General features: G+C 42.5%; 1 protein-coding gene and 2 pseudogenes across 4 annotated transcripts; 2 read left to right on the forward strand and 1 right to left on the reverse strand.

The window, feature by feature from the left end:
* Positions 1-17,049: 17,049 nt before the first annotated feature.
* Positions 17,050-55,928, reverse strand: WASHC3 (WASH complex subunit 3). 2 transcript variants are annotated; one of them, XM_080935061.1, is made up of 7 exons: positions 55,792-55,928; positions 55,299-55,397; positions 42,911-42,976; positions 40,715-40,822; positions 37,655-37,762; positions 21,363-21,427; positions 17,050-17,289 (listed from the first exon to the last, which is right to left on the reverse strand). In XM_080935061.1, exons 1-7 carry the CDS (start codon positions 55,840-55,842, stop codon positions 17,205-17,207), a joined length of 582 nt encoding a protein of 193 aa, XP_080791187.1. In that variant the 5' UTR covers positions 55,843-55,928; the 3' UTR covers positions 17,050-17,204. The 2 variants fall into 2 exon arrangements, with proteins under 2 accessions (XP_080791187.1, XP_080791186.1); XM_080935060.1 differs by having other exon boundaries at positions 37,655-37,765.
* A 2,511-nt stretch (positions 55,929-58,439) lies between these two features.
* On the forward strand, positions 58,440-58,905 carry LOC308435310 (ubiquitin-ribosomal protein eS31 fusion protein-like; annotated as a pseudogene). Its single transcript has one exon. The product of its transcript is annotated as a ubiquitin-ribosomal protein eS31 fusion protein-like (transcript).
* Positions 58,906-59,634: 729 nt separating this feature from the next.
* LOC308435164 (small ribosomal subunit protein uS11-like) lies at positions 59,635-60,067 on the forward strand (annotated as a pseudogene). The gene has a single exon. The product of its transcript is annotated as a small ribosomal subunit protein uS11-like (transcript).
* Positions 60,068-68,361: the final 8,294 nt, after the last annotated feature.

Raw genomic sequence — 68,361 nt, forward strand, 5'->3', positions numbered from 1 at the left:
TGGGCAGACAGTTGTGAGCTGCCCCACATAGGTGCTAGGGAACTGACCGAGGTTTCTCTGTAAGAACAGTAAGTGCTCTTATCTGTTCTTATCAAAGCCATTTCTGCAGCCCCACAACCAGAGATGCTGCTGCTGGTGATTTTGATTCTCTCTATCTCTGTCTGTCTCTCTCTCCCTGACAGGGTCTCTCTATGTCTCTCTATGGCTGTTCTGGTTCTCACTATGTATAGCAGGCTGGCCTTGAACTCAGATATCCATCTGTGATTAAAGATTAAAGTCATGATCTGTCACAACTACAACCAGAGATTCTTTTTCTTTTCTTTTCATGATTTTTAAAAATTCACTTTACATCTCAATCACAGTCCTCCTTCCTCCTCTCCTCCCAGCCCAGCCCTGATAAATCTTACCCTTCATTACCTTCTCAGAGAAGGTGAAGTTACCATTAGCTACTACCCCACCCTGGGACATCTAGTCCCAGGAGAACTAAGCACCTTCTCTCCCATGAAAGCCCAACCAGGAAGTCCAGGTAGGGGAAGGGGATCCAACAGTAGGCAACTGAGTCAGAGATAGTAATGTCCTCTAGGCCCACATGAAGACCAAGCTTCACATCTGCTATAAATGTGTGTTTGGCTTAGGTCTAGTCCCTGCACACTCTGGTTGGAGCTTCAGTCTCTGTGAGCCCCCTTGGGCCTAGGTGAGTTGACTCTTGTGGTGTCCTTTACCCCTCCAGCTCATTTAATTCTACTCCCCCTCCCCCATTCTTTCACAAGACTCTGAGCTCCCCCTGATGTTTGGCTGTAGGTCTCTGAGATGGGGCGAGAAGTGGTATGGGGACGGGGATCAGGCATGGGAAGAGGGGCAGGAGAGGACTGGGAGTGAGAATGGAAATCAGTGTGTGTGTGGCAAGCTGGGGGCCTGAGATGGGGGAGGATACAGTGAATCTATGGGGGTGACCCTACCTGAGATTCCTTCCAGTGGGGAATATAGAGGCTGAAGTGGCCACCTCCTGTAGCCAGGCAGGACTTTGGGGGGGGGGAGGGGGACACCAACCTACTCACAAACCCTTCAACCCAAAATTTGTCCTGCCTACTAGATGTGCAGGAACAAAGATGGAGCAGAGATTGAGGGAATGGCCAACCAATGACTGTCCCAACTTGAGACCTATTCCATGGGAGAGTCAACCCCTGATACTATTAATGATCCTCTGCTATGCTTGCAGACAGGAACCTAGCATTACTGACTCCCGAGAAGCTTTATCCAGCAGAGGATGGTAACAGAGACAAGTAGAGATTCTTAATCTAGCAAATATGGGTAGAGTTGGAGACTTTGGTTTCCAACAAGTTTCCACATGATGCTGATATTTTCTACTCAAGGACCAGCCTATGAGCAGCAGCAGTAAAGAATGGAGTAGCTAAAATCAAAGGCTTGGAAGTGGAATTGTCTTTGGTTCAAAATCTTGCTTTGGCAGTCATAGAATGGTTGTTGTGGGATAGTTTTCCTTAACTAACTATTCCTAAACTTTAGTTCATCTGTTCAAATGTGTTTTTTTAGGATAGCCTTGGTCAAATGCTGGACATTCGAGCTGTGATACACCTTGTGTCCTGTGTCATAGTATAGCTGACAACTATATTTACTACATGTGGGCTTAACCCAAGAGTTATCTGGCAGTGAGTGAGCAACTGTTCAGGATTTAAATTGATTAGGTAAGTATTAAAACATCTGAATATTCAACAGGAATTCCAGTTAAACACCATACTAAGATTTTGTTTGATTATGATTATGTCTCTTGAATAATTTTCATGCAAATGGCTTTATAGTCCCACACCTATGGCACCTTATGAATTAAAAAAAATGCCATCAGTTTGCTTTCAAAATCAAATTTAAGTCTTTGGAGAATAATCTTTACTCTCCACATTTTGCTACTATGAGGTCTGGTGCTCTGCCAAGGTAACATATTAATAAATTTAAGCTTCCAATTTTCCTTGTCATGTGAACATTCAAATCGGTTCCCAATTACACAAAGCAGCCAATTCAGTGGGATATGTGGATTGCACTTACAATGATTTTGTCCATGAACTAATGACTCTAAAATCCTGGATTTTATTGGTTTTTATTTGTTAAAAAGCATGATCTGACAGTTACAAAGATTCTAATGAATTCAAAACAAGTTTACTTTGAGAAATACATAATTTTCCTTTAGTCTAGGGTTAAAATATGAATTTGTTTTGTAGTCAGACTTTTATTAAGTTTTTCACTAAATTCCATCTTTTCGGTAGGCTAGATATTAGAGGCAACAATTACTTAACTTAGAGTCTAGTGACAAGGGTAACACAAACAGCTGTTAGAAGCTCATCTTAACAAGACAGTAAATCCCCAGTCCTTACAGTTAACAAACTGTAGGATGTATTTTTTCTTTATACTCAGTTACCTATGAATCTGTTGGCCAGCCACTGCCTGAAGAGTATCTACAGCATTAGCTTATGCCTCCTAGAAATAGGATTCTCCAGCGCTCTTAATCAAAGGAAATATTTACATCTTCTATGGATTTGTCCACAAGATAAACAGAGGAAGCAAATCAAGCCAGTCTCAGAGCTTGCAACTGGCTGTCACGTAAGCCCTCCAGCAAAATAACTGACTGAAGACGGAAACCATCTGAAACTTGACTTTGGGAGTTTTCAAAACAAAAAAAGTATGATTTACATTCTTATTATGTAATAGAGAAAAGAATGATTTCCCCCCAAATCTATAGGTTGTAGCTTTAACCCAAATGTGGTGATTTGGGTGGGGTGTGTGGTAAGAGTTGGGTGAGGGCCTCAGAGGGATGGCCTCATGATGGGGTTGGCCATCAGCTAGCTTACCATCTCCCCAGCATGTGAGGATGCAGTGAGAAGCCCGGGTATCTGAAAACCAAGAAGACAGAAGCTGTGAGAAGCAAATAACTCAGCACTTTGGCTTTGAACTTGTCAATCCCCAGAATGGACAGAAATAAACATCTTGTGTTGAAACCACTCAGTATGGTGCGTTTTCTTTATGGCAGCCTAAGCAGACTAAGAAATGACCCTAGACGGTCACAGAGGGCTGCACAAAATGATGAAAATGCTCCAAAGACATCCATTTCTTATTATTTCCAAGCAAGGCCCCTGGCTCTGCCAGGCTGGCTCCTTAACATCACTTGAAGAAAACTTGCTCTTCTTGTATCTAGCTTCCCCCCACCCCGTGCTGTTTTCTTTACCCCAGTTGACCTCATCAAATCTTCTACTTCTAGTTGAAAGGCACAGCTCTGAGAACCCTTCGTAATTACCCACGGTCCTTTCCCACATGATGTCTAACTCTCTTACCATCTACCCATTTGCTTCTCCTCCATTAGGATTACTCGAGGTACAGACAAAGTGTACCTGCTCCAGGAGATGTTCATGGAGCACCTCTAGGACAAACCTAAGATCAGTATCTTCTGTGTCTTCTATTGGCTCACTTGAAGTGTTTCGCAAATAACATGGGAATAAAAGTTACTGAATGAAGATCGAACTTGAAGCCAACAAATGTTCCCAGGCAAACAAACCCAGCAATACAAGGATGTACAATAAAATCCTGGCTTCAGAGGCTGTGGGTGGGGGTCGGGTGGGAGGAGACCTGTTCTGGATAAATGAGTTTAATAGATGGCTAAGGACTTATCCTTTTAAACACCACAAGTTTTAGTTTTAATTGTCTTGGATGGAAACGTTAACAATATGTTCTTCTGAAATAATGCACTGTAAACACAATTCAGCTAGAACACTTGGGATTGTCATTAAAAGTAGTAGTGACCTATAACCCTTGAGAAGCCCTCAGGCCCTTCTAAGATATGCAGAACAGCTTGTCCCTGTTCTAAATGGCCACAGATTACTGTTTTATTTTCAATTATTATTATTGGTGTGTGTGTGTGTGTGTATGTGTGTGTGTGTGTGTGATGGGTTAGTATCATCGACCTTTCCTTGCTGTTGATGTCTTGAGGTCGGTCTTACTAATGCCTTTGTAAATGCTTAGCCATTTTTACTCCCTGCTCCTAATTCGCTGATGCTTGGCTGCAGTAGGTTTGGAAATCAGATGCTCAGAGTCCTTGTGGTTGTTGTCATGATTATTATTGTTAGAAGTGTGTGCAAATTGAGAGCAAAGGGCTCTGTGTATGTTAGGGCTTGCCAAGGTCTCTGTGGCTAAGTGGGGTCAGAGTCAAGTGCATCTGTGTTTGAACTCCTACTCAGGCTGACTTGAGATGCCGCTTGCTCTTCTTTTCTGAAAATAAAGCCAGTTGGACATACGGTCTTTAAACAAATGAGGGATTTGACCATGCATCCCACAAATACTCACTGAATAATTGCTGAGTCAGACACACATGCTAGGTACAGCGCAGGGACATGGTACATAAACATTCTCTGTATCTTCCTGTAGTGCATACCATAGATAAGGACTTATTGAGCCAGTGACCTTTATAGTCCTATCATTGAGTTGAGACATAAGACACACAAATAAGCCTACAATGTAAAGGACAAAAAGGCTCAGTATAGACCATGCAAATAAAGTACGTTCAAGGACCAAAGGTTGTTTCCTGCTGGAAAACCCAGTGAGACATCACAGAAGAGGTAGCAGTTTTAATTGGGACTTGATGGATTGGAGTCACATTTTCATCAGTGAGAATTTGGGGAGAACACAACATGAATGCTCCAGATACAAGGCCCAGATGCTGGTAGAGATGGACGAATTTGGGAGTTGATTAGTCCATTTTGTCTGGAGTTTACGGAGGGAGTAGGAGGAGATGCCATTACAGTATTACATTAGGGTCACAGCATGGGTGGGCTGTGGACAGCAGGCAGAAGAGTTTGGGCCATGTTGCTAGGAGATGGGGGAAAGATGAGCTGCTCTGTTCATTGGAAATAGTGTGCCTAGGACTTAGTGTGAGACTACGTCGGTTGATGCTGAAGTTATGTAGAAGAACATGCTATGGGTTGAAGTGACATCTACTGCAGAGCTTACAGAGTTTGAAAAGCAAGCTTTAGGGGAAGGAAGGTGTGCTTGACTTAGGGGAGGCTGAAAGTGGGAGTGCACTGTGGCTAGAAACATGACAGGCATTCAGGTGGGCTCAGCTCTCAAAAAGGGGCTCAAGGATTCACATTGACATTTGGATCCCTTTTGGGCACGGCTATATTTAACAATCATTAATTCTCACTTTTCAAATAGCTTTAAAGGGCAACCTTCACAGGCAAGCTCACACTTGGCTTTTCCTGAGAGCTTAGCATTATACAGGACATAGACGGAAGTCAGAGCTTTTGCCCATGGAAGCCGAACCAGCTCCCCGAGTTAGAGATAAAGTTGATTTTAGATTTCAAGGCAATTAGTTTCCTGTAGAATGACAAGCAGATCTGGGTTCTATATACTAGACCCCACCGAACAGATGAGTAGGGTTTTGGCACAATCCAAGACGAAGCAAGAAGAAAGGGTGTCCTGCAGTGTAAAAGTCATGTGCGAAAGAAACTGTATGTAAACCTGGTTATACACCTGCTTAAAAGGTGAAAAAGTGCTGCTTCCTAGGCTGTATGGGTTACTATAACTTTCAGCCCATCAGACACTCCAGAGTTTAGTCGTAAGTTCAAATTCGCCTCAGTAGTAGGTTGTGAGAACACAGATCTGCAGCGGAGGAAGGTTCTAGAAGTCTAACATTGTAGCCAGCAGCCAAGATTCATCTTTGGCTTAGGGGCAAAATACCTGGGGAGCCTGCTTCCTGGTAACATGAAAAATACATAAGGCACGGTCAATCTGGACAGAAACGTCAGACCCTGGGGACCAGAGAACAGGGTCTGTAACTTCTTAACAAGACCAAAGGGAAAATTGCAAGGGTTCTCCACTAATTTGAGACTGTACTACTTCTAAAAATACAATAAATATTCCTCTAACCCACACAATGGCTCTCTAGGCCACATGTGGTCATTGAACACTTGAAATGTTGTGAGCCCAGTGGCTCTGATGCACCTCTGTTGGTAGAATGCTGGCCTAATGTGCGTGGAACCTGAGTTGTAGCTTCAGTACCTTATATAATTGAGATTAGTGGCATTCAGATGTAATTCCAGGGCTAGGGATCTGGAGGCAAGGGTCTATGGGCATCTTCAGTGGAAGCTGCAGGTCAGTCTGGGATGCAGGAGAACATGGCCATTATCAAAGACAGTATGAGAAAAACAATGTCAGGCACTCATTCACGCGTTCTTACTGGTGGTATGTTGGAATGCTAGGGTAGATTAAATAAAATGTTGAAGTAAAATTTAAATATTCCTTTTTATTTTAGTATTTGGATGCTACTAAAATTTTAAATAAAATACATGTTTTATATTTTCATTTTATTGGCAGAAAATTGAAGGCAATGTTGTTTTCTATTGACATAAAAACAACAGCACCACCTCACTGCTTCCCACTTTTTTTTTTTTAACCTTATAGGGAACTTGCTCACAGAAACACTAGGAAGACACTCAAAGACTAATAAACAGGTTAGAGCATTCTTATCTATTGTCTGGGGTTGTTTATCTGCATTTCAGCATTTCCATGGAGATTAGTGTAATTGCAGGCTCACTTTAGTGGTCACAATGTTCTGTACAGTTTGCATATTATAAAAAAAAATCGGTGAAACACAAGTCTTAAAAGGGCTCATTACTTTTGGTCATTAAAAAGTAGAAGGGCAGAGGGGGAGGGCTTATATTAATAACTTTCACATCGGGCAAGTTGTTGTCTGACGTATTCAGATGGACTCACCCTTTCTAAAGAAGTTATTGCTAAACACGGCTCTCCCGCAGAGAGCTGGGAGCCAGCATCTGTTAGAACACCAAGTGACAATGGCCAGTTCTCAAGAGACAGGGCTTGAAAGATTGGTTTTTCTTTCAGGATGGTGACTGGTAAGAAACTGTCAGAAAGGGAGTCCTGGATTCAACTGCGTGGCACCCAAGCTTTGTTCTCATGAGCTAGATGATGTTTGACCGTCAGATTGACTTTCAGCCTAATTTGCTCTCATTTTATGAACTTTCCAGGTTTCCATCAACAAACTCCCGTGATTCCACTGACTTGGTGCATGCTAGCGTTTCATAGAATGTGACATTGCCTGAAGGATTTGAAACCGAACGGAACTGATTATACAGACAATGAAAATAGACTTAGCAGGAGTCTGAGATACCACGGAAAACATTCTACTTCATTCTGCAAGGCTCTTTGCTTTTGGGAAGTGAGTTTGTTTTTAAATACAAATGGAGTTTTTTTTTTTTTTTTTTTTTTTTCTTTTTTTTAAGACAGGGCTTATGCACTGTCTTTGAAGTGTAAGCAAGCAAAAAAGAATTACAGAAGTTAGATTATGACTTTGAAATCCAAAAAGGGAGAATTACAACCCGAGGCGTGCCTGTCACACAGAGGGTCTGCTGAGCTTCAGAACAGTTGGGAGAAGTTTATGTGTACAGATGGGCTGAGAATCCCCGGTAGACAGTGAACCTTTTGGAAGAACACACAGTTCTTAAATACCTGTCACCAGTGGAAGGACTCTCAAGTTGAGTATTTCACACACTGGTTCAGCAGCGATGACTTCATTGTGCAATTAGTGAACAGGCTGTTCTCTCTCACGTTGTCCCTTCAGGAGAAACTTATTTTGACTCTCTCTCTCTCTCTCTCTCTCTCTCTTTCTCTCTCTCTCTTCTTCCACACTGAATTTTGTAACCTTGTCAACTGCAACCTCTTTGGCCCAATAATTACAGTCAACACCAAAAAGCTCTGCTCTCAAATTATAATTATTAGGACAGATAAAAGGAGGGAAAATAAATTAAACTCTGCCCTTCTGTGCCAGTGTTACAGATGACATCCACCTGTGCTCTGGAAGGTTTTGTTTCTCCCCCAAGAGTTTCTGCATTTGTTTACCTGTAAAGTCAAGATGTCAAGATGAGCTCTTTGGGGGGGATGTGTATGCATATGTGTGTCTGTGTATGTAAGTGTGTGTATGTGTATGTGTGTGTGTGTGTGTGTGTGTGTGTCTGTGTGTGTGTGTGTCTGTGCAGAGGCTAGAGACAGTCTTCAGTGCTATCCGTCTTTGTTGATTTGGTTTTGTTTGCAATAGGGTTTCTCAGTCTCTTATTGACCTGGAACTGGTAAAGTAGCCTAGGTCAGCAGGTCAGGGAGCCCCAGGAATCCCTTCTTAGTACTGGGATTGCAAGCACACACCACCATGCGGGGCTCTGTCTCACATGAGTTCTAGGGACTAAATGAAGGTCCTTATATTTGCACAGAAAGACTGCTTCTGATTTAGACATCTTTCTGGCCCTGAAATGGCCCTTAAATTTCTCTTTACTAAACTAATTCTACAGAATTTTGTATTGTGTCTGTTGTTGTGTTACTGATTTAACTGAGATGCATATTTCAACCTGCTGAAAGAATAATTAGGAATATTAATTAGTAATAATTCTCTTATATGAAGCAAAGAAACTCTATAGAATCTATTTTGTTTCCTATTAAGTTCAACTATCTATGGAGAAAGTCAAAGGGAGACAAACACTTATAGAAATATAAGGTTCTCCTATCTAGGACTTGAATATGCTTCTAGAAGAATATGGTTATATATTAGCAAATATCTCAGAAGAATGAGAAAACAGACTGTGTGTTTTAACTTGGTCTTGATGCTAAACTAAAACCAAGAAAGAGTATTCCCAAGCCTTTATTTAGCCTTACTCCATTTTACTAACAATAAAAACTCCAAGCATCTAGAAACGAAGAACAAAGTTGCTTAAGTGATGCCAACATTTTGTTGGTCTTAAGGATCTGGATTCACTACTGCAAGTTTAAAAGTCAGTGTGGAGCAAAGGCAGCACTATAGGGACCGCCCTCTTTAAAAGCAGCAGTGAACACTAATCTGTTAAGCCTGTTAATACCTGTTAATCCCAGCATTTAGGAACTGAGGTAAGAGGACTGTTATGAGTTCAAGACTAACCTGGGATACAGGGTATCAAATCAGTCAGAGATACATCACAAGACCGTGTATGAGAACATTCTCCAGCTGGGGAAGCAGGGAGGCTAAATGTAGATTCTTGCTACCTTTCTCTCCTCTCCTCCAAATTCAATCCCCCAGTTTCACCCTCAGCACTGTCAAAGAACACCCATTGTGGCCTGTGCTTCCTTTCTTTCCGAATCTCCAGAGGACCACATAGACCCTTCCCTCCAATCTTCCTCAAAGACTGTTTAATTTATCCTGGCCATAACTCCACCAGGCAGTGCCTGGGAAACCGCCAGCCAAGAGTGCCAGAGCAGCAAGCAGAAGAGCATCAGATCTTCATGCTTTCCCATTTCTAAATCTAATTCCCAGCTCTGTAGCAGATTACCTAATGTGGCCTCTCCTAGATCTCTCTGCCTTCCTTCCCAGGGAAGTGGAATACCCTGCTTTCCTCTCTCCTATGGACTCTCTCACAGCTACCCCATCCCATGCCCACTTCAAAGTGTCAGCTGTCAGTATCTAGAAACACATTTTACCCAGAAACACCCAGTGGCCACATGTGGCAGGACCCCAGAAGCATTCCCTATCAGGAAATATTGCCACATGCCATCCCACCCCTAAGAACCAGCGGCAGCAACAGAAACCAAAGACAAAACACCTCCTGTACTGGCTGGTTTTTTGTGTCAACTTGACATAAGCTGGAGTTATCACAGAGAAAGGAGCTTCCTTTGAAGGAATGCCTCCATGAGATCCAGCTGAAAGGCATTTTCTCAACTAGTGATCAAGGGGGGAGGGCCCAGCCCATTGTGGGTGGAGCCATCCATGGGTTGGTAGACCTGGGTTCTATAAGAAAGCAAGCTGAGCAAGCCAGGGGAGCAAGCCAGTAAGTAACATCCCTCCATGGCCTCTGCATCAGCTCCTGCTTCCTGACCTGCTTGAGTTCCAGTCCTGACTTCCTTTGGTGATAAACAGCAATATGGAAGTGTGAGCTGAATAAACCCTTTCCTCCCCAGCTTGCTTCTCGGTCATGGTGTTTTATGCAGGATTAGAAACCCTGACTAAGGTATTACCCAACAAAGACAAGATCAGAAGTCACCAAGAATTACAATCTTCCCAAACCCAGATGACTACATGACAATGTAAAAACACACTGACAGCCAGGACAATAGTAAAGCCCAGGAACCCTATCACAGTATGTCCTGCGAACTGGTGCATAGCCAAACACATGACAAGGACCTTAAAATAGTCATTATGAACATGATAGAGATCCTTAAAGAGGAAATGAACAGATCATTTTAAGATAGCAATGAAAGCACAAAGAGTGGAAGGCGATGAGTAAAATGCCTGAAAATGGAGGGAGAATTAAGACGTTCTTGTCATACAGATCTTTTATGTGCTTGGTTATAGTTGCACCTGGATATTTTATATTGTTTGTGGCTATTGTGAAGGGTGTTGTTTTCTTAATTTCTTTCCCTTGCCATTTAACATTTGTATAAAGGAGGGCTACTGACTTCGTTGAATTAATTTTATATCCAGTCACTTTGCTGAAGTTGTTTATCAGCTGTAGGTGTTCTCTGGTAAAATTTTTGGAGTCACTTAAGTATACTATCATATCATCTGCAAATAGTGATGTTTTGACTTCTTCCTTTCTAACTTGTAGCCCTTTGACTTCCTTTTGTTGTCTAATTGCTCCGGCCATGACTTCCAGTACTATATTGAGTAGGTAGGGGGACAGTGGGCAGCCTTGTCTACTCCCTGATTTTAGTGGGATTGCTTCAAGTTTCTCACCATTTAGTTTGATGTTGGTGAGGGTGTGGAGAAAGAGGAACACTTCTTCATTATTAGTAGGATTGCAAACTGGTATAACCACTCTGGAAATCAGTCTGGTGGTTCCTCAGAAAACTGAACATAGTACTACCTGAAGACCCAGCTATTCTACTCCTGAGCATATAACCAAAAGTCTCTCCAACATTTAACAAGGACACATGGTCCATCATGTTCATAGCAGCCTTATTTATAATAGCCAGGACCAGGTTGTCTCCTGTGACCTCAACAGAAACTCCCATTCTTCCACCTCTGTGAAGCTCATTTTCTGGTATAGCAATGAATACGGCTACAGCAATAGAGTGGTAGACCTCATGGTCTACATGGCCACCAAGGAATAAGAAACCGTGGACCATCTACCCCAGCAAGAACACTGAGAGCAAGAGAGAGGCCCAGTACCAACCCAGCTCCCAACACTGAGCAATTCTCTTATAGTTTTTATCCCAGATCCCCATAACAGGAGGGGCCTAAGGATCCCTCCCTACTTTCCTGAATGCCACCAATAAAGTTTGCTGCACCAAAAAAATTTTTTTACATTTAATAGCACAACAGATTTGCTTTTATTTTTGCTATTTTGAGACAGTGTTTCTCTGTGTAGCTCTGGCTGTCCTGGAACTTGCTTTGTAGACCAGGCTGGCCTTGAACTCAGAATCCACCTACTTCTGCTTCTTGAGTGCTGGGATTAAAGGCTAGCACCACCACCATGTGGCTAGCAACATTCTTTTAAAAAGTGAATTCTTCGTTTTTTCTTTTTTTCCTTGGTGCTAGGATGAGAAGTGTCATTCTGCTCTGGTCATGTTATTCTGGCTTTCAAAGGGACCAAATGTGGTAATTGGGATGAAGAAGGCCATCTGAGGCACCACAAAGAAGCCCTGTGCTGTGTGCCCTGGCACAGGCATCAACTTTACACTGAATTCGGTTATCCTTCACAGGTTCAGAATATGGAAGCCGTTTCTTAAGACAGTTTTCGAAGATGGACCAGAGAACTGAGCCAATGCTCCAATACTAGAACTTTCTTGTCTTTGGGATATAAATTATATAGTTAGATCAGGGCCAGCTAATGACATTTTAGCAGGTGCAACATAGGAAGCATTTCCTCTGAAGACAATTCAGACGTCTTTATTGGGCACGGGCACATTGTTACCGGGAGGGTCTACTCAAGAAAGGGCGAGTGTGCTCATGTGGGTCTCTTGGTGGTTTCCCTGAGTGTTTTAGAAATGATATGGGAGTACAGTGACCATGGCATGATGGGTATTAAAGAATAGTTCATATTTTGGAAGCCAGAAAAAGAATAGATAATATCCATGGTATATGCAAAGTTTGTTGACGTTAATGGGAGGAAATGGACCTCATTCATTCAATAGCGGTCACATATCTTCAAAGTATAAATCCCTATTCTGTTACCTTAACCGAAAAGGCAAGGTTGCAATTAACTTAAATGTCTAATTACCTCTTACGCTCTATTGTTCTCTTGGCCTCTTGGTCTCTTGCCCTGCCCCCCCTTGGCTCCTCCTCTCCCCATTCTCTTGCCCCCTCTCCACAAGCTCATGGCTGACCTCTACTTCTCTACTCCTCTCTTCTCTCTCTCTGCCTCTACTACCCTCTTATCTCCCCTCATGACCTGAATAAACTATTCTGTACTAAAAAAAAAAAAAAAAAAAAAAAGTCTAATTACAATCTAAAGCATTAGGAGCTAGAGGGGTAGCCCAGTGGTTAAGCGGTACTTGCTGCTCCTCCAGAGGATGGGGGTTCATCAGTCATGAGTAACAAGGCAGAAACTTATTACCTCATAGTTAACAACTCCATAACTCCATGCTCATAACTCCAGTCCTATGACCTCAAATGCTTACTGCCCCGCTGGAGTAATGGAAACAAAATTTGTCTTTTCTTTGAGTTTTGAATATTACAAATCAGGTAGCACAGGAGTTTCCCCACAAAACCACCGGACAGTACAGTTTCCAGGACAGCGTGCAAGGAAAAACTTAGGACAGCTTGATAGTCTCCCTGAACTGGGCGGACAGAGTTTAAATCATAAAGACACCAAAGTAGTACAAGTCAGGGCCCAGAAGGCTAGAGAGCTGGAACAAGATACCAACAAATAGTCTCCCTGGGGCTTTAGCTAAATTGCAATCGGCATGTGGTTGTGAGCAAAATATCAAGGCTAGCATGAAGGGAGAAAGTTGGAGCACCCCATCCCCAGGATACACAGGGCCAGATGCTGTATGTTCCCATGGGCCAGAGTAGAAAGCCTTCCTTAAATATGAACTGAGCAGAGTCCTCAGGAGAAGGAACTAGTCTTGTCAAATAATCCCTAGCCTAAAAGACAGCCTGCAACCACAAAATTTAGGAGGAAATCAATTAGGCCCAAGTAAATCACTCGTCATTCCAGTACAAAGAGCAAACAAATTAAAATCCTTGGAACATATATAACATTCTTAAACCTGATGGTGTGTCTGTGGAGAACTTTCTTAATCACTAATTAATGTAAAAAGGGCCCAGACTACTGTGGGGAGATGCTAGCCCAGGGTTGGAGGACCCGGGCTATGTAAGAAAGGTAGCAGAGCAAGCGAGGGGGCAGAAACCAGAAGCTGTGTTCTGTGGTTCTGCACCAGCTCCTGTCTCCGGGAGCCTGCCTGAGTTACTGTTGTGACTCCCCCCACTGACAGCCCATTACTTGGAAGTGTAACTGGAATAAACCCGTCTCCTCCAAGCTGCTTTAGCCAGTGTTGTGTCATAGCAAGAGAGGTGCAAACTAAGCAATTCAGGTGTGCATTCGAGAATGGTATTACTCTTGATTTTCATGATGGCCGCACCGGCTTCATTTGCTCTTATCAACAGCGAGTAGGAGTCATCTTTCATGACGTGCTGCGGACTTTCAGTAACATCTGTCCCCCAGGGGCTCATGTATTTTAACACGTGACACTTAGTGATACTATTTTTTGGGGGGGGTTATCCTGGAAGTCTATCATGGGGGATGGCTTTGAGTATTTCCAAACGTGTCCCACTCCTAGGTCAGTTCCTCTGCACCCGTTGGCAGGTGACATCTCAGCTTCCTGCACCAGCTCCCATGGCTGCTTGTCACCAGAAACTGTGCACCGAGGTCAACGCGTTCATTTATAAGTTACTTTGGGCCATGGAATCTTATCTCAACAGAAAATTAGCCGATATACTTGCTAGCAGGGCTTCTCAGTGCGTCCGAGTGAGAATGTAGTGTTGTGGTATGGGAGGGTAATGAAGTCAAGGCCACACTGATTAGGCACAAATTACTTAATTCAACAGCACAAAGGAGAACAGGTTTAGGAGAAACAGTAGTTGCAACTGAGAATTTTACTTCGGAGAACTTTGAATATCCAGGTGACATTACCCAGCATCAAAGGAGGTGGAAGTTGTACATGTGTGTGTGTCCCGGACTGGAGATGGAGATTTGGACGAATCAGCTTGGTTGGTAAAACCATGGACCTGGATAATGAAAGGTATATATTGATAGTATTTCAGTTTATAGTAGTTATTATTTTTTATTGATCTTCCAGTGTTCCAATATCCAGCCAGGGGAAGCCTATTTACTTTGGTTATTTTGTCTTTCTGAACTTCACCTGGGTTGTTCTAATATGAATAGCTCCCTTGGCTTCCCATGATTCTGTATTCCAGGCAGGTGTTCTTTCTTTCTCTCCCCCTCTACACACTCCTTCCCTCCTGCCTAGGCTTAAGCCTACCTTAAGCCACCCGTTTTCCCTTAGAAGCCTCACAGGGGAGGTGCTGGGAACATTCCCAGTTTGTATTGATCTTTATAACCTACGAACTTGTTAAACTTGTCTGAGTTCCTTGTTGTTTACTTTCATCTCCAGGACTTCAAAGAGGATATCAAGCCATACTCTTAAAAGACTATACAAGCTATATGTCCTGTCTTCACAGCTGAACCCAAGGCCCAAACTGACGGTTGCTGTTTGTTTTCTCTGTTTTAGAAGAGAGTATACGGATTTGAGGGAATTAGGAAAAAATGAAAGTTACCATATATGAACTCATAATGCTGAAGCTATTATACATTTGTCAAAACCCATAGAACTGCCCAGAACATGGGTCTCAATATAATCTGTAGGCTAGTTAAAAATAATGCATTAATATTTATTAATTTAACAAATGTATCACTAAAGCAAGCTCTTAAACATAGGGAAAGTGGGGATGTGAGGTGAGGTGAGGTGAATTTATAGGTTTGTGTATACTATCTACCTAAAATTCTACAGATTTAAAATTGAACTAAAATAAAATCTAGATAGATAGATAGATAGAGATAGACAGACAGACAGATAGATAGGTAGAGATAGATAGATGATAGATAGATAGATAGATAGACAGACAGACAGATAGATAGACAGGCAGACAGACAGATAGGTAGGTATATAGATAGACAGACAGACAGATAGATAGACAGGTAGATAGACAGACAGATAGATGATAGATAGGTAGATAGATAGATAGATAGGTAGGTAGGTAGACATACAGACAGATAGATAGATAGGTAGATAGACAGACAGACAGATAGATATAGATGATAGACAGATAGACAGATAGACAGACAGATAGATAGATGATAGATAGACAGATAGATAGATGATAGATACATAGATAGATATATGATAGGTAGATAGGTAGATAGATAGATAGGTAGGTAGATAGACAGACAGATAGATAGATAAATATTTAAGAGACTGGGAGCTTGTTCTGGGTCAGAGTGCTTGCCTAGCATCCAAGTACTGGGGTAAACAATAAACATAGTGTGACATTTTTTTCTGTCCTATTGCATTTCTCATTTCTTCTTCTGGCACCAGCCACACCAGTAGGACACAGTTCTGAGCTCATATTCACCCACGGCAACAATTACCCAGGCATCAGTTTTGGGATCATCTTCGATATTCGGTAAGCTTGTCTTTGCACGGAAGCACATCCAGGAAGTGTAGAGGCAGCTACAGTTCTTGGAGACCGTGCTTCTCGGGTGGGTTATGGAAGCCCGTCTCAGGTCTACCTGGTGGACAGCTGTGGGAGGCCCTCTGTCAGCATCCCTGCGGCTCTCGAGATATCCAAACCTAAACTGGCAGCCTGGATGATACTTCTTCACGGTGCTTTTCTCCCTCTGCATCTTCCTGTTCTCTGAATTATGCTTCCTGGGATCATCTCACAAGTGAGCCACACAGACCCAAGGTCTTTCCTCAGGCTCCACTTTCAGTGGGCCTACACTAAGAACCCTATTAATCAAGCACTTTTACATATCTTTCCCCCTAGGCACTGCAGACATTTTGTCTAGGCTGTGTTTAAATAATTTGTTTTGAAGATTCACTTGCAAGATGATCTGAGAGCATTTTAATTTTTTTTAAATTTAAAACAATTTTTATTTTAAAAAGTATGGTGAGAAAGTTTTTGGAAAGATTTATTTATTTTATGACTGCACTGTCCTTGACACACCAGAAGAGGGCATCAGATCCAACTACACATGGTTGTGAGTCACCATGTGGTTGCTGGGAATTGAACTCATGACCTTTGGAAGAGCAAGGAGTCGATGACAGTGGTGGCACCACACTGAACCACACTGTAAACACCTCATCATTTCTATTTAGTAAGATATATAATAAGATAATATGACTGGGGCTGGAGAGATGGCTCAGCGGTTAAGAGCACTGACTGCTTTTCCAGAGGTCCTGAGTTCAAATCCCAGCAACCATATGGTGGCTCACAACCATCTGTAATGGGATGCGATGCCCTCTTCTGGTGTGTCTGAAGACAGCGACAGTGTACCCACATATATTAAATAAATGAATAATTCTTAAAAAAATATGACTTTGTTAATATGCAAACTATTTGCTAAGGCATATACATATATATATATATACACACATACACACACAATTAAATACTGTCAATGAATTCCAAAATAGCCATGCGTAAGTTTCCAACACTGTCTGGAAGTCTCACTACAGTATTAATTTCCATCAGAAGGTTTTTCAATAAGCTTACAAAATAAATATATACAATAACTAACTACCTAATTTTCAAACTAACATTCACTAAATTGAAAACTTAATCCCATTCTCTTATTTCTACATTAAGTCTATTTTTGATCAGTAAAACCAAACTAACTCCATTTTAGAATGTTCATTGAACCCACCTTACTATTCGTAACACTCGTTTCTTTTTTGTTTATGTTGTTCTATTTTTAATTTCAGAGTATTTTATTTGGTCAACAAGCCTTATTGAAAGATTATAAATGCTTTATTATTATTATTTTTAAACAGAGAACGGTTGGGGTAGGTATGTAGCATTAGATGATTCTCATCACTGAGGGCTGGGACTTAGGCTCTTTTCTAGAATGTAAATACATTCTTCAACATTCTGAGTGACTCTCACAGTCCAGTTAGTCACTGAAAGAAGATTCACTATCTGAACTTTCTTCTATGGCTTTTTCACTTTCGCCATTAGGCACTGGAGCATCTGGCTTCCTGAAAAAGAAGGGAAAACTTTAAAGGTTTTTCCAACTGCAAAAAGCACTTACAAACTGTAAATTAGGTTCATCCTGGAATACTGTTGCTAATAAATCTGCCACATGTGTGTCCTTTACCCAGAACCTCCAGCACTACACCCCAGCACACTGCTCTCTGGCTTCTGCACTCTGCCTGGGGATTAAGTGCTTTTCCTGCACAGGCCACGGCACTCTTGCCAGCCCTTACACAGTGTGCTCCCTCAGCACTTTCTGCATCTCGTTACCATGGAGACACAACTATAGACAGAGATGAGATCTGTATAGCCTGGCATACCCAGGGCTAAGTTCCTGCGGCCTTGAGCGTGCATGGGGGTACAGAGGAGAAGTCAGGGAGAGAAAGAGACTGACAGCTATGGGGAGTCAGAAGCAGAAAGGAGTTCAATGGCCCAGAAGCACCCGCAATATGGAAATTCTGTGGGGGAGGAGCGCATGGCCAAAGAAGGTTCTTAATGTCTATGGGATGTCTTCACTTAAGGGCTTTTTGTTTTTGTGTTTTTACTCTAGAGAATGAATATAAAAAGCATGAGTTGGTTAAAAAAAATTACTGTCTCAAAGACAGCACAACAGGAAACAGATTGCTTACACCTGAACTTTGTATGAGTGTGCTATACTAAACAAAAGGAAGAGTTAACAGGGCTTTTAAAAGTCACTTTGAAAGGCTGTGAAGATGGCTCAGGTGGGAAAGCACGTGCCTTGGGAGTGTGAGGACCTGAGTTGGCATCGCCCCCCAAACCACACACAAATACTGTGCATGCCTGTGGAAACCTGAAGGTATACATGCAACTTGGGATCATAAACAAGTTATGACCTTGGTAAATCCACTGTTTACAATTCGCCACATATTCCTCATTACAACATTCACAAATTACAGCTAACATTCATTAGCGCTCACTGCTGGTCCAGAACTCTGCTGAGCAACTACATCATTACTGGGGAGCTGAAGCTGGTTACAGAGACAGAAAGTGGCAGGGCAGACTCTAATCCCCACTGCCTCATGCTGACTGTCTCTCTTCTAACTGAGCCTGCATCTCCCCTAATCACCAGGAACTTGCTCCAAAGAGGCACAGGGTCAAAGGTCAATCTGCTATCCTAGAGGCGCAGTGGTCATTGCAAAGCAGCACCAATGTCCTGAACTAACGCTCAGGGACACAAAGTGGTAAAACTTCTGCTTCCTGGGAAGAAAATCTAGGCACTGATTGAAAGAATTTTAAAAGCATGATTTGCTCGTTCTGTATTTCTGGATGCAACATTAAAGCTGACTAATGTCTGAATAAAGATTAATTAAAGTCCCAATTTTCCTTTCAAACTCTTAAAGTATGACAGTGACTTTCCCATATCTTCTTAGTCACTAGCACCAAAACTAATTTTGAGAAGGTCGGGACTTTAAAAAAAAAGTAATTAAAACAACTAGAAGTATAAAACAAATACCTGTTCAATAATTATCAACCATTTTTATCACCTTTACAGACATCTCAAATTTGAGGATACACTTCTTAAACTGTCCAGTAAAACCTCCCATCTTTATCATACAGCTTCTACTCTAAAGCAGTGTGCTCTTAGCTTCCAACTCTAGCTGTACAGCAGCCGGGCTGACAGCAGGCTCACTAGCAGCTGCTTATTTCTTTCAGCTTCTCTGTCGCTTTGCTCAGGACAGACAGACAGACAGAGCCTAGCTCTTCCAACAGTTATGGGAGTCTGTCTCATTACCTGAGACTCATAAAAACACAGAGTGTGTTAAAAGTTATAAGTTTAAAGGAAAGAGAATCGGGACACATTTCACAAATTCTTGGAGGAGGCTTACTTTGTACCTAAGATTCTAAATAAAACCGTGCTCTCCTTGGACGGCACATCCCTTCTTGTTCTTGACGTCAGGCTTTTCTGCTCAGGTAAAGGTTCCTATCTTGTATAAACGTGATTCCGAAGCCCCCAAAGGCCTCTGACCAAGGTGGCTGCTCCACAGATACTAAGCTAACTGGAGATGGGAATGGTTGTAGTGGCGATTGGCGAGTCAGTCCCCTCTAAGCAGGGCCCCTGGAGGCCACCACATGTACCCATGAGGTAATGGGTCAGCAGTCAGTCTCTAGGCTGTGGTTATGGACGCCTTCTGTAAGGCCATGCTCACTGCTCCCGGAATCCTACCCTACAACTCGGCAGCCATCTCATCAGAGCTCAGTTCTCCACATTTATAGACAGTGACATACACTCAAATTTGTTACGGTAATAGGAGAGCATACTGTATCCCTGGATCTCTTAAGTGACAACACCCAATAATCTTGAAGAATGAGGAGTTTCCCAGGCCAACAAGATAGGGGAGAGAAAGGAGTTCTGAGAGGAGTGAAGACAACATATAAACATGCCGAAAGGGAACAGGAAGATGCTGTGTTCAGATAAACACAGGTCATCTGCAATGGCTGAACAAAAGAAATGCACAGAAGGAGCAGGCACTGGAGAGATGACCCAGGACATGATGGGAAAAGCATCTACACGCAACACTTAGACATTGTGCTAAGAATGAAGTGAGTGAATCTGTGTGGACTGATGGCTTGAAAGAGAACACAACCCCCACCTCAGTGCCACTGTCCTACCTCAGTGAGAGGGAAGGGGCAGAGCAAGCAGCAGTGGGCCGTTGGCGTGCGAGCATGGGAAAGTGATGCGGAGGACGAGGCGAGTCACAGTGACTGACGTGGTAGGGAAGAGGAGAGGAGCAAAGGCGACTGCGGCTCAACAGTCAATAGCTTCTGAGTGGAAGGACCACAAGCAGAGACTTCGGTTAGGAAGAAGATGAAATGCAACAAGCAGACCACAGACAGACATGAAGACTGTGCAGACGCTTACAGGACACTGGCTTCCCTGTCCTCTAGAGTGAAATGTCACCATTTTAAGGGTCATTTTTGATCTTTGTTATTATTTATGGCCTATTGTGTATTTCCAGAAGCAAAAAAAAAGTCTTAATTGATGGTAAAAGTACTTATAATTATACAATACCAAAATAGATTAAATCCAAATGTTCAATTTTATTAAACTACACGCCACAAATCATCTACATTTAAAGCAACACAGACATCTTTTTTCAAGTCACCAAGCCACATTATTGCATGCATCCTTTTGCCATTTGGAAACGCACCAAATGAACATACATGCTGGAAAATCCACTGTTGGCAGGTTTAAAGGCATTCTTGAATTTTACATTTTTGAAGATAAAATATGAGAAGATGACTTTTATAGTGTTTCGTTTCCAAAATGCACACCTTTCCCTCAAGTGCTGGAGCCAAGAAGAATTCCAAAGCATACTGCTAGCACAGTCTGAATGCCTGGGGAACAGAGGCAAGTGAAAGCTCCAACTAGAGAGACTCTTTACAAGTATCCGGATGCTTGTAAAGCAGAGGAGCTGTGAAGAACCATTAAGATATATAATTTATTGAGATGACCCACATAGCAAGGTTGGCGTGGATGGAATGAATTATTATCAATGTTCTGAGCCATCATTTCTCAGCATTTCTAAAAGACATTTTATAATACACATATTAACTGGCCTCTGTTTCACAATAACTATGAATGTTCACCAGGACTACTGTTTATCCTACTTACTTCTCGGGCTAGCTTAATCTAGGACAGGTTAGAATACATTTCTTATGTATTGTAGCCTTGAGTAGAAACCAAGGTAGGTAATATCTTGTCACATCACTAACGAAGAAAAAGTCAGTTTGGGGAAAAACAACAGCAACAGCAACAACAGCAAGAGCAGCGACAACAGAAACAACAGCAACAGCAGCAACAAACCCCACCAGCCCAGCCACCAGATTCTGAGCAGACTCATTACTGAATTTCACCTTCTGATGTGTGCCAGGGCTTGCGTTAGTGGCCTACAATACTTCCTTTTCTTTTTAGCACAGCATGGGCATGATTTATGATGATCATATCCTTAACTATAAAACACTGTATAGGAAGCATGAGACAGAGCTTGGATTTTTTTTTTTTTAATAACCGACATTTCCTACTGTGTAGATATAATTTTACAGAAACATGACTCACTCCAGTAGCTCTGGGTCCAGTCCTTCTGAGATCATCTTGTCTCTGATTGCCATCACTGGAACACCCTATCAAAGACAAAGGGTAAGAACGCAGTCATCAGAAAGCCTTCCTCATTATTCCCATGAACAACCTAAAGGCATCCATGGAGGCACCTCAGGGTTTAACGCAGCTCTCCCCTTTCCGCTATAGATGTGTGAGCAGAGCTCGTGAAGGATGCCAGGGCAGGTCTTACACAGCACTACCTAATCCACATAAACCCAAACCAGCACTACATATGGCTCCTGCTGCTACAACCTCACCAAAGCAGGAAGAGCTTCAAGAGCTCAGACGACAGGAAGTTTGGCCAAATGGAAGGAATGAATAGTTAGCTATGCTATCAGATAACAATTTAGAAAAGGACTACAGAGCTTTTTAAAGCATAGCATATGTAAGTGTAAATGCTCATGTAATAACCCAACATTGATGTCCTTTAGACGCCTTACAGAATCTAAGCAGTACATTCTATACCGTCTCAACACCACCAGAAACACGAAGCAAGGACAGTGGAGTGGTAAACTGAAAAACACTGGTATCACATGAATGGTATCTGCATTCAGGCTGAGAATAGTAAAGTGATACATCAGAAATGAATCCAAATGTACTCGCATCACAATGTACATTTGCTGAGTGTACGAATCCCACACCTTCACATTAACTGGGTGTGGATATATCACAAAATCTTTGGCAGAACTAAATGGTTTCTGAAAGTAGTGCACTCCGAAATTAACTCAAAATAAAACACAGTACAGCTGAGGTGTTTCTGACAGTGCTTGCCTGTGCTGTGGCCCTCGGCTCTACTAAAGCCTTGGTTCTTGACACATGGTACGTGTGCACTGCTCTGTCCACACCATCAGACTTTCCGATGCGACCTGAAACACCTCTGCTCGGGTTAAAAACTGGAGCTGCAGTGCCCTTTTAATTTATATTTAAAGGTTTTTGCTCTTGCAGAAACAACCGTGTAATGTATAGAAAAGAAACTTTGGTCAGAATTTCTCACTACTGTTCCCCAGCATATAAATGTCAAATTAGCATAATTTGGATTGTACTGTCTTCAAATGTTTGAAGTTAAAAATTGCTGTTTGAGTTTCATTTAAAAAAAATGAGTTTGGGCTGGAGAGATGGCTCAGGGGTTACAAGCACTTGCTGCTCTTCCAGAGGTCCAGAGCCTGGTTCCCAGCACCTGGGTCAGGCAGCTCACAACCTGTTGGGAACACTAAGGTCGCTGTGCTCATGCATACGCACCAGGGAAACCAGGACCATTAAACACACAATGGTCTCTGCAGTGTAAGATGTCTGGGAGTGAATGGAGTTTCCCATAGCCTAGGTGGTCCTTGTGTTCTCTCCATTGCCAGGAGATGCCACAAGCTCCCCCAACTAGGACAAGAGGTAGCTAATAGTGCACATGACACCTGCATATCTGTATGCCTGAGATCATACTAGATCCTTTTCCGGTCCTTAAGATAACACAGACAGTCTATCTCTAGAACTCATCTTCATGGGAGAAGTGACATGTACTTCGAGAAGAGTTTTGATGTAATTATGCCTCCTTGTGCGCAAGGGACTGTGTTCTACCAGGAAACCCTTTTCCAAATCATACTGTCTTTGAACAGGCCTAAAAACAAAAAAAACCAAAAAACAAAAAAACCTGCCCAGTGTCAGACTCTAGAAGTTTGAGCCAACACTAGCTACTGGGGCTGTGCCAAACAAACTATTCCTTCTTGCCTCATATGGACCATTCCTCTGTGACCATGGTTGATGAATAGACCCCCACGACAACTGTCTTTATCTCTAGCTTCAAGGGATCAGTCACTCTCTTCTGGGCTCTGTGGGTACCTACATATATGCCCGCACACAAAATGTTCAGTACATTTTGGCTTATGATTAAAACTTTTGAAATAGTTTTAAACATACTTTTGCTACTTTTTTCCATGTGTTTATATGAAGTAGTGTTCTCATTGTTGATTAGAAAATTAAAATATAAATCTTTGAGAAAAATCTGATACTCCTACAGCATAAACATTCAACCAAGTTCTAATATTCATGTATAGATAAATGAGAACACCCATCTCAATAGTATGCAAATTTGATTTAATCGTTAAGATGTAAACAATTATATATATGCCAATGAATTATTTTTAAACAATTTTTCAAGATTTATTATTAGTCCATGTTTGATTTATATACCTGATATCTGTATCTATATATGTAGATATGCCTGAGGTTATGTAAAAAGATGTTCAGGAAAAAGAAGTTCAGAAGCGGAAAAGTTTCAAGCAACCCAGCTTAACTGTACCCTAACTATCAGATGAACAGGTATTAATAATTCCAACTCAGAATTCTTTCCAAAGCAGTTCCCCTGAAACAACCATTTGCCATGACGTAAACTCACTGTGTTCTGAGACGTAGATTATGATAGTCCTGGAGGACAAAGAAAATGGAAGATAAAAGTCTGGGCCTTTGATGATTTACAGAGTTAGACAACTACAATATAGAAAGCAAAACAAGAAGCCCATCCACTATGAACTCCCATGGCAGTGGAGGAACTGAGAGGCTTGGTGAAACCCTACTGTTGAAATCTTAAAGCTAAGACTTGAATAAAATAGATTGAAACCCTGAATCTACTACTTCCATTTATACCAAGAGATTAGTACGACTTCTCTCTTACCAGAGAAGCTCTTTTAGCAGTGAATAGTGGCTAATGGAGCCACAGCTGGCCAAAGTACAGAGCATCAGTACCTGTGGAGAACTCAGCTCTGATGGGAAATCTGTTTCACACCTCCTCCCATGAAGACATAGGGATGGTCATGGAAGACAGGGCAGAAAGACCATGCACCAGAGGCTAGGGGGACGGACCATTGCTGCACAGATGAGCTCTTAGTTCCCCTGGCTGCAGGTACCAAACCTGTATAAGATCAGACCAGTGACAAGTCCAGGATGAGGCTTACCAAGTGCCACCACTGCTAACACAAAGGCTCTAGGCAGCTGCCGGCTGTGGGGGGGAGGGTCAGATTAGGCCGTCATGCCCCAGTGGCTGGCCCCACACCCATGCATGGACTGGCCATGCTAACTGGTGTCAACGGGTTAAAAATAAAAAGGACATGAGCTGGAGTTAGGAGAATGGGGTGGGTGGTGATGGATCTACTTAACTATTTAGGATAACAGAATAAGAGAAGGTTAGAACATTTCATTTCCCAAAAGTACTGACATCTTAAGGATAAAAGGGGGAAAGAAAAGAGTTCATGCCATATTTCCTAAAAACAACAAGAACCAAACAACATCTCAGCTTCTATTAAGTATGATTTGATGTCATAAGGTCTTTCTACAAACAAAACTATGTGATTTATTTATCATATGTTAGCATAAGCCACAGGACATCACTGGAAAGGTTACAAAAATAAATTACAAAATCCAGAAAACAGAAGGGAAGAAAAATGAGGTTTAAAAAAAAAAAAAAACCCAAAACAAAACAAGAAGTACAAAAACCTCCAAGAACAGACTCTCCTAAAATATAGCACAAAAGGGCAAAAGAGAAGAGAGGTGTGTGTGGTGAGGGTGGGGATGGGATGTAGGGGTGAAACTAGGGATGCTGGTAGAATCAGATAAACTCCCATTTTCATCGATTCATGGAACTGATTAGAGCAGAAGAATAGACATCTGAGCTTGAAGCTCCATATTTTAACCATACTTTTCTGGAACTGGTTACAGAAAGAGAACACAGAAATGCCAAAAGTCCAAGGAACCCCCGTCACTCTTCTATACTGACAAAGGTAAAGGAAAATAGACTCAGTTTCCAAACCTCTGCTCTGCAGAGGCTTCTAATCACACCTTAATGTAAATCTCATAAAGTAGGCTAGAAAACAAAACCACTAGTAGAGCTTGCGTTCCAAGGATGCATTCCAACAGGACCTGCTGTTGTATCTGCAGGGTCCCCCCAGGGATTTGCTGTTTGCTACATTCTTGCTAGGAAGGACTTCAAGTAACAGAGTCTGGTTTGTTAACCATCAAAGAGAAGTGTCCAATTTCTAATCACGAAGAGACAAAGTGGTGGTCTGAGGAGGACACAAGAGACCTAAAAAACTGAAGTCTACGGAACTGTGGGATTTTTTTTGGCAAGTGATAAGGGCAGTTTGTCCAACATAAGTAAGAAGGAGAGAGAAGGCAGCCATGGGGCTGGTGTTCCAAAAACTCATGTCTGCATTTGCGTCACTGGAGAAAGTGTGTAAAGAAGCCACACTAATGAAATTAGGATGGCAGCACTAATGGCTAAATACTAGTTTCTTATATCACAAAAATGGTTTGGAGGTTTCCAGGCCTGCCAATATTTACACATATCTGTTATTGTGTTAATGAAAACCAAGCTACTAAATCTCTCTAGAAACCATGCTGAAATTTTCCTAAAGTTTTAGATCCAAAGGGGGTGGGGGAGGACTGTGCTTCTTAAAAAAAAATTCTTATAGTTTAGGTTTTTTTTTTTCTTTCTCTCTCTCTCATTTTATGAATTTGAATCCAACAATTTAGTTGTAAGAAGTGGAAAATATGAAGCTCTTTCCTTACATAGAACAAGCATAATAAAAGTCTTCTGAGTGGACAGGAAGACAGAACTTGTGGGGGGGAGGTAACACCTATAGCCTAATCACCAGGCTCTGGCAGAAGATCCCAGTCTCAGACCCTTTTCATTTGCAGAGAGAGGTGTGCAGAAAATGTAAGATGGAAAAGGAGCCCGGCACTCCCATTAGCTTCTGTAATGTGGAATGGACTTAGCCTGATCTGTGCCATCTGCTGTTTCAAAAGTGCTATTTTTAATTATTTATTTATGTTTGGGCAGTTGTTTATTTTCGGGCAGGCTTCATGTAGCCCAGGCTTGCTCAAATAAACCATGCAGCTTGGGGCTGGCCTTGAATCCCTGATCCTCCAGCCTCCCACTTCCCAAACTGTAGTATTACAGGCATGCATCTCTATGGTTAAGAATGCCATTAAAAAAAAAAAAAACATAAATTATAAAATGCTATGGTCTTGTGTTAAGGATAAATTTTTCTTATAAAGCATATATAATTTGTTTGCTGACAAAATCATAAAACAAAGCACATGTTCAATGATTTTTTTTTCCTCTGGGAGCTTCCAGTAAAGGAATATAAAAATTAATTTACAAATATGTCTTTAAAACTTTAACATAAAGATAGCTATCTAAAGAAGGAGGCACTGTTAGGAAGACTTCCACAGACGAGAAGATGCTATGTTCTGATATTAATGTGGAGTTTGTTGCTGTTCTTTCTAACTGAAACCTAAACATGGATGTGGATCACAAATCCTGCCTGGCAGTAAGCACAGTCATTTCTAGGAAAGGAACAGTGACAGATTTCTTTCCCAAGGAGGATTTCAAGTGGTGAATGTTCCAGTCAGAAGGGCTTCTTCATTGTTACCAGGTATCTTTAAAGATCTAGGGACAGTTCACAGGAGAAAATGGGCAAAAGCCACATTGGCCGTTCTCAGGACCCAGAAAGTTGGTAAGGAAATTGCCATGTCTTTATTAATTTAAAAAAAATGTATTTTAACAATCCTGTCTCTTTCTTTTGGGGATAAGAAATTAAAGCCCGTCTGGATGCATATGAAGTTTTAAAAGCTTGAAAAAAACCATTTCCAAAAGTGAGGAATCTATTATTATGAGATAATTTAAAACATAGCTACATCAATTTTCCCATGTTATTAACACCCTCCCATGCCCCATAAAATATACTTGTAACATAATAAATTTCATGTGCTAATGACCAGCACAGTGCATAAAATGTTTTCTTTGCATTTGTAACTACTCAAGTATTTGTTGATTTAAGAGTAATTTGTGCTTTGGGAGCCCAATTTCTTCCCCTTACTATCATATAAAAGAGGTATATAGAGTTCATTTATCTTTCCTCCCCCCCCCCCCTTTTTGGCAGGGGGAGGGGAGACAGTCTCTTATTACGCAGGTTTGGCTGGAGATCACTCTGTACACCAGGCTGGTCTCAAACTCACTGAGGTCCACCTGCCTCTGCCTCCTGAATGCTGGGATTAAAGGCTAATCAACAGTGGAGCCATTACCTCATTGCCTCAGAGGACACTTCTTTCTACACATGCACTCACTCATTTTACATGTCACTGTGCTTTACACTTCTAAGAATAAACCTGCAAATAATGTAAAGCCATTTTCTTAGGCTCTGGACGTGAGTGTGCATGTGTCTATAGAAGGGAGCACATGAGCACAGGTTCCCTCAGAGTCCGGAAGAGGATGCCATGTCCTCAAGTCAGCGTTACAAGTGGCTGTGGGTAGTATGATGCTGGTACTGGACTAGAACTCAGGTCCTCTGCAAATGTAGAATGTTCTTTCTGCTACTGAGCTTTCTTCTCAGTGCCACCCAGTTATCATAAAGTCATTTCAGAATTTGCTAGTCAAATTACAAGTCTTTGAGTTCTGATGTCAAAGACACGCACAAAATATAGCAATGGAAGCCACAGAGGAGATTCTAGTGATTTAAGCACACAGCATGTTTACTTTAGGGTTATTTTCCAGCTGGGGTAAGGACTCTGAGCAGCTGCCTCATGGGTCTCTGACCTTAGGAATCCATACATATGAAGGAAAGATAGTCAGGGTTGGGCACCCAGAGGGGTTACAGAAACTCAGCAGAGAGGCTTGAGTCTGATAATATGTTGTCAGCCTCAGTCTCAGCAATGAACTAAGAGTCCTTTGTAAGCCTGGGCCAGAGAGGTGTTGAGGTGGGCTGGAGACTTTGCAGGAATGGTACTTAGGTGTGGGCCTGCTAACAGGCAAGCCTCTCCCTCCTCAGGGAGTTTGCTCCCCGTGACACCTCCCTTGGTCTTGTGGTCTTTATTTCTCCTCTCACTAATTAACCAAACTGACAGATAGACAATTAACAGGAAATGTGAGAACTGTGTGTCTTTAAGAGGAAAAAACAGGAGGAAGGAACTGCCCAGATTCTAGTGGTTATTTCCTCCCCTTACCCATTTGGACAACCTTCTGGTGTAGATCCTTATTTCTGGCAGAAGTAGAAAGTGGGAAGAGAGGCTCTGATGAATCAAATGCACATATGGGTGGGTCAGGGTGAGGGAGGACCCCACTTTCAGCAATGACTGTCCCCCAAGTATGTGCCTATGCTTCACAGCCCCCTTAGGAAGCCCCAGAGAGGATGCCATCTGTGCCTTTCCTGTGACTTCCAGAGAGCCAAGCGAGGTTGTGTAATGAAGGATATGAGGACAAGAAAGGGGTTTGCTGGCTTGTGCTCTCTGTCCTTGCTGTCATGCTGGATGAGGACAGGCACTGTGCTGTGGTAGTTTACACAACCGAAGCTGACTGTACCAGCACTTGGCAAAGTGAAACGAAATGAATATTTATTTGACTTGAAGTTATTTCAAATAATGCATTTTATGTATTCTCTAGAGTATCTTAATTATAATTGCCATTGATACAAAACCTGAAGTTCATGAATAAGTACATTTTTATATGGACTTTTATGTAAGTCCAGGGGACTGAACTCGGTCAGTCTTGGTGGCAAGTGACCTACTGAACCATTCTGCTGGCTCTCAATTACATTTGACTATTAGTTTACATTTTCTTATTTACCACTTATCCCTTTTCAATTACTTAATATTCTATTTTTATTTGTGTGTGTACAGCACACATGTGACCTTGTGTGTGTGGGGGGGGGGTGGGGATGTACTTGCTGGTGCCTGCAGTGGTCAAAAGATGGTATCAGGTACTCTGGAGCAAGAGTTACAGGCAGCTGTAAGGCCCCTATATGGGTGCTGGGAACCAAACTGTAAGAGGAGCAAGAACTCTTAACCATTGAGCCGTCTCTCTACCCCTAAACTTGTCTTTAATTAAAATTAATTTTTAAAGTATCTGATACAGCATTAAAAACAAAGAACTCAAGTGTTCGATAGCCAAGTGTCTATCAGCAGCTCTAGGGGTGAGTGGCCTCCATGTGAGTACATCAGTTTGCTGACGGGTGGCTGTTCTTTGTATGCGACGGAGAATTGTTGACCTTCTGAAGGTTCACCGCTCAACCACACTTTCCCAACACATGAAGCACCAGCTATAAAAGCGGTGTGGCCACAACTAGCTCCTAAACAGAAATGGACAGTGGCTCATGCGGCATTAGCGTGGAAACCCCTGCAGGAGCATGGCAATAGTGACATCTGAGGGACAGGGGCATGGAGAATGGCACTAGCCACACAATGCAGTGGCCCTAGTCTGCATGACACCTACTTCCTGCCGTCCTCATCACACGCCAGGGAAAACATGAGTCTTAAAATCTGAGTTCAATGTATTGTTTATTGCTAACACCATATTTATAAAGGGGTGAGGGAGAGCTGGGCCAGGTGTCACAGGCCTGTAATCCCGACTATCTCGGAGGCTGAGGCAGGAGGACATGCTCAAGAACTGCCTGGATGACAGAGTAAATTCAAGGTCAGCCCGGAAACTCACTGAGACCTCATCTCAAAAACAAATACACAAACAAAAAAACAAATCAAGATCTAGGTGCCCAGCACTAGGGAGGCAGAGGGAGGCAGATTTCTGAGCTGGAGGCCAGCCTGGTCTACAGAGTGGGTTCCAGGACAGCCAGGGCTACACAGAGAAACACTGTCTGAAAAAAAAAAAAAAAAAAAAACCACAAACCACAAAACAAACCAAACCTCACAAAACGCAAAATAAATACCCCCCCTAAACCCAAACCCAAATTTAAAAAAAGCAACTCTCTCCTTCAAACAACCCCAAAGTTTAGAAGTTAAAAAGCAGGTTGTAGCTATAGCTCAGTGTGCAGCATTTGGGAGGCCCTGGGTTCAATACCCAGTACTGAAGGAAAAAAAACAGCCAATAAGAAACCCCTCAACATGTACATAATTGAAAGGCATTGTTTGCATAGACAGGAACTCGGTATGTAACTCAGCCTGATCGGGATCATCTGCATACCCCAGGCTGTCCTTAAACCATCCCTGCCCCAGTCTCTCAGGCCTGGCATTACAGAGTGCAGCACCATGTCAGGCAGGACGGGGTCTCAACAATAAACTCATGTCACTGTGAAGTGTTCCGAGTGCCACAACTTTCAAGGCACATGCAGATACTTAACAGAAATGCAAGGTGATTTATAGTTAACAGTCTTTATAGAGCTTATAATCAGCACCAAACATTTCGCAAAGAGTATTCTTGGTGTCCAGTTCACTGGGAGAAAATTAGTGATTTTTATATTTATCAAAAATATGACCCAAAGTTTCCTTTCTGGGTCTTCTGATATCAAGTCACAGCAAAGAGTTGGTAGTATTGTGACTGTGAAGTTTTCTGTTTGAGGGAAAGGTCTGGCTAGCTTCTTGCACTTTTTCTGAGGTAGGATGTAGAAGAGGGGCTACCAGAGGGTACCCGAGGCCCATTTATTCCAGCTCACAGCTCCTCCTCATGGTCTACTGCTCTACAGGGACTTTGTCTAACTTATAACCAAATTGACAGCACAGTCATTTAGTTGGCAGAAAACAGTAAGTTTGTCCAAAGACTGGGTGTATGGTCTTCACCGTCAGTAAGCAATATGAAATTGTTCCTTCAGTCTACAAATCTTCCAGTGTTCAGAAAACAGAGCCTTGATATTGATTGTAATAGTATGTATATTATTATAAAACCTCAGGTATTATTTAAAAACCCACGTATTCATACTTAGAAGTGACGTGTATTTATTAAACTAAATCTAAAACCGGTGTCTGACAGCTGGTATTACCATCAACTGTAACTCTGTCTTTTGGTCCCACTCATGAGTGATAAGCAGCTGTCCTTGAGTTTTCTAGACAATGGAAGCCACACTGTACTCATATAAAGAGGGTCTGGAGGTCAACTACTTTTACAGTTACTCCTACCTACAGTTTGCTTCTACCTAAAGTGAACCTCGTCCCAGGTCCAAGGTGTATCACCTCCTGAACATCTTTAATAATCATTTGGAGACTCTCTGCCCTTAGGTAATGGAAGTCTCATTTCCCTAGGCCAACGCTCAGTGCTGGCAATGGATGCCTCAGAGCCACCAGAACCAGAGATTATTCAATTCACATTTCAAACAAGCCAACGAAAACAGAGCTTTGAAAACTCTTAAGTGTCTGAAGAGACTGTTTTGGCAAATATGGTTTCAAAAAGTACAAGTCATTAGCTTCCTTAATGTGGAAGGAGGACTTTCCCAATGTACAATTTATTACTGGCACAAGATTCACCAAACTCTGCCAGTAAAAGTGGGGAGAGTATTGTTGGAAAAGTGACCTATGTGCACCATTCCAGTTAAGTTATAAAAGCAATATGTAACTTAGCAAAGGCTGGTGCCACACTATTATGGTAACAAACACTAAATCAGAATCAATTATCTGCCACATTTGGAACAAAATTGTATTACTCACTGAAAACTCTCAAATAAAACTTACTTTAAAGGGAAAGGAAAGGAATCAGAAAATGCTTTCAGGTGTTCCAGGAACCTTTATTACCGGCAAGGTCCAGATCTGAGCATTAATGAACAGGTTGTAAATCTAGAAGGACGTCCAGGTCTCAGCTTACACATGTGGAAACAGGCCTCGAGGTGACAAAGGTTAACATGGTCACACAAAGTGTAAGGCAGAGTTAAGAAGCTACACCGAGTTCCATTTCAGGGCACACATGCTTCTGGGCACTCAAGACTATCTCTGAAAACAAGTGCTGTCTGCAGTGGAAACCATCACAAGATGTGTAACTCAACAGGGCGAAGAAGCCAACGTGCAAGGTATTACTTCCTGTTCTGTGAACAGGGACTTGGGAACCAAGTGGGAGCCTGTTAGTTTCCATCGGAAGACATTTATATTAGTTCATTCAAGTCAGCAGGCTTTAAAGTAGTGAAGCAGGGCAGCTCTAAAAGCAATACATTCCTGGAGACAGCCGAGGGCTTTCATGGCGTCTTAGGGAGAAACACCCCTCCCCTACAGTGCGTCTTAATACTGAGAGAGCCTGAAAATGAAAATGATGTGCTTGAACCTGCTTATAGGAAGGCAGTGAACTCGTGGTCACTACATTGGTAGTCTGCAGACTCAAGTCTCTACTAGATTAAGCACTGAGATGGCTGGAGGGGGATCTTTCTACCCTTCTGGTTAGAGGATGAAATGATTCTAAACAATCTGGGAAGGAAGCAGGAAAAAAGATGACAGGGTCACAGGGAGCATAACCAGTAACAAGCACACGGCCCTGCGTCCACGGCCCTGCCTTTCACAGCTGCAGTTAGCCAGTCAACTGCGATCCAGAAACAGGACAAGGAAAACTGAATAAACCAACAGTTCACACACTGAAGGGATCCACTGTGCTGATGCTTTCTCGCTGGAGTGTCTCCCCTGCCCGTCTCCACACTGTGGTAGTCATTAGTAACCAGTCCGCTGCCGCAGCATTCCAGGGCATGCAAGCGGAGTCAGTCCCCTCTGGTACCCACCCGGCAAGTCGCAGAGCCCCTGCAGATGAGGTGGGCACTGTCTCTGCTCACTTTTGTCACAGGTGTGTACTAAATGCTTAGCTAGCCAGCTAACATTCCCAAAAGCTTATTTCAGTTTTGATTTTTGTCATTAATTATGTAAAATAAGTTATGTTGCTCTCTCTCTCTCTCTCTCTCTCTCTCTCTCTCTCTCTGTGTGTGTGTGTGTGTGTGCGCGCGCGCGTGCGTGCGTGCACAAGACACGAGTCTGAATGTGCGTGTATTTGTGTAATGGTCCTCTGTCATTTTTTTAAAAAATCATGCAGCCTGTCACGTCACTAGATAACAAAGCCAAAGTTCTGAAGAGGCCTGTGAGGCAGCTTTTCTCTCAGTCACCTGCCCTGTCACATTCTGATGTCAGTCCAGACCCTCTGTGATGATCCGTGGACAAGTGGGCAGTCAGTCAGCCTGCCCTGGGGTACTTCACATCAACTACTCTGTCTTTTCCCCAAGTTCACTATTTCCTTTAAGTCTTCATACAAAATCGTCCTTCTAAGTGAGGCCTTCCTTGGTTACCCTACGTTGAGTGACAGTGTCCTCTGGCCTTGCTTTCAGAATGTGAAGTCTATGAAACACAGGCTCATGATTCCACCCCATAGAACCGGAATCCCTCCATGGGGAAGCCAGAGCCAGACCAGATGTGTTTTCAAGATGGTCTCTAATTTTAAAATACTTTATAATTTTTTACTGAAAATAGTTTTTAAAACATAAATGTTTTGTTAAAAAGAAGAAAACATAACTTGCTAGAATTTCTTGGCTTAACTCTAGACTATATATATATATATATATATATATATATATACACACACAATGTATATATTGTTTCTGGGCCTAAACATTGCTGAATGGTCCAGTTTGCTCTGTCTGAGAGGTTTTCTGTTGAAACCAGGTTTCCCTGTTTGAAGCTCCTGCCTCCTCCTAGCCCTCCGTCTAGGTGTTCCTGAGTTATCAGCACCCCAGCCCTGTGGAGTCTCCCCTGGGACACATGCTCTTGGCCTTTGTCGGTCACACCAGCTCACCGATCATTCTCTTGTCTCTGCTTTTAATTTCAAGCATTGTGGTTCTTGCATGCCTCTTCGTCACTGAAGTTGAAGGTTGTTTTCTAACTGTTTGGGGGTGGTTTTCAAGAAGAAAGGGAGAAACAATATCTTTGCCCTGCCATCCCAAAACTGGAAGTTCATCCAAGTTAAATTTAATTTTATTGTTTTTAGTTCATTGTGCCAACCTGCATCCCAGACTCTTATTACCCAACTTTTATTTCCTACTGCTCCTTGTCCTGAATTCCATTCTTCATTCAAACCAAACCACAAATCCTTCCTCACAGCAGTGCAATGCTTTTCCAACTCTGAACCTAGACTTTGCTTCTCTCCATTGCTTCTCATGAAGATTTGGCTCATCCCACATCTTAGCTTCTGTACCTTCCAGAGCATAAGGCAGAGCTGTGTCTCCTTCCACCGAGCCAGGCAGCCACGTTTTCCATATTCACTATGGAAATTGTTATTTCATACTCTGTTCTATGAGTGTATTGTCATTAATTACTTAAAAATAGTTATATTGCTCTTTCTCCTCCCTTCTTCTACTTCCTGTTCCTCCTTCTCTCTCCCTTCTCTTCCCTCCCTTTCTCTCTCCCTCCCTCCCTTCTTTTCCCCCTCTGAGTGTATATGTGTGTAATAGTCCTTTATCATTTTTTTTTGTCAAATCATACAGCCTACCATCTCAGCAAGTAACAAAACCAAAGTTCTTAAGATGCCTATGAGATAGATCCTCTATAAATTACCTGTCCTGTTACTATTCTGTTTTATATATAAATTATACACACATATACATATATATTAAATATACCTATATTAAGCACATACACATATATATTAAACATATACATATTAAATATAATATATCACTAGTCAGAGGAGAGAAACAACCATGGGTAATCTTTGTGCTTACTTTAGCACCAGTGCTGGCTAATTCTTTTGTCAAAGTGATACAAGCTGGGGTAATCTGGAAAAAGGACCCTCAACTGAGAAAATGCATCCATTGGATTAGCTTACAGCAAGTGTGTCAGACATTTTCTGATTAATAATAGAGGTGGAAGAGCCCAGCCCACTGTGGTGGGCCCACCCTGGCCAAGTAGTCCCAGGTTCTACGAGAGAGCAGGCTGAGCAACCCGTGGGAAGCACATTGATAAGCAACTACCACACAAACACAAAAATCCTTCATGGGTTCTGCTTCACTTCCTGCCTCTGGGTTCCTGCCTCCAATTCCTACCCTGACTTTTCTAAGAGATGGACTGTGAGCTGAGAGTTGTAAGCTGAAGCAAACCCTTCCCTCTCCAATGGGCCATGGTCTTTAGCACAGTAATTACAACCACAATGACAACAGCACTTCATGGTGCTCAGTCTACAGAGTCAGTGCTCAGCCTTGTCAACCACAGATTGATGCTGCCTGTTCATCCTCTGCTCCGGCTATAGTCATGGAGAGATGCACAGTATTCGCTCCTATTTCTTTAAGTTGTTGGCTTTAAATACTTTATAGGAAATTAGTGTTCACAACATTTTCTCTAGTCTAATTATTAATCTATAAATAAGCACATTTTGTGTTTCTTACATACATCGTGAGTTGCTGTCTGTCAAAACTGGAACTGGAGGAACATGGACACGTTACCATCGGCTTTAGAAGACACCCGGCAATAGTCATTAGAGACCGTGGCATCTGCTCATTTAGTCTCAGTGACAGAAGAACAGGGTGATGAGATGTCCTGTTTCTCTTACTCTCTCCTCAGTTGGTTCACTTCCTCCAGTGTGAGAAGAGCAGAGTTCAGAGGGTCACAGATGAGGTGATAAACGCACTTTCCTATTGTGACAGTTTGAATAGCAACGGCCCCCATGGATAAATATGCTTGAAAAGTTGGCCCACAGGGAGTGGTGCTTCTAAAACATGTGGCCCTGTGGGAGGAAGTGTGTCACTGTGCGGCAGGCTTTGAGGTCTCAGATCCTCATGCTATGCCGAGTATGGATAGTCTCTTTCTGCTGCCTGTGGATCAAGATATATAACTTCCGGGGCTGGAGGGATGGCTCAGTGGTTAGAGCACTGACTGTTCTTCCAGAGGTCCTGAGTTCAAATCCCAGAAACTACATGGTGGCTCACAACCATCTGTAATGGAATCCAATGTCCTCTTCTGGTATGTCTGAAGACAGTTACAGTGTACTCATATGCATAAAATAAATAAATATATCTATTAAAAAAATACAGGACTTTTTAGCTCCTCCAGCACCATGTCTGCCTGCATGCCATCCACCATGACAGTAATGGGCTAAGCCTCTGAACTGTAACTCAGCGCCAATTAAAAGTTTTCCTTTACAAGAGTTGCCATATCATGATGTTTCTTCACAGCAATAGAAACACTAAGACACCGCCACTCCCAGGAGCAGCCTGTAGAGAGCCGTTTGTGCTGCACCCAAACATGGCGCTGGTTTCCCGCCGAGGACTCAGCAAACAGAGCCCAAGAGACATAGTGCGCATGTGCCACAGACGTCACATATGTCACAGTCCGCTCTCGGGGCATGCTAATGAGTTACTGGAGGGCGCACCAATCAGGTAGCGACACGAGTCTCCAGGGCATATATAAGCAGTGCATTTTTCTTCCACATGGGTCCCCTGCTCAGAGTATTGTACAATAAAGGTTGTTCGCAGAAGAATCCTGTTCCTGCCGGCGGGAAGTGGGGCTCGCGACAGCAGCCTAACACTAGCTATCTCTAGAGCATTTCTTCACTGTAGCGAAAAGTGCTGTACTCTGCCAGGAAGGTCAGAGGTGTTGTTGAAGTGTCCCACTTTCTCAGATTCTGAGGGTCACTGTCTCTCCTGTGTTCCTAAGCAGAAGTCTGGTGTCAGAGAAACTCAAAAAATTTGCTTGTAGATAGACATGGTCTAAAACAACTGCCACCCCCGGATGTGTTCCTGAAGCTGGATCACGAAGCCCACATTCTACCTACTGGGGGATGGAGGTTGTATGACACAAACAAACATAGCCTGGTCTAAACAAAGCAAATCTGTCTCTAACAAAAAAACCCACAGTCACTGACTGTGGAACAAGTTTACTTTTTACACTTCAGCACTTTTTTTTTTTTTTGGCCTGACAACAAAATGTTAATTAGCATTAATTTCCCTCTCTCCATTAATATTTTTGATTAGCAGAAAAATAATAATTCCGTTAGCTCTTTACAGTTATGTGCAGTAGGGCTTTCTATAGGTATGTGAATAAATTTACCTCAGCTACAGACAACCACAAACATTTTCTACATCATGCCATGTATAGGTTCTTGGAAAAACATAAACCCTAAAGGTATATAAAATTAAAACTATTATCTTAGGTAGCTAAGTAAGTTGTGCTCTTTTTTATAAACCAAATTACTGATAGATGAACAGTAAAATAAAATATATTTTAAAACCGTATTTACACTGGCTTATGGGAATCAAACTCAGTTTACCAAACGAACAGCTTTCATTTTTTTTTGATACATTCAAGATTTCAAATACAATAATAATGGAACCGAGCTATGTTAAGCCGTGTCAACTATAAGTGTAATTGATTTTAATGGGAAAGGCTGGACTCTGGTTTCTTTTAAGAAATGCATTATGAAGTAGGAAAGACGCAAGACACTTGAAAACTTGGTCATTCTGGTTAGCCATTTTCTCAGACTGGAAAAGATACAATGACATCCCCAGTGCTAGACAGAGAAGACAGAATCAGCTTACCACTTGAACCATCTTGAGGTACCGGGCATACCGTGGATCCTTGGCTACAGTTAGGACGTTTTCTGATGGAGTTTCACTTTCCTGTACTCCAGAGTCTTTCGTGCTGCTCTGCTGTAGAGTTTTATGTAAATCTTTAGTTCACAGAAAGGGCCCATCATGCTACTTAAAAGCAATGTTTATTTTTAAAATTATGAAGCAATAAATATTCAAATTGTACTTTTATATTTCAAAACCAGTAATTTAATTATGGGATATATATATATATATGTATATATATATATATATATATTCCCAAATATCTATACTTATAAACCAAGCTTAATACTACTAAACAGATTGTTCCTTGAGATGCAGATGTATTCCTATGAAACATGACAGGTGGACACACCAGGAAAGTAGCAAAGCATCTGTCAACTGTTCAACTACTGAACAGTACATTATTTTTCTAGGTATGTGCCAACTACCCTACTGTCCCCTCATTTATCTACCATTATATTCTAAATGAGTATGGCGACTCTAAGGTTTCAGAGAGCAATGCTCAGAGATTTCTTGGAGAAACCCATAATGTCTGATCATGCATATTTTGTGTTGAAGAGTGGTTATTAATGGTAATAAAGTCAGCAGATACTCAAATGCTAGTGCCAGTGCCGGCACTGAGGGACGGCGATTTTAAATAATGGCCCTCCGGACACTGCACAGAACTGTGCAGTCACTTGAGCACAGGACTCCCTGCTCAGTGTGAAGGGAAGATTCATACAGCACACGATACCACAACACTTGGCTTTTCTACCAATGTGAACGTTAGAATAAGCTTGCTTCTCATTCAGCATTGGCACAACTGCTACAAGAAATTTCCTCCACAGACGCCATTAGTTTCATGTCAATGTATCTATGCTAAAATGTAGACACATTAATATTTCAGAAATGTTCAGTCTCATCTGGACATTGGTGGCACACTCCTTTAAGCCCAGCACTCGGGAGGCAGATGCCGGTGGGTCTCTGAGTTCAAGGTCAACCTGGTCTACAGAGCAAGTTCCAGGACAGCCAGGGCTAAGCAGTGAGAAACCCTGTCTCAAAAAACAAAACAAAACAAAAAACTTCAGTCTTTAGAATACGAACCTAAGTTATGTTTGTATATTGACTTTTTCTAACATAATTTATATATAAGGCAAGTCTAAAAAAAAAAAGAAGGAATTCTAGAGCGATAAACCAAACACAATTCTTTTGGTTCTTGTACTAGGCAATACTGTTGAATGTTACACAAGCAAGTGAAAATATATATGATTCATCTGCAAACAGTTAGTACAGTGAAACATCATTACCCATAAAACAAAGAGCGATCTGAGTGGATTTCTGAAAGTCTTTATGCATGGCTCATCCAAGCTCAGCAGAGCAATTGAGAGTTCTACCCAGTCTAACAGTCCTCAACTTCCAGCTGCTACTCTGTGCCAACAGCCAAGCCCTCGCAGGGTTTAATTACGCGCCGGCATGCCTTTCCTGTGTGAACGGTCTGTTAAGCATCCTAATCCTTTCTCTCAACTGTCCTTCATTTCATTCTCCAATTGATCTCAATCTGTACAACTGGATATTCTATGGTGAACAAAATAAGATCTGAGCCATGAGATTAAAGTTGTACAGGATCTTATGCAGAGCTCCGGATTTTGACTCATAGCTTACAAAGAGTGATAAATGGGTGGTTTTGGTATTGTGCTGTGTTGTGCTGAGGCAGGGGTTTCATATAGACTGGCCTACAATTCACTATCTAGTCAGGGATAACCTTGAACCCCTGATTCTCCTGCCTTCACCTCCCACATGCCAGGGTTATGAATGAATATTTATCAAATGTCCATAGCTGATTTGACTATTTTTATAAAGCAATATTTAGTTCCTTTCAAAAATATTTTATATATACATAAATAAACAAACATACACACTGGTTTTCTTTTTGTAGCCTTGGCTGTCCTTGAACTTGCAGAGATCCACTTGCCTTTGCCTCCCAAGTGCTAGGATTAATGGTATACTGCACCACCTGGCTTCAAAATATTTTATATAAGAGTACACTAGTTAATGTTGATGAGGAAAAAAAGAAAAGTCAATCTGAATGTTAACATGCCTTAGGAGTCCTTTTATTAGGCTGATCAATACAATACCTGTCACAACTGTATAAATCTAGGAAGGCTACAAGAACTTCCAGATACTCTAAACAAACTAATTTACAACTCAAAACTTGTCATACATACAAAAGGTGATTCTGAATCTGCAAAGCAAATTAAGAAATTGAGGTGTGATTAATAACAATAGGTATCTTGAGATCTGCAGGGGAACTGGTTCCAGACCCCACAGATACTGAAACCTGCTAGTCTCTTATATAAAGTGGCCTTGGTCTGAATTTAACGTACTCTAGATTACTTATGGTGCCTATTACAACGTAAACAGTTGCACTGTCTAAGGGATAATAACAAGGTTCATGTATGTTCACTAGAGATGCAAATTTTCTTTTTCTGAAAACTCTCAATGTTTGCCTGGGATGAAGAATAGAAGAACACAGAAGAACAACTACCCAGGGCCTAGGGCTCCTCTGAGGAGTAACGCGTGTGACCTAAAAGTACGGTGTGACAATGCATCTAGGTACAGTCATAAAATGAACCTACGTAGGTATTGTTTTAGTGGCTCACGCTTTGATGGCTAAGTTGTTTCATATTTTACTACCTTACTGAGATGTATAGATAATAGAGATTTTAAAATAAATAGTAAAAAACTTAAATATATAGAAGCATAAAAAATATTATGGCATAAAAACTGACTATATAGTGACTCTTATCATAATGAAGAATGCAAATTCAAACAAGTCAACCTGAAAACTACATCTTGTTCAGTTCATTGAAATAGATAGCGTTTGGGTCTAGTTACTTTTGGCTGTGTGTGTGTGTGTGTATGTGTGTGTGTGTGTGTGTGTGTGTGTGTGTGTGTATAGCTTCCTTTATGATTTGACTACCAAGAATTTCTCACATGTTTAGCATCAGACTGTCCTGTTCAACCCGGGTACCTCTCGTCTCTTACCTGCGGCTGTGCAGCAGTGGCTTCTGAATGTGACCCATTTGTGACACTAGTGACACTCAAAGGAGACACGTCAACTGTGACATCCTCTAGGCCTGGGATAGATGACAGCTGAAAAACATGAAATAGTGTTGGCATTTGCAAATAAAACTTTGGGACTGTGGATTCTTACTTAGCTCCAATAAACCTATAAACTGTATAGGTTCAGAATTTTTACCTTTAATCTCCATGTTTTAAGTTAAAAGTAAAAAAACACTCACTGTTTTTTGGAAGAGTTTTTTTCAAAAGTTTAATTTAGTTGATAACCCTTCTTTTCCTACAAAATATTGTTGAGCCTCCAGAGGACTAAAAACGTGGGCATTGGATTCTGACTGCTGAAGTGTCCTACAGTACTAATGTGCTGTGGGTGTCTGGCCCACCTTCCGTATAGCCTACTTTATTACCAATAAATGGGGTAAGAACATTTTCCTTATAAAACTATTTTAAATATTTCTGTTAAAAATGCATTGCTAATGAAAAGTACTCTGTGGGACACTGTTTTCCTGTGTGTGTGTGTGTGTGTGTGTGTGTGTTTGTGTGTGTGGTGTGTGTAGCTCATTTGACTGGATTGGCTGGGTCCTCCCTTCTCACTTCTGAACCTCAAGCTTGTATGAGATGTCTTTACATTTTAACATATAATACAGCTTGCTTTTCTCTCTTTAAACATTTATCACTGAATATTACTAAAATATGCTCTCTTCATACACAACAAATGGTCATATTGTTAACATTTCAGGCTCCAATGGTAAACATTTCAAAACAAAACAAAACAAAAGATAAAGACAAGCATTTGGGTTAGACTTATAAAAACCCTTCCTGCTTTGTCCTGGTGCTGTGTTTGTCAGCTGTTTGGCTGACTGTGTGACATTCCACCACAGCAGGGAAATGCTAAGGTTAACTTGCCCACACAGAAATGAAACTTGTGTCCTTGGGTGGCAGCAACTTAAAATTCCCCACTGTTAAGTAAGATGCAGTCATAAGAAAGGGCATAAGACTCCGGGATGATAGGATCTCAGGCAGCAAAAGTCATTGCCAAGTGCTGACTGACAGCAGTGCTTAGCAAAGTGGCAGTGGCCCCAAAGTCCGAAGTGGGTATAGTTGTGACTGACACAATGTCCCCAGCATCTTCAGGGCCAGGTGTTCTAAATTTCTATGCCAGAGAAATGTTCTAAGGCAGCAGACATACTTGCTGAAGTCCAGAGGGGGCGGAGAAAGTAAATATACCTACCTTCACTTCCTTATTCTAATGTGAGCATAAAATGTCCTACTTAGATATTTAGCAAATGTTTTGATGAATTAAAATTGTTAAATTCCTACTTGAAAGCAGGGCCATAGTACTCTTATAAGGGGTATCAGGGAAGGGAGAATAAAAATTACGAAAATACTGTAGAATGAAATCCTCTGCCTCATAATCAGGAAGAACATGTACAATATTATAAACTAAACCAAGTTCAATTGAATGACAGTTATTTATCAAAATCTCTAGGCTTTAAATACAAATTAGTTTTGCTAGGCACCATGGGGCCTTTGGTTTTTTGTTTTGTTTCTTTCATTTTTGTTTTTAAGAGACAGTCTCCCTCTCTGTATGATCAGGCTGGTGTCAAACTGTCAAACTCACTATCCTCCTGCCTCAGCCTCCCCAGTACAGGGTTAGCACCATGGGCTACTGTACCCAGCTTCTCTGTAATTTGTGATTTCAAACTGGTATTCTTTCAATACTTTTATAACTTTCGAGATATATCTAAATAAAAATATCAAATAGTGTTAATAAATTTTGCTCTGGAAACATTTATGTTTTATTCTGCTTATTACATTACTGTGCTACTATTAGTACATTATAACCATGAAAAATAATTTTGAGTTTCCATTAAATAATGACAATCACATGACAGCTTAATTAACCATGTTGTTTATATTGTACTTTTAAGTCACATAATCAAAGAACCCTCAAGGAGGGGTATGTGAAGTGACAAAGTGACAAAGTTAATGTCCATAAGGAACAGCATTCATTGCCTTGCGACTGTGTTTCTTTTACAGTGCAGCGTTGTGTCACTCCACAGATACAGGGCTGGCTGATTTCATCCCCAAATACATTTCAAGCATGGCTGAGAAAGATGGTGTCCATACAAAAACATTTATCCTGTATTTGAAAATACAAACCTTTGCGTCTAAAATATTGAGAGTTGTTTCAATTTGTTGAATCCGAAGAGAAAGGTCTGCCAGTTTCTAGAAAGGTTAGAGACAGAATAAAGCGTTTAATTAAAATAGTGAAAAAGAGCAAAGAAGGGCAGGTTTGAAAACTGGAGACCATGTGATTTAAGTATTTCTAATGTTCCACTGTCTTCACAGGAGTGGGATGTGAACTCTGCCGTATTGGAATATGTCATACGGCTGTTGTATGTTCCCTAATAGAAATGCTAAACTCTCAACTTAAATTCATCGTCAGAGCAATAAACCAATAAAGCAAAATACAAACTCAGCCTAGGTCTACCTAGCACAGGACCTGAAATCTAATAGCAGCTTAGTAATTACTCACAAATGAATAAATTTTTCCGTGGAAAACAAGAGAAAGAGTAAGAATTAGTCAGAGATAGGCTTCCACAGGATCTGCCTGTAGACATTACTCAGGCAAATAAACAAGTATAGTTTAGCCCAAATCCAAACTTCTCAAGCCTGAAAAGTAAGGGGGATGGGAGCGTGAAACAGGAAGGTGTACAACTCAGAGGAATTTGAAGAGAATAAGAGGTCTACAGAGGCAAAAGGAAACATCTACTATCGAAATCCAATGCATACCACACCAAACACATCGTGCCTAATTACTCTCTATGATTATGTTGTCACCCTCTGGTCCTCGGGAGAAGGTTGTGGGGATAAAGCACTGGCCACTCAAGTCTGAGGATGAGAGTGTGCAACCCCGGCACCCACAGAAAAGGCAGGCACAGTGGTCCACCTGCAACCCTAGCACTTGGGAGGTAGACGTTGGATTTCCAGAGCAAGCTGGGTAACGGGCCAAGTTAGTGAGCACATCCAGAGTGATGGAGGGAAACATCTGCTGTCAACCTCCCGACTCCATGTGCATGCACATATATGACACATACAGTTATTCACCAACGCATATACATACTTTCACAAAGAAAAGTCAGCATTGTAATGCACAATCCATAGACATACTTACTGAATAGCTTGATTTTATACATTATCATATTTAGTCACACATTCCAAGAGGGTTGGCTTTACAGCTCAGTGGCAGCATGGGATAATGGAAAGTCCTACTGAGAGCAGAACTTTGATGCTCTGAGGTCACTTTGCCTACAATTAGGAGTAAAATGCTGACCACTGGTCAGTGCTTAGGGCTTCTTCATAGGATACTTTATTGTTCTGAGACAGGATCTGCTAATGTTGCCTAAGCAGGTCTCAAACTTGGGCTCAGGGAAGCTTCCTACCCTAGCTCCAAAACAGCAAGAGGGCAGCCTACATTACTCTACCTGAAACTGTCATGTGAAATTAAATGAAAGACGCTTCCGTTTTATTTTGTCTCTTTCATCTTTGCCCTGGGATGACAAGGAAAGCCGTAGTGGATGGTGAGACAACAACACGAGGGGACGCAGCACCAGAAGAACTGCCCTGGGCATAGCAGCTGCTCTGATGACGTAGACCAACAAGACTGGCAGAGGTGAGACGGATCGTCAGCATTACTTAACTTACAAGCTCCATTTTAGCACACAAATCATACCTTTCTCAGACCTGATGCAAGGTCCACAATTTCTTTCTTTCTTTCTTTTTTTCTTTTTGGTGGTTGTTGTTAAAGTCCATAATTTTGGTTAAATTATGTATGTCTCTAAGTGCACATGAGTGCAGGTACCAAGAGAAGCCAGAAGAGAGCGCCATATCCCCTAGAGCTGGAGTTAAAGGCAGCTGTGAATCACCCCAATGGGTGCTAGAAACCAAACCTTGGAGCTACCTCTCCAGCCTCAGAGTGCTGATTTTTTTAAACATGATCATGTAGACATCTCCAAAGATGCAGTCTGGAAATTAAATGCTCACAAGCTAAGATGTGGTTTTGGTCTCAGTTTTTGAGAAAGGGTCATACTCAAGAAGTTCAGGTTTTTTTCAAGTACAGCCCAGGCTAGCCTCAGATTCTCAGCACTACCAGTACAGCCCAGGCTAGCCTCAGATTCTCAGCACTTTCAGGACAGCCCAGGCTAGCCTCAGATTCTCAGCACTTCCAGTACAGCCCAGGCTAGCCTCAGATTCTCAGCACTTCCAGTACAGCCCAGGCTAGCCTCAGATTCTCAGCACTTCCAGTACAGCCCAGGCTAGCCTCAGATTCTCAGCACTTCCAGTACAGCCCAGGCTAGCCTCAGATTCTCAGCACTGCCAGTACAGCCCAGGCTAGCCTCAGATTCTCAGCACTTCCAGTACAGCCCAGGCTAGCCTCAGATTCTCAGCACTTCCAGTACAGCCCAGGCTAGCCTCAGATTCTTAGCACTTCCAGTACAGCCCAGGCTAGCCTCAGATTCTCAGCACTGCCAGTACAGCCCAGGCTAGCCTCAGATTCTCAGCACTTTCAGGACAGCCCAGGCTAGCCTCAGATTCTCAGCACTTCCAGTACAGCCCAGGCTAGCCTCAGATTCTCAGCACTTCCAGTACAGCCCAGGCTAGCCTCAGATTCTCAGCACTTCCAGTACAGCCCAGGCTAGCCTCAGATTCTCAGCACTTCCAGTACAGCCCAGGCTAGCCTCAGATTCTCAGCACTGCCAGTACAGCCCAGGCTAGCCTCAGATTCTCAGCACTTCCAGTACAGCCCAGGCTAGCCTCAGATTCTCAGCACTTCCAGTACAGCCCAGGCTAGCCTCAGATTCTTAGCACTTCCAGTACAGCCCAGGCTAGCCTCAGATTCTCAGCACTGCCAGTACAGCCCAGGCTAGCCTCAGATTCTCAGCACTTTCAGGACAGCCCAGGCTAGCCTCAGATTCTCAGCACTCTTCCCTCAGTCTTCCTGGTGCTCAGATTATAGCCTCGATCCCTTGGATAAAACAGTTTTAATGGCATCAATGCTAAGTTTAATCTTGAAATTCGTTCACAATAAGCAGTTATGCAAACATAAATACAAGTTATAAAACATGTCATGCTATCCAAATTATAGCCACATTCCTGAAAAATCATGGAAATTCAATTTTGGCAAATTTAATAAGTCTTGTAATTTGCTAGAGAAGAAATCTCACAACAAATTAATTCGTAAAATGATAACTTCCATTTGTGAAAAATGAGCATATTTGTTTGAGGAAAAATGAATATAGAAAGAAAAATGTGTTTGAAATTTAATACTTTATCCATGTATGTACATATACACATTCATGTGTATGTGAGAGTACACACATATGTGTGTCTATGTGGAAGCCAGAGGTCAGTATTGGCATCTTCCTTAATTGATCTCTAGGTTTTAGGACAGGGTATCGAGCTCAGCAATTCAATTAGACTGGCTGTTGAACAAACCTAGGGATCTTTATAACACAGGTTATAAGCGTATGTCCCTGCTTGACTTTTATTTGGGCTCTGAGAAATCAAGTCCAGGCCCTCCTGCTTTCATGGCAAGCATCTTATTGATGAAGCTATCACCCCAGTTCCCCAAATTTAAGTTTAGGTTTTAATATATTCCCATATAAATATACACTTCCAAATACTTAATATCATAAATGTCTGAGCACTTATGTATGAAATACTGTATCTGCAACATATCATTCAAACACACCAACTCTTATGAAGCAGGAATTATTTTGCTAATATCAAGGAGAAAAAGAAAAAGTGAGATTTCATAAAGTACAATAACCCTCACCAGAATACTTCAAATCCAGAACTGACAGAGGTTTGCTATGACATGTCAGTAAACCTGGGGGCCGCAGACTACTGTTCACTACCCAGAGTTAGTAAACAATTGACCTGTCTCCCAGAAAGCTCTGGGCATACAGATTGGAAATCAAGAGTTTACTAAAGCAGATGCCCTTTACCTGGAATTATTTTTCTAATCAGTATTAATTACTCTCATGATTAGAATATAAAACTAACTCATCACTGAGTACTGAGCTGGATTCACAGAGTAGGCTAGAAACAGAGGTTAGCGACTGAGGGAAAAGATGTCCACTTGTTTGGAAATCTACCTCCTGATAGACTGCCAATCACTTCAGAGCATTACTCTCTCCTCGTTGTGCTGGACTGTTCTGGTACCACACTCTTCCATTTGGAGCTCACTTTATCACTCTTCTCTACCACTCTCAAAGACTCAGAAGGCAAGAGTGAGTTATCCTTGCAAGACATGAAAGGCTGATATCAACATCAGTAAGAGTTAGTTTATAATATTTTTATCTAAGTACCCTCATAAATACAATTATCATTGTGGGGATGAGTATTTTGAATAGTAGTCTTTCCCTTACTATGGCTACCACCATCTAAGTTAAAGCTAGGTAAACCAGTGTAAACATAATTTCAAGAAAGGAAAAAATCCTAGCAGTTTTATACTACATTGGAGTTCTAGAAACCCTTCCAAAAAGTCTAGGTATTTAACTCATGTGAGGAGTGCTGAGTGTGGAGAAGTGATTCTCACAAGTAATACAAAACAACAGGAAATCCTGAAACCCTGAACATCTGAGATTCTCAAACCAGCCCCAGAGAAGGTTACTTAACTCCACTGTGCATAACAGGATGACACAGATTTGTAGTTATAAAACCCTGAGCATGTACAGCCACATCTCTAAGAGAATGTTCTAAAGTAGATCTCAGTGTACACTGTGTTCAGTATCCTAGAAGCCAGCAACGGAATCAGTCAATGTCTTTATTAATCTACATATAACTCTTATGCCTCCCCACTATAAAGATGTGGCAAAAACCAAAAAAGGGTTTAAGAAAGACATCATTTGTTTGAAAGTTAAGTTCAATGTGGGCCTAAAACTTGGCTATAAGAGATAAACACTATAAATTTGTTAGATGAGAACTCTCAACACCTTTGCCTGTACTTAAAGATTTTTAGAAGAGAAAGATTAGAAATGATCTGAAATCCAGTACTGTGTATAACAACTCTGGGTCAAGATAAAACATCCACATGTCTTGTTTACACGGGGTTGCTGACTCTGTAATGCATGGCTGAACAGAGCCTGCACAGATTTTACTGCAGAAAGAACTTGAGATGGCCCTGGCCACTGAGTGGTGAACTGTAGTGGCAATTCTGGAACTCTGGTTTCTTTACAAACACAGAAATATAAGAATGGGTTTTCATCTTAATCCCGGGGGTGGGGGACACAGTTGGTTCAGACTGTCCACAGCAGCTGACTATGATTTGCCTCATGCGCCGGCAGAGGCATAGCTTTGCTAGGTGTGGATAGTTTCTGCGATTGTGTGATGTTTGGAACTCAGAGGGTATATAGATGTTGGAGCCCAGAGAGGCAGGAGTAGGTGGTTGGTGCTCATTCAGGAGGCTTGGTTATGGTTTGTTAGTAGTTGTGTTCAAAGGACAAACAAGAAAGCAATTAGATCCAGGGATCTCTCTCTCCCCCTCAGCCCCCGCCTTTATCCTTTCTCTTCTATTTAGTGATGGGGGTGAGCAGGGGTGGGGTGTGGGATGGGGAATAAAGGGTGGGAAAAAGAACCCATCAAATAGTGAGGAACAGTTAGAGGGGACCATCATAAAGTGTGCTGACTGGAACAGAACAAAGATGTTTACTGAGGATTTGTGAAGGAAGAGGAGATGACCCGAAAAGCTTTGTAACTTGGGTCTGATTCAACTTCTTTCCTTTCTCTGGCCTCTGGTCTCAGCAGGCAAAGAAGAATTATTTAGAAAGTAGTCTGGTATGCACAAAGTTTTAAGAAAGTTGATTTCTTTACAAAAGATACAAAGAGAGTCCTATACTCTTTATCAGAGAATTCTAAGAAACAGAATGACAGATGAAGAGCTCAGTTTGCCTCAAATTTAATCCCAGTTGAGGTCAAAAGTGTTACATTTGTGCCAGACTTAGATGAGATCAGGGTGATGGTGGGTCTTTCTCCCTGCAGCTCACTCCTAATTTTGAAAAGCAATAACTGGTGCTTTTTTATTTAAGGAAAGCTGTCATTTTGGTTTCTGTTAAGGCTTGCCAAACAAGGACAATAGGCTTCTCGGGGGCTATTCAGATTAAAAATGATTCCAGAAAGCGACACTGAGACACATATATAATATCTTCAGAAGTTATACTACTTTAGTAGATATGGAACAACAGAACTACAATACAGAGTAGAAAGTCTATAGTTCTTCACTTCGATAAGGGCTGGAATCTCAGTTTGGTTCCCTGATCTCTGTACTTCTACAGCTACAAACCCCAGGGACTCAGATGCCTGTGGGATGAATGGACAGAGAACAAACCAGGTCACACTCCGGTATCTTAGTATATGGAGATGCCAAAGAGAGATGCCTGAACCTGTCCTAAAGGAAGGATTGTGATGACTAAACACATCTAATTCAGTTAGAGTTCATTACTTACTGCCTTCTCCCAGCAAACAGCCTACAACTAACAAAAGTATAAAAGCCACCAAAATATCAAATGTAAAAATAATGAATCATATAGTCAATTATCAAACATAAAACAAAAAGGCTGGATACCAGAGAGATGGTGACCTAGGACTTTCAGTACCCTTGTATGAGCAGTGGCATTGATTTAGTCAAAGAGCCACACCCAAAGACACTTCCACAAGAGCAGTGTGTGTGTGTGTGTGTATGTATGTGTGTGTGGGTGTGATGTAATGTGTGCACAATGTGGTCAGCTTTACTTTCCTGGGCTCACCTCCCACCAAACCCCAAGTGGAGAGGAAACAACTCTACTTGGGAAAAGGTAGGGAGTGAGAACCACCCTCTTCCTCAGAACTCATCACAAGGACCTCCCCAGGCAAATCCAGCACTGGACAAGCCCCAGTGGCTCTAGATACCTAGTACCACTCATTATCTGGTCAGATTTCAGAACCTCAGACTTCACTGCCAGGTCAACCCTAGTGGTCTAAACCACCAGATCAACCAAAGATTCAAGAGAGCCCCAGGGTCAGGCTACTCCCCACAGACTCTGTCTCCACACACAATAGGGCCCTGATGTCCCAGACACAACCTTTAAACTAGCCTGAAGAAATGCAGGTCTTAAGTCTGCACTACATTCTAACCCAGCCCAAAGTCAGGCAGAGCACACTACCTAAGCTTCAGGCCTGTCCAGCTCCAGGTTTATGTTTCTGACTTAAGTCATCATAATGATACCACTGAACACAGTGGGGTCATTCCCTGCAGCTTTATATCCAGTCTGGCTATAGATCTTCAGGCTCTGATGGACTCAGCCCAGGACAACCTTCACAGACCTATGATTCAGGCCAATATATGCAGTCTCTAAGACAGTTTCCACAGCAACAAGTTCCAGACCTCCAAACATGTGGCCCGTAGTATCAGCACCCATTATCCTATACTCTAGACCAACCTTGTGGATGTAGGCCCTGTGCTTGGCATAGTACCAAACTAGCCACACCGACTCAGAATCCAGGCAAAACCTAAGCAGACCTTAATGCCCCCAACACTAAGGCTCTTAGAAGACCCTGCAGATGTAACCATCAGATTATACAGAGTGGACCAGGCCTACCCTTCAGATTCAGGCTTTCCAACATATCCCAGAGGGGTTAGGAGTGGTCAGGTGCACAGCCTGACTTTGCAAACTCAGACTCAAGGCCAACTACAAGTCTAAGTCAGTCTCTGAAGACTTGGTGTTTAGGATGGTTTCTTAGAGACCAGACTTTATGTCTTCCCTTCAAGATCCACATCCAAAGCCCACCCCATAAGCTTATCAGTAAGTCCATCTCTCTGGATCCAAGCTCTGTGAAGAACCAAGAATGTGAGATCTGTATTCCAAATGCTATAGAGCACTGATGAGAGAAATCAGATACAAATGAATGCAAAGACATCCCGTGTTCATGGGTTTGCAGAATATTGCTAAAATGTACAAATGACCTAAAAGTGGTTTATAGATATGACAATCTCTATTAAAATTTCAGTATTTTTCACAAAAGTAGAAATTGTAAAACTTTATATAGGGACACAAACACACACACACACACACACACACACACACACACACACACACACACACACATACAGATTCACATAACGACGGCAAATCTAGAAGCATACCCGGAAGCATCACATGACCTAGCAGAGATGGGGGTTATACAGGGCTCACCAACAGGGACTGTGGCTCTCTAAGGCTGACCAGGCTCTGGTGGCTGCTCAGTGCCACAGGCTGCTGAGTGCTAGAGACCAACGGCGAGCCCCTGACATAGCACCATTCCCCTGGGTAACCAGCCAGCTACCTGGTGGAAGGCTTACTACACTGGGCTATTTTCTTTCTGGAAAGTTCAATGCTTTGTCCTTACTGGAATAGGTACTTCTTCTGGTCATGGATTTGCCTTTCCAAAAAGTAATGTCTCTGCCAAACTACCATCGTGGGCTCAGAAATGCCTTATCCACTGTCACAGAATTTCACACAGCATCCTTCTGACCAAAGAAATCACTTCATAGCCAGAAGTGTGCAACTGTGGGCCCATGCTCATGGAACTGGTCTTACCACGGTCTCTACCACCTTGAAGTGGCTTGTCTGAGAGAAGGGTAAAATGGCCTTTTGAAGACAGAAACAGAAATGAGGTGGTATCAGACTGGAGGATGGGGCAGGCTTCTCTAGAAGGTAGTATATGCTTTGAACTGATTCTTAGTACGGTTTCTTCTACAGCTAGGATTCATAGGTCCAGGAATTAAGGGGTAGAAACTGGAATGGTTCCAGTCACTACCACTCCTAGTGACCCACTAGGAAAAACTTTGCTTCCTGTTCCTGTGACTCTAAGTTCTGCTAACCTACGAGCTTACGCAAATTTAAAAACTGATGGCAAAGTTATACAGTTCAAAACAGTATGGTACTAATAAAAACAGGCTGTGGAACAGAATAGGGAACCCAAAATAAAGCCCAACATTTATGATCAGTTGATTTTCACAGACATGCTAAGAACACACAATTGAAAAAAGGGGAGTGGCAGTTTCTCCAATAAGTGGTGTGGGACATATATAAGCCAAAGAATACAGAAGCTATCACACACCACACACAAAAACCAACACAATAGGAATAGAACAGTCACATGTAAGGCCTGAAACCAGAAAACAATCAGAAAAGGAAAACACGGATGGAAAGCCTTGGGCAGTGGTACAGACAATAATTTCTTTGAAAATGACCCCAAAAGTCCAAGCAGCAAAAGCAGAACTAGCAAATGTACTTGAAGCAAGCTTCTGTGCAGAATGGAACTGTAGGCAGGGGTGAAGACCCCCTGTGGCAGGGGTGAAGATCCTCTATGTCAGCCATATGAAATAGGGGCTGTTTACAAACTGTCTATAGCACCGTGGTAGCCAAATTTATGAAGAACCATAATTCAGTATTTAAAAAACCAGATAATTCCATTTTAAGAAATGGACAACAATATCAACCAATCAGACTCCCCAGAGCTCCCAGAGCCTAAACCACCAACCAAAGAGCACACATGGAGGGACCCATGGCTCCAGCCACATATGTAGCAGAATATGGCCTTATCGGGCATCAAAGAGAGGAGAGGCCCTTGGCCCTGTGAAGGCTGGGTGCCCCACTGTAGGGGAACGCTGGGGTGGGGAGGTAGAAGAGTGTGGGTGAGTGGGTGAGTGGGTGGGGGAACACTTTCATAGAGGCAGGGGGAGGGAGGATGGGATAGGAGGATTCCAGAGGAGAAACCAGAAAAGGGGATAACATTTGAAACATAAGTAAAGAAAATATCCAATAAAAAAAATGAACAAAGAACCCGAACTGATAATTATAGAAATTAAACGGATACATGGAGGAATGTTTAGCATCATTTATCATAAAGGAAAATGCAGATTAAAGTGAAGTGAGACCTCACATCACATCGTTAGAAGGTTAAGGATAGAAGATTAAGGCCACTAGGTTAAGACACAAGAATCAGCACGAAGGCAGAGAAAATGGCAGCTCATTTACACTGTTGGTAGGAATGTAGGTTAATGTAACTGCTTTGAAAAACCAATACTGAAAGTCCTAAAAGGAAAAAAGGAAAGTGTAACTACTTAAAGATCAATGGTGCTCCTTCTGGTTACATGGTCAAGGGAAGAGGTGTTGGTATGTGAAAGCGGCAGCGCACGTTTTGTGCACTGTGGCATGATTCAGAATCAACGTAATCTACTAACAATGACTGGACAGACAGCAAGTCACGAATATACACGAGGGAGAAGTCCAACCTTACGAAAGGAGATCTGTCACCTGTGACAGTAAGGATGCACTCACAGGACATGAGGAAGTGAGCTAAGCCAGGCACAGAAAGACACACACTACACCATCTCACTTCCATATGTGGTATGTATGCACATGTGTATATGTATACATAAAATCACTCTTGGCCCTAGCCAAGTTGAGAGAGCAAGGTGGTGTGTGTGTGTGGTGGGGGGATATAGGAGGAGTTTGAGAGAGGTCAGAGAAAGGTGAAAATAATGTAATTTTAGCTTATTTTTCAAAAATAAAAACAAAATAGAGTAAAATGCCATTGATCAGAGGTGGGATGGAAGAGGTGAGGGGCCCCGGAAGGTGTTGCAATCTCAGGAGAAAGTGTTTGCTGGACTCACTGTACACTACAGTGACTGCACCTAACAGCAAAGTACACTCTCAAGAATAAAGAGACCCCAGTTTTCTTTCTTTTCACACACAGCAAAGTACAGGAGGCAGCCCGCATGAGATTTATATAGTCCGTAGTTTGTACAAGAATCAAAAACGGCACATTTGATTTCATAAAGACTTTGCAGTTTTCACTTGTCAGAATAAACGGATGAAAAAGAGCAAAAGGCAGTAGGCTAACTTTGTATGATCTGAGCTTTTCTCCAACAAACTTTTCTCAGTTCAGGGAAACACTAGGGGATACGGACCAACTGTTGGGAAGGGAACACTGGTAGTGTAGGAGATGGGAGGGGACCGTGTGGCTCCGAAGTCACTGCTGCAGAAGCTCTCAGTGAGGTGACACTCGCCATCTTTGATCCTGGTTGTTAATAAGCAGCACCCACTTCCCAGGCAGCGGAAACTGGGGGGATTACGAAGATTCGGGGTTATCCTCACCTCAGAGCAGCTTATTGCAAATTGTTTCCCCACCCATTTGCTAGTTTTATTTAAGTCAATAAGGACAACTGCACAACTAGAGGCAATGAATATCTGCTTTCTTCTGCTGGCAACCACAGCCTCTATATACTCTACCCTAGATTCAAAAGGGTCATATAGGAACTGGAAGGTGAAAAATCCCTTTACTCAGTGGGTTTCTTATCCTATTTAGAGCAGCAACAGTGTGAGAGCAAAACAGTCTAGACAGATGGCTCAGCAGTGGAGAGCACTTGCCCTGGCAAAGGACCCAGGATTGATTGCCTGCACCTACAGGGTGGCTCCTAACTGTTCCAGAAAGCCTTAAGCTTTCTCTGACCTCCGTAGACACCAGATACAAGTGATCGAAACACTCACTTATACATATAAAATAAAATAAGTAAATCTTGGATTTTTAAACAGACCAAAAAGAAAGGAGAGAGAGGGCTGGGAGCAAGCACCTAGTCTTGGGACTGTTCAAGTACAAACCACTCAGAACTGAGTTCCTCATTGCACCAATAACTCCATTGTCCTTTCATTTGTCTCAGGGGAGAAGCTGAAGGAATTCTGATAAAGAAATAAAAACAATGGCTGGGGGTGTCGCTCAATGGCAGGGTGTGTGTGTAGCATGCTCAAGGTCTTAATCACAACCCATAAAATAAACAGCTCAAATTTTACTCAAATGGGAAGTTTCCTGTCTCTGGGCAATTCCGATTAACCACCACACATCTAACATAAGCTCTGTTTTGTCAAGGATAAAGCTCACATAGGGCAATATATGAGCATAGAATATTAAATAGATCCAGCTGTGTATTGTCCAGAACTCTACTTTTTTGTTTCCTTTCTTAAATTCAGTTTCAAATTTTATCCTCCTTAAAACAAACAAACAAACAAAATTGTTTTTCAAGATCAGGAGAGGTTCCTAATTCTTCCTTCGTAAGTCATTCTAGGCTACCTCTGTGAAGCGTTTTTGGCTCAAAGGATGCAAAGCAATTCAATATAAACTGAAATATATATTTTAAATGTAAGCTCTTGAGTAGAAAGATGAAAAAGAAACACCTTAAAATAAAAAAAAAAAATCAACTGTGAAATTCTGGATTTCCTTTTGTTCTAATAACTACAACAAACTTGGCTGATCTATCTCACAGAAGCTTCTAGAATACTAATTTGGCTGAGGTAGGGCGCAAGACTGATGGGGACAGAATCAGAGGTGCTAGCTAAGGCCTTAAGACATTTGAGTATCATGGCAAAGTGAACACATGAAGGCTCTAATTCTTGTTGGCTTCATTTGTTAACAAGAAAGGTGGAAGCAACTTCTCGGCCGCTCCATAAACTAGTAGCCCAGGACCTACCTCCTCACAAACTGCGGAAAATCGGTTGAGAAACTGCACAGTGTGCACCACAAACTGGTTTAGAAATGCCACGGTTCTTTTCTGTTGAATGGCTGGCACCTGTGTCATGTAAAAACAAACACGATTCTTACAGGAGAAACATACCCTGTGCAATCCTTTGCATATCTGGATTTCATAGAGGGGACATGAATTTAACGAAGGGGTGAGAAGGTCGAGTAAGAGGTTAAGTGTTAAGAGGTGGTACTATCTCCAGACTGTCAACCTTGGGCGTAGAGACACGTGATGTGGGAAGCAAAGGCTGCATAGCACACCAACTCTTCTTAGCCCAGGAGGGACCCCTTTCAAAGTGGACTGCGGGGCTCTCCCTTCCCTAGGCTAGGGAAATAGGGGCTCCGGATTGGGCCTGGAGAGGTGGCGTCTCCCTGGGAACCGGGGCCCCTTGGCCAAGCCTCCTTCCCTGTTCGTCGGAAGCTCAAGTCCATCTTTTACAAACCTTGGTCAGGTCTATGCCTGACCCCATGAGAGGAAGCCCATCCTCATCCATCTCCTCAGCGGATGGGGACCCCGGGGCTCAGGCACAAGCTCCTCCCAGCCCGGTAGAAAGCCCAGACTCCTTTCCCAAGTTCCTGCCTTCGGGGCCTTTCCGGAAGAAAGAGCGTGAGTTCACCAATCAATCGGTGACTTAGGAGGGGCCGCCCCGCCCCCCTCGCCTTCGCTCAGCATTCTGGGATTTGTAGTTTATGAGGGCGTATGGCGTTCAAGGCAGAGGGAAAGTTTGGTGGTGTAAGCAGAAATGCCTGGAAGTGGAGAATAATTAGAAACAAGACAGAAGCAGACAGGAAAAGCTGACAAAGGGCCTTTTATGTTAGAATAAGAGTCATGTTTTTCTAAATATGACTCATAAACCTCTGTCTGGGAGTGTTTCTTAAAATGCCCATTCTAGAGATTAACCTCAGACAAGCCAAATCAGGATCTTTTGGATAAACGTTGATACTTGCATCTTAAATACCACTCCCTGGAATTTTTCTTTATTGTGTGACCTGCAGCAGTGAGCTCTTACTGTCAGGTTCTATGGGACCTCACTGACCAATAATAGCTCTAAAAGAGGTAATTCCTCCCTAGTACAAGGCTTTTTGTTAGCCTGCAGTGTTTAATGTGGGCATTGCTGCCTTATACTAGGGCAGTTTCATTAAAATTATATATTCATATTGTATTAGTCAGGGCTCTCTAGGGTCACAGAACTTATGGGTAGTCTCTATATAGTAAGGAAATGTGTTATGATGACTTATATTCTGTAGCTGAACTCCCCAACGATGGTCAGCTGGGAACAGAAGTCCAAGGATCTAGCAGTTGCTCAGTTCCACAAGGCAAGCAGGTGAAGAGTGAATCCTCTGGAATAAAAACCTCTAGGCCAGCAGAACCTAGAGTTGTGGGGCAGGCAGCAAAAATTTCCTAGAGGGTCACTAGGAGTGATAGTGAGTGGAACTATTTCTTTTTCCACCCCTCGATTCCTGGACCCATGGATCATGACTATGGATATCATATATCAGACACTGATTCAAAGCGTATGCTGCCTTCTGAAGAACTCTTCCCCAGCCCTCCATGCTGCTGCCACCTAATTGGAGCTGTAACTGTGTCTTCAAACGGCCATTCCGTCTTTCTATCAGACCAGCTGCTTCAGGATGATGGGGAACATGGTAAGACCAGTGGATTCCATAATTGTGGACCAACTGTCACACTTCTCTTCTGGCTGTGAAATGAGTTCCTTGGTCAGAAGCAATACTGTGTGGAATGCTATGACGATGGATAAGGCATTCTGTAAGTCCACACATGAAGCATTGCATGGAAAGGCAAATTTATAACCAGAATAAGTATCTACTCCAGTAAGAACAAAACATTGTCCTTTCCATGAAGGAAGTGGTCCATTGTAGTCAACCTGCCACCATGTTGCTGGCCGGTCACCTCGAGGTGCCATATCTGGGACTCAGTGTTGGACTCTGCTGTTGGTAGATCTGACATTCAGCAGCAGCTGTAGCCAGGTCAGCCTTGGTGAGTTGAAGTCTGTGTTGTTGAGCCCAAGAGTAACCTCCATCTCAGCCACCATGGCCACTTTGTTCGTGTGCCCATTGAGCAATGACAGGGATGGTTGGGGAAAGAGGCTGGCTGTCTACAGAATGAGCCATCTTGTCCACTTGATTACTGAACTTCTCAGCTGAAGTCAGCCTTTGGTGGGCATTTACATGGGACACAAATATCTTCACACCCTTTGCCCATTTGGAGAGATCTATCTACATATTTCTTCCTCAGATGTCTTTCTTACTAGTTTTCCAATTCTGATCTTTTCAAGTCTCTGACCACTGAGCTGATCCTTTGATCTACTTGAGATATTTAGAACTTTAATAACAATATCATATCATCTAAACTTTGTTCCATTTATAGAGCACAGGCAGCACAGACTTAATATAAATCCCAAGGGTCCTAGGTTTTTCAGATTGGTAAATTAGCATTGGATTCAATGAAAAAAAACCCAGATTCCTTAAGCCCTAACAAGAGAATAAGTCTGGCATTCAGGGTTTTGACAATGTCACTGACATTTGTCTGGCTATAAAAGTCTGCCATGGCATTTTCCAGTAGAAGACTGCTCCATCTGTGTTGAAAGCCGGTTGGCTAGTATGGCCGCCTTCCTCAATGAGCCTTTCTAGACCTTAGGGATAACTTGCTACAGCTTCTGAATCAGCACTTGCCAACAACTTCATCGAGAAACTTCTACTAGCATCAAGATGTCTTATGTGGGGCCTTCCCCTGCCTCAATGTTCATAGAACTGAAGATAATCAAGGACTTGTTCAGGATTAGGCTTTGACTAAGGAGGATATGGTGGCTGGACGGATTTGCTATGCAGACCAATAGCTTTCTCCATATTAATAACAAGGCAATTTTAGGTTGGTTTTTATTACCATTCATATTCGTTCCCCTCAAAAAGTTCTTTTCAAAAAGTGTTTTTTTCACTTGCAAGTTTTAGCAATACGTATTATAAAAACCAATAAGTTTTTTTTTTTTTTTTTTTTTTTTTTTTTTTTTTTTTTTTTTTTTTTTAAAGTAAGGCTTTCTGATCCACCATTTTGGGTGGAGCTGCTGCCATGATGCAGATTTTTGTGAAGACACTTACAGGCGAGACCATCACACTCAAGGTTGAACCCTTGGATCATATAGAAAATATAAAGGCCAAGATCCAGGAAAGAAGGAATTCCTCCTGATCAGCAGAAGTTGATCTTTGCTGGTAAGCAGCTGGAAGATGGTTGTATTTTGTCTGATGACAGTATTCAAAAGGAGTCCACGTTTCATCTTGTGTTGAGACTTCATGGTGGTGCTAAGAAAAGGAAGACGTCTCACACCACTCCCAAGAAGAACAAGCACAAGAGGAAGGAGGTTAAGTTGGCAGTGCTGAAATACTATCAGGGGGATGAAAATGGCAGAATCAGCTGGCTTCGTCGAGAATGTCCTTCTGATGAATGTGGTGCTGGAGTTTTCATGGGTAACCACCTTGACAGGCATTACTGTGGCAGGTGTTGTCTGACTTACGGCTTCAACAAACCAGAGGACAAGTAGTTGTGTATGATTTAATAAAAAGAAGGAACTAAAGAAAAAAAAAGTAAGTCTATCTTTTAAAAGCTTTTATAACTTGACTGTTTGGTAGAATGTTCATAGCTTTGGGCTGGTCTGTGCTCTCTTCACACCTTCCCCAGCATCCTTAACTCTTTTACCATTTGGTTTTAAATGAGATAGTGGAGATTCTTCTTTCATGTGAGAACGTCATAGACCACCATGTGTGAATTTACTGGTTTCATTTATTTTTGCTATTGTATGTATGTATGTGTTTGTTTATTTATTTATTTGCTTTATATCCTGATCTCAGCCCCTTACCTCCCGGTTATCCCCCAAGAGAAAAGGGTCTCCTGGGTATCAACCCATTCTGGTACATTAAGTCACTGCAGTGTTAGGTGCATCCTCTCCCACTGAAGCCCAGTTAGGAGAACGGGATCTTCAGGTAGGCAAGGGTCAAGAACCGTCCCTGCTCCATTTGTTGGGGGACGTGCATGAAAGCCAAGCTGCCCAGCTCTTACATGTGTATAGGGTCCTAGCTCCAGCCTGTGCTTGTTCTTTGGTTGGTGGTTCAGTCTCTGGGAGTGACCAAGGGTCCAGGTTAGTAGACTTTATTTGTCTTCCTGTAAAGTCCCTGTTCTCTTCAGGTCCCTCAGTCCTTCCCTTAACTCTTCCATAAGACTTCCGAGCTCCCTCTCTCTGTTCGGTAGAGGAGTCTGGAGACGACATTCAGAAATGGCACCTCGCAAGGGGAAGGAAAAGAAGGAAGAACAGGTCATCAGCCTTGGACCTCCAGTGGCTGAAGGAGAGAATGTATTTGGGGTCTGCCACATCTTTGCATCCTTCAATGATACCTTTGTCCATGTTACCAATCTTCCTGGTAAGGAAACCATCTGCCGAGTGACTGAAGGTAAAGGCTGACAGAGATGGTCCTCTTCATATGCAGCCATGTTGGCTGCCCAGAATGTGGCCCAGAGGTACAGGAGCTGGGCATATCAAACTCTGGGCTACAGGAGGAAACAGGACCAAGACCCCTGCACCTGGAGCCCAGTCAGCCCTCAGAGCTCTTGCTTGCTCTGGGATGAAGATTGGGCAGACTGAAGATGTCACCCCTATCCCTTCTGACAACCCTGGAAGGAAGGGTGGTCGTCGTGGTCACCATCTGTGACTTCTCAAGCTATTTTCTGTTTGCTAATAAATTGCTTTGTGTAAGCTAAAAAAAAAAAAAAAAAAAAAAAAAAAAAAAAAAAAAAAGACTTTCGAGCTTTATGGCTGTGTGTTTCCATCGGCTGCTGGGTGGAGCCTCTCAGAGGACAGTTTTGCTGGGATCCTGTCTGTAAACCTAACAGGGTATCATTGATAGTGTCAGGGATTGGTTCTTGCCCTTTGGTTTTTGCCATGGACCAGTCATTGGCTGACTATTCCCTCAGTCCCTGTTCTTTGTCTCTGCAAACCTTTAGGCAGGACACATTTTGGGTCCAAGGTTTTGTGGGTGGGTTGGTGTCTTTATCCCTCCACTGGGAGTCCTGCCTAGCTACAAGAGATGGCCACTTCAGGCTCCTATCTCCCATTGGTACGAGTCTCAGCTGGAGTCACCTGAATAGACCTCTTGGATCCTCCCCCATTTCAAGTCTCCCATGTTCTAGAGACACCCCCCCCCCCACTGCCTATTCAAAGTCTCCCCTCCAGGCTCTCCATACATTTGATCCCCAACCCTGTTCCCATCCCCATCCCCTCTCACACCCAGCCTTCCATTCACATCTGATGTCTATCTTATTTCCCCCTTTGAGTGAGTTTACAGCATCCTCCCCTGGGTCCTCCTTGTTATTGGCTTCCATGGGTCCGTGGACTCTAGTGTGGCCCATTCTGTGATTCAGGTGGTAAAAGAAGACACAGGTGGTGGATGGGTTAAGTCTGCCATCTTATATGGACATGATTTGTGGCACTCCACAACACTCATGCAGTAACATCAATGGTTACGGATCCCAAATTACTGTAACAGGCACAATGAGGAGGTTGGAAATGCTGAGAATTACTAAGACGTGCTATAGATGCCTGGAAGGACCACGAGCTGTTGGAAAAGGGACCAAAAAATAGATGGACTCCATGCAGTTGCTTCAGAGCTTCGGTTTGTAGGGACAGGGAACAAAGGGGGGGGGGGAAAGCAATTATCTGGAAAGCCCAGTAAAACCAACCACAATAAAATGAGGTATGCCTAAACTGTCCCTGTGCCATAAGTATAAATAACACACGCCGTGTGACAGTTCTAAGCAACCGTATTTCTTTGTTTTCTCCCCATGATAAAGTCCATATGGCCTGGAAGTTTTCCACTAGGCTGTAAATTCCTTGGAGCAGTGGCTCTTCTTTTTGGAGTCTTCAATTAGTACCTGTCATGCTGCTTGCCAGTGAAAACTCATTAATAAATTAAACATGCCATTTTAAGGTCTTCTTATGGTGCAGACACGGTCCTTGGCACCAAACAGGCTTCCTTCTATCCATCCCTTCAGCCATCTCTTCAAACATATCCCAGGCTGTGCTCTCTACATATTATAAACAGCCGTATGGAAGTGAAGAGGCGAAGCTTACTTTCTCATGCCTATAAACATGGTAACGGGTATGGAGTTGCTCAAATAAATGAGAGATTAATAGTGTCAGAACGGCTAGGCTAAAGAGTGCTTTGAAGAGCAGTGCCTAATAGATTGATGAAGATGGGTATGTCTTCTTAGAGGACCTGATGCTTAGTTCTGAAGCTATAATTAATGAATAAAACAGAGATACGAACCCCACAGCATATGCAGAAAATGGTGTTCAACACTGATGACCTTATCCTGTCCTTCCCAGTTTCCAGCCTCTTGATCTAAGATGTAGAAAGCAATGGGCAAAGCCTCTCCTGAGGATACTGCCTCTTGTGTATCCTTTAGCTCTCCTCTCGTCTGTAGCCCTTTTCCTGTGTTATCAGGGATAAGGCCACATCCCTTGCTCCTCACTGTTTCTGGGCCACTGTTCAGAGTTCATATTCTGAGAGATGCTATTCTCATAGTTGGCTTTCTCTCGCTCGTCCTCTTTTGAACGTCTAGAGATAATATGGATGCCCTGTTTTCTCAGTCACTTCAACTGTCCTCCAAAAATCTCTTCCTGTTCAAACAGAACTTTCTAATGCTTAATGTCCCCTTCCTGTAGGTCCTGATTGTATTGTTACCCTTTCCACTTTTTTTTTTTAACTAAAACATTTCTACCTGTCCATGTATTGTCTGTTCAGTTTACTCTTTTGTCACACTTTAACTAGTTTTTGAACAGGAAGTCTACTTTTTGTAGTTCTTGGGCTTTATTTTTGTATTTTTGAAATTAAAAACCAATTACATTGTTTCTCTTCTTCCCTTACCTCACTCCATCTCTTCTTCCTCTGAAATTCATGGAATATCTATATTCTATAGATATAATATACTATATACAACATATATATGCAACTCATATATATATGAGTTTGTATATGCATACATGTAATACATATATATGAAACATGCATGTTTATATATATATATATATGTATGTATGCATACACGTGTGTATATATGCATGACTATATAAATATGATTTGGTCAGTCCATTTAATTTTACTTACATGTGTATGATTTCAAGGCTGTCTGATTCGTACAACATAAAGTCTCATTTTAGAGAAGACTGTCCTTTTTGTAGCTTACATTAGTTGCCTGTAGTTCTTTGTTTCTGGGCGTGTTCCTGTGAGGTTTCCCTAGTCCATGTTAACATGCCTATTGGGGTTGTACTTGCTTAAGTCTTGTTAAGGCAGTATATTCTCGGGGTGTCATGAGTGAAGCTTCCCTGTCATCTCTAGGAGATACAGTCTCATAGATTTCCTAGAACCCCTCCCTTCCCATATGACCTCAGTTTGTGCCTTGTGTTTTATGACAACTCTAAGTTTGCTTGTCCCCCTTTGCCATTCTTGTCTGGCATCATTTACATGCTTTTTTCTATGACTGTCATCTGTAGTATATAACTATCTTGGCTGGCCTCCACCAGAATCCCTCAATGTGTCTTGAAGCTAGACTTGCAATGGTGCCCCTGCTACATCCATTCCTGATCTATACCAAAGGTTTTAAACTTTGCCTTCCCTTAATTACTTTTCATACTGTCCTTATTCCAAGGAAAATGCAGTTCCTCTACCTGTGCCCTAGATACTCACCCCAGTACATCATTCCAATGGTTTCTCCCTTCTTCCCTGGCACCATCAGCATGGTCTTTCATTAGCTCTCGTCCAGTAAGATACAAATGTGTTATGAATTCACCTTTTCCTATAAGATGAACTCTGTTCTCCCTTTGGGGCAAGTTCTTCAAAAGAGGCCCAAGCCTCTCATCCACAAATCTTATTTTTTTTTCTCTCATTCATTGCTGGATATTTTCATAAGCTTCAGTACTGGACTCAAGGCCACTGGTGACTTTCATGATAACCCTAACAGATTCTTTCTATCCAACTTTACCTGTAAAAAACTTTTGCTGATGTTGGTCACCTTTTCCTGGTTGGAACCTTCTGCATGTTTCAGGGCAGCAGTTTTCTCTTTCTCCGCGGGCTCCTCCTCCTTCTCCATCACTCTGGCCGCTTCTGAGTCTCACATCACTCTGGGTATCACAACGGAAGTTAGTGGAACTGACATGGAGTTAAAACTGGGCAAATGTGAGGCCCTTCGAAGGGTACAGTGTGGCCAGGGCTTTTGGTTTTCCTCTGAGATGAGGAACCCCGGAAGGATACAGAACAAAACCTCACTGGAGCATCTGAGGAGCTTTAAACAGGGGAGTCACATAGTCAGAATCTTATTTTTAGGCAGTCATTCTAATCCGCACAACACACAACTGAGTGTGTCTTTTCAGGTAGGCAAGCTTGGAAAAGTTACATGGCCATGGCAGGCTATACTCCAGCCCTCGGGACATGAGCATCCTAGTCCTGCATCCTCTCATGCCTCAGCAGCTCTTGAGTCTACTCACAACTGTACCCTTCCTACCAGTTCTGCCCAACACCCACCTCTTCCATCTATCTCCCTCTTCCCTGGTCTAAGTCCAGTGTCTTTCCATTCCTGCAATCACTTACTCGACACTAAAGGTTAAACGTGATGTCTCCTCTTGTCTGGGACACTCAGCTTTGCTCCCAAGCACTGTCTGGCTAACTTCTGGTCATTCTCACACCACGTCCGTGATCTTCAACTTTGTACACCACATGCTTGGGGATGGCTGTCTTTGTACAGGATATAGTGAACATTCGCCAAGAATTACACACTGTTCCTGTTAGTAACTTTGCAGGGGATCTAGTTTTGTGACTGGGGGGCCTTCCAGACCCAAGTCTGTCCCCACAGCTTATATTGTTAGTAAAGACCTACGCAATTTCTTCCTCGTAAGTCTTCCTGCAGGACAATGCTTTTCCTTATCTGCCATTTCCCTTCCATAGCTCCATGTTCACCTGTGCTTCTCAAGAGCGGCCTCTTCTGAATGTGGTTCATTAAGGCCAATGCTGTCTTTGCGCCTCAGGACTCCCATGGAAATACTTGGGTTTTGCTTTATTTCATTGCTTCTTGTGATCATGGCTTTAGAAGGCTTTCTTAGACTTCCCACATCCCAACTATTAGCAGCGGTCAAACCATTGCATCTGTAGTCTCTCTGATCTGCCCAAGGATGCCATTCTTCTGAATATGTTCCCGAGCAGCTCTGCTTAATCCTGAATTAATAAATACTACACTTGCCTATTCACTTAGAGCCCTGTTGGGAGTCAACTTAGGGCAGAGACCACCTTGATGGCTACTTCAATTCAAGTCCAGTGTTTTGTGTCTGTTGAATGACACTTAGACCTTTGCACTGTCAGATCTTTATCTTCAATGAACTCTTGACTTAGGTACAACTCACAACTTACAACCTTTCTGGAGCACAGCTTAATTTGTCAGCCTATTCTGCCTCTCTAGAGCAAAGTCAGAAGAGGGAAAAACCCAGAATGAGTGAAGGGCAAGACAAAGACAAAACAAAAGCAACCAACTAACCAAACAAACAAAAATCACCACTACCCACTGCCTACTTGTAAGTCGTGTTTTTGTATGTATAAAATAGGACTGCCAATGAATAAACTTCCCAGTTGGCTGAAGGACAACAACAGTTGTTTGATATGTGATATGTATGGATAAGTATAAATAAATAATGCTGGAAGATGTGATGTCTAGTCAGCAGACAGTGTGGCTATTTTCTGGCTGCCTTCTTGGGTCCTGGATGAGTATTGATCATCCATCATCCAGAGCTCCTGACAGCAGTGCCATTCTAAGTTTTAAAAAATGGAATTTCTAGGACTAGTAAAAAACTATCCATAGCTAGCAGTTTTGGCAAGCTACCAGAAATCTTTTGACATATATGGTTTTGTGCAGACTTTCCCTGCCCTGGCAAAAACAAAACAAAACAAACAAACAAAAACCCAAACAAAACATTTCCAGATTTTATTTACTATGGCAGTAAGCTGAGCAGATTATAACAAACACTGACTTTAAGGCTAGAGACTCTACCTGTCCCTTACATTTATTCGCCCAAATAAAACAGTCTTATACATTTTAAGCACTTCCTTTTGTTTCTGTGGGTGACTGGCGGATGGGTGAAGTTTAATTTTATCTTGGAGAAATTCTTAGATGGGAGAACAGATGAGAAATAGGCCTCATTTTCACTCTATTCCTTGTTTTAAGGTGAAAGGCTCAGAAGAGCACAGAAGTGGTTCGTAATCCCAGGAAGCATGAAATGCCTTACTCTATCCTTCCTCTAGCTCTCGTTCCTTAAGAGTGATGGGACCCTCTGTGGAGACTCAGTTAAGCGATGGAATTGTAATCTAATTATTCCAGTGTGTCTCTTTTAGACTACTGATAAGTGACCTGGCTTTCCCAAGGCCACTCAGAGCACTGGACCATAAATTTATTATGCTGCTGATGGGAGACTGATCCCTCGTTAGCAAGCCAATCACCTCAAGGGAGGGGGCCAAAACACATTCAGTCAGGACGTCCCCAGTAAAGCAATAGACAGCCCGATGTTATTCTGCAGGTTTTAAAATTTTATTAGTTAGTTATTAATTCATCTGAAGGCTTTGGGGGAGAACATTCTTTCGCGCTTCTACTCCGGGGACTTTTATTTAAGGAGGTGACTGAGTGACAACACAAAGCAGCTAGAAGCATCGAAAGAAAGTGTTGCTGGTCAGTTGGCTAGGATCTCCCTGCTCTATGGGCTAAGAACTGTAGGTGTGTGGGAAGCCATTCTAGTGTTGGTGAATCTGGGTGAGCGCCTGTCTTAATTTGGGTTTCACTGCTGTGAAGAGACCATATGACCCAGGCAACTCTTATAAAGGCAAACATTTAATTGGGGCTGGTTTACAGTTTCAGAAGTTCAGTCCATTATTAACATGATAAAAAGCATAACAGTACACAGACAGACATGGTGCTAGAGGAGCTGAGAGTCCCTTTTTTTTTTTAAGTTTGTTTATATATTTCTTTTTTTAATGTATGTGAGTACACTGTTAATTACTGTTTCCATCTATCTCTCCAGGCATCTATCTCTCCAGCCCAGGAGCTGAGAGTACTATATCTTGATCCAAAGGCAGCTGGTGGAAGGTCTGATTCCACACTTGGTGGAGCCTGAGCACAGGAACCCTTAAAGTTCACGGACACAGTGACTCACCTCCTAATAGTGACGCTTCCTATGCCAAGCACTCAAACACGTGAATCTATGGGGCCCAAACCTATTCAAATCACAGTACCCAAGTCCTGCAGCCTGGATCCACAGACCCAGCGGCTTACAAATCACAGTACCCAAGTCCTACAGCCTGGATCCACAGACCCAGCGGCTTACAAATCACAGTACCCAAGTCCTGCAGCCTGGATCCACAGACCCAGCGGCTTACAAATCACAGTACCCAAGTCCTGCAGCCTGGATCCACAGACCCAGCGGCTTACAGCTCCTCCTGGCTCAGTGATCCCAGGCTGAAGGCTTATAGCTCTGGGGCTTAAGGACTAACAGCTCTGGCAGTTGTCACCTTTGGCTTCAGTTCTAATACTGCTCTCTCATCTTGAGCCCAGGGTGTTAGGATCTTGGTCTTTAGGCTTGGATCATCTCTGTGAGTTCCCCAGGAAGCGAAGCCGGAAGTGCCCAGTCTCTAGTTCTCCGCTCTCATTTTCTTTGCTTCTGCCCAACCCATCCTGCTCCGTTTGTGCTGCTCTCGGGAGCTCCCCAGCAGCTGTGTCACCGCCACCGCCGCAGCATCTGCTGCTGTCCCTCCTTCACCCTGCTAAGGGTGAGAAATCAAATGTAGGCAAGGAGAGACCTCTCTAGAGAAGCCTTCTAAGGGTCTCAGGTTGCACATGGCGGGCAGCAGCAGAAGTAGTCTCCGGCCAACTCAGAAAGTGAGCCCAGCCAAGAGTGTGCTTCTACCTTTAGAAAGAGGGTGAACGAATTCACCACAGAAATGACCGACCAGGTTTGCACCAGTCAGAGGCCTTCTGCTGAGCCATTTGGGGCAGTATGCTTCCTCTGCTCTCTGCCAAAAAACAAAAACAAAAAAACAAACACACACACACACACACACACACACACACACACACACAAACAAACCTCCAGTTGACCAAGGGTTTTTTGATGGCACAAAGCTCTGAATGAAATGTTTAAAACAATTGCAACTGGGGTAGGGCCTTTAGGAGTATAGTTGTGACTTTAATATAACAGCAAGCAGCTGTGGTTATTGGCTGGCCTCCTCAGAGGGATGGCGGGAGGGGATCCAGCTAGCTGCTTAGTTGACAGTCCTCTGCTCAAGGCAGCCAGAGTGCTAGGGAAGGGTTTAACAGTTGTCAGTCAAGGAGTCAAAGTGGCCTCCAATACCTTAGCTTAAAGGGGGAAAATATCTGAGGGTGACTACAATAGACACACCGTTCATTAGCAATGCTCTGGAAGCCCTCACCAATGCTGCAACAATGCTAACTCTGCTCTAGGGAGAGGTAGGTCTTTAGCATTCATCTTAACCAAGAAAAGGAGGCAAGACTCCATCCAAGTCATACAGATAAGGGAAATGCCAGACCTTTTTCAGGAGACAAGGCAGCAGCACCACAGGCTTCACTGAGGCCTTTCTCATGAAGGCAAGGCAGGGTAAGCAGCTTAGGATTAAGTATTTTAAATGATTCTGGAGAACCTGAATTCAGCATCAGACCCACCATTTGTTTGGAGAAACATGGCAGGTCTCGGTCATCAGCCTTTGCTTGGCTCTGTCCACCTTTCAAGAAAAGGTCTGTTTTACAAACTGCATCGAATTGACACCACCCTCAGCTGCCTTTCATTAGCCCTCCTGGGTTCTCTGGAAGTGACTCAGCACCTGGATTCTGAAAAACGGTCAGGTTGCTTTGAATCACAACTTCATGCAGTCGATGAGATGGACCCTAGCAGCTCAGCATC

The sequence above is a fragment of the Micromys minutus genome (assembly GCF_963924665.1).
Source record: "Micromys minutus genome assembly, chromosome: 22".
Lineage (NCBI taxonomy): Eukaryota > Metazoa > Chordata > Mammalia > Rodentia > Muridae > Micromys > Micromys minutus.

Coding starts and splice junctions, on each gene's coding strand:
- WASHC3 (XM_080935060.1), bottom strand. CDS start 55,842: ATGGATGAGGATGGGCTTCCTCTCATGGGGTCAGGCATAGACCTGACC. Junction 21,428..37,654: donor ACCTCAAGATGGTTCAAGTG/GTAAGCTGATTC, acceptor TGTCTTTGATAG/GGTGTTCCAGTGATGGCAAT. Junction 17,290..21,362: donor CTGGACCCAGAGCTACTGGA/GTGAGTCATGTT, acceptor CTTCTTTTTCAG/GAAGCCAGATGCTCCAGTGC.